Raw genomic sequence first — 69,741 nt, forward strand, 5'->3', positions numbered from 1 at the left:
CTCAGGACACCCAGGTTCAGTTCCCTGCTCTGCCATAAATTTCCTGTGTGACTTTAGGCAAGTCATTTAATCTCTCTATGCCTCAGTTTCCTATCTGTAAAATAGAACTTCTCTACCTCACAGGGGCATTCTGAGATTAAAGAATAAATTAGCCAGACACTATGGTGATGGGGGCCATATAAGGACTGTAGATTCTCCCAGCCCCATTGTAATTACCTAGTATAGGCCACAAATTGTTAGTGTTCAATAAATATTTCTGTTCCATATGGGGGGGGGGGAACGGATGATGTCATATCATAGGACAACACTCATTCCATTCCACTAGTATCTCAGGAGAATGTTACACAGCAGCTTCTGAAGTTAGACATTTTAAAATCACCAAGTCCGGATAACTTGCATCCAAGAATTTTAGAATAGCTGGCTGAGGAGCTCACTGGACTACTAATGTTGATTTTCAATAAGCCTTGGAACACAAGGGAAGTTCCAGAAGACTGGAAGAAAGCTAAAATTGTGCCAATATTTTAAAAGAGTAAACGAGATGACCTGGGTAATTACGGCCTCCCAGTCTGACATCAATACTAAGCAAGATAATGGAGCAGCTGATAAGGGTTTCAATTAATAAAGAATTAAAGAAGTAATATAATTAATACCAATCAACATGGGTTAATGGAAAATAGATTCTGTCATACTAACTTTTTTTCTTGAGATTGTAAATTGGGTTTATAAAGGTAAAAGTGTTGATGCAGTATACTTAGATTTCTGACAGGCATTTGACTTGGTACCCGCATGACATTTTGATTAAAAAATTTGCAAGCTATAAAATTAACATAGCACATATTAAATGGATTAAAAGCTGGCTAACTAATAGGTCTCAAAATGTAACTGTAAATAGGGATTCATCATTAAATGAGTGTGTTTCTAATGGTATCCTGCAGGAACCAGTTCTTGGCCCTACATCATTTGACATTTTTATCAATGTCCTGGAAATCATCACTGATAAAGTTTGCAGATGACACAAAGATCAGCCAAAGCTATCCCCAAAGCTATCCCCAGCTCAGTATTAACATTCACTGCTGCATTATCTGATTTGTAAATTAAAGGGACAATGTCTGGTTACAAATCAGAAAATCTTCTTTAAAACAAAAATTCCCTTACACAACCTTGCAGCAACAACATTAGTTATTCTCCTTCAGCCACAGTCAACGTGGTGCTTTCTCTGCACCACTTCTCCTTATGACCTCTTTGCCTATGGCATTCCTTGTGGTTTCCACTTCTCTCAATTCTAAGGCCTGGTCTATGCTAGAAAATTAAGTTGGCTTGAATACGTTGCTCAGGGAGTGAAAAATCCACACCCAGAAGCAGTGTAGTTAACCCAACCTAACCCGTGGATAGGCAGCAGTATGTCAACACTGAAGGGCTACAATGGGGCAGCTGTGTAGACATACCCTAAGTGCTGCTTGCATCTAGGACTGAGTAAGACAATCTAGGTGAATTCCTAAATTCTAACCACTTCCCATCCAGGCTTCTTAGAGTCCCAAATGTTCGCTCTCTTAAAAGAAAGCTTACTGAACCCATCTTACTCAGCACTAGAGACTGAAACCTTGTCTAGGGAGAAGCATTTTACAGGCTGAAAATTGTATATCTGAGATTAAAAAGTCTGTTCTGAGCCTCCTGCTGTCAGTTCCCAATCCAGCCAGAGACATTTATGATGTGAGCAGTATGGGACCCCAGCAAACCTACCATCACCTTCTTTAAGTTTAACAGACATACAAAGAACTTTCATATTCCTAAAGTTAAACCTTTCCTTCTAAAGCAGCGTGGGAACTGATTTTAAGACTTACTTGGGCACTCAGACTGCCAATGTCACAAACATAACTTTTCAGTCCAAGTTCCAGATGCACACATGTAATTTTGTTTCAAACACAACACAGTATGTTCATGGTAAGAAACACATTTTAAAATTTCAGACAGTTATTATTTATTGAGTCTGTCGATAATCATTCAGATCCCTGTCTGCATTCTTACATTCTATTTAATTACACACTTCTTCCTTTATTACTGCCTTTCTCCTCTCTCCATTCTCTTCCTTCTGTTCTTTTACAGATTTTTGCTTTTATTTTATTTTGTGATTTAAATTATTAATAAACTTTGGGGGCACAGTTAACACCAAAATAAAACTGGAGTAACTCCCCTGACTTCAGTGAGTTATTCTGGGTTTACACCGGTGTATCTGACAACAGACTTTGGCATTTAATATTGAAATAAAAGAGAAAATTATTTTATAATAAGCATCCAGTTGCAATAAGGCTTGCCTTATTCTCTGTGAGCCCAACCCAAAATCCAGTGAAGTCAATGGAAAGACTCCCATTGACTTCAATGGGTATTGATTTAGGCGCTAAATTTGTTAATGAAATTGTTCAAACACTGATACTATTCACAGTCTACATTTTAATGTTAAACTTTGTGACTGTATTGCATTCACTATTAACTATGTAAGCACTGTATCTTTTGTGATTACATGTTTTTTAGTTATGCAACATGTAAAAATACTGGTTTGAGTTTAATATAATCCAAAGAATCAAATTTAAATATGAAACCTTTTAGAAAACCGAGACCCACCTCTAAATGCAAAGAACAAACATTTGCATTACCTATTTATATTAAAATATGCAGAAATTTCCTAAGTACTCGGCCAACTTATAAATTTTTATAACTTCTTCAAATTGTTAACATTTTTTTAACACACAGCATTATTTCAGCTCTGTGAAGAGCTCAATAACAATCTTTCTGGTCTGGAAAAAAGGAAAGAACATTAAAATAAAGAATGCAGAATAAATAAAAACAAAACAGTACTAGCCGTACATCCACACATACAAAGACAACTTTCATGGTGAGCTCTAAGCAATTATAATAACACAATGTGCTGCATGTTGATTTCACCAGTGAAAAGAATTTCTCTAGTTATTGAAGACTTTCCTGGCAGAGTTTCAGAAAAAAATTCTGACATTCTCCAAACTGACTTCTGTGCAATGCAAGTCATGCACATTTTAAACACCGATGAATAATGCTGCCATTCTTCTATGAACTGTTAACAGCTGTAGAAACTATTATAGCCTGCTTAAAAACATGTCTCTGTAGTCAATAGTCTCCAGACACTTAGCAATACTAAAGCTATTCCTGTGGCTAAACTAGAATTGAAATGTGAATACAAAATTTGATTTATGTTGGAAATGAAACAACAAACATCTGATCTTTCCTTTTTTTTAATAGCTATTCATACAAACATGAGCATCAGCTGCATAACTAGAAAGTGATGTACCAAAGTTACTGAAATTAGAAAAAAGGGAGACCACCCACAGTTACTTTCAAGAAGAAAAGATTTGTCAGGGATTAAAGGTCTCTGGAGATGATGGCTGGTACTGTCATGACTGCCTAGTATTCCACTCAGCCCATGGAGAGCATGTATCTCTGTAATGTGAGGTTGGCCAAATCAAATTTTCCAGTTGTATGAAGAATAGAAAAGTGATCATCAGTTTCACACATGCTGTTGATTTCTAACTGATCACAGAGTCAATGGATAAATTAGTTCAGACTCATCCAAGGGGAATGCGTGAATCTTGTGCAGTGTTCCTGTTTCCCCCACCATCCACCTCCCCCAAAGCAAAAGTGGGAGCAAAAGGGATGCTTGGGCTTTCTCTGACACTTCTTGGATAATGACTTGGAAAAGGTGGGATGAGACCTGGATGGGGCAGGCAGAGGAAGTAAGACGTCTGAAGTTTCTAACACATTCTATCAATTCCCATACTTCATTAAACTAGTACAGAAACTGCATGCATAGAGTCCAGGCTTGATTCCTCACTCGGGTAAACTCTCACTGAAGTTCTTTCCTTTCTTCCTGTGTCCATGGCTGACTTCTGAAACTCAAGAAATTAAAATAATCATCATCATCATCTTGAATTTCTGAAAGATCTGGGGAAAAAATAATTAGATCTTTACTTTAGTAGTAACATAGCTAATAAATCACAGCTGCCCCGCTTCCTAAAGCAAAAATGCACACAACCTAAAAACCAGTTGGGGCTACAAGTAATGAGCACCTGAAGCTCCTGGTGACTTTATTGTGGGTGCTCAGTAGTTCTGTTTAGAATGGAAGCTCTTCTGAGAAAGAACTCTTACTCTGTGTTTGTGCAGTGCCTACACGATGGGGTCCTGATCTCAGCTGGGGTCTCCAGGTGCTACTGTAATGTAAACAAACATTAACAATGATGAGGCAAATCAGTCCCTTAGAACTGGTTTGGTGAGCCAAACAGAGAGCCCACTCCTGCAGTTGTGCTCACTCAGACAAAACGCCTAGCACATTATGAGACTAGTAACTGCTAAGTCCAAATCCCTCTGAGGCAGTTGGTCCAGCCAGCCATCTCTCCTATCATATATGGAGTAGCTGTATTTAGCAGAGAGATCTGTCTTAGGCCCTAATTCAGGAAAGAAGTTAATCACGTGCTTAAATCTAACCCTAATCGGGAATCTCTTAAGTACATGCTCAGTTGTTTTCCTGACTAGCGATGCTTTCCTGAATCCAGGCCATAGTGAGTCCCTGTGTTGGAACATCACTTGAGTATTTTAGTTTTAATGTTTTTATCAGCTAATGAATCTTTCAGGGTTGAAAGACTGATCCTCAAAATGCTCTCAATTATATTGGAAAGTGGCTTCTTCCTACACACTTTTTATTCTTCAGCAGCTAATTCTAATTAATTTCTGGAGCTGTGAATCTCTTTTTAACCAGTAGCTGTTTGAGTGATTGTAAGGCCATGTTCTAATTTCTGTCTGATTTTGGGAGGCCGCCATGGCTAGGAGAAGGAAAGGCATTATTGTTACTGCTGCTGCTAGTTCTAGGTTTGGTTTTGTAAATTAATTGTTTTAAAGCATCACATTGGAGTTTTCTAAGGTGGTGCTATTTGATTAATGAATTTCCAGTGTGTCTCTTTTTCCCCATATGTGCAAGGCATTTCTCAAATTTCTCCGGCAGAGCTGCAAGCAGCTGAGTAATCTGTTTGTCTGCCTTCAGGACTGCTTAAACGTTGTCAAGCAGAGCTCTCTATACACATTCCAACTGCTTGGCTGGGGAAAAAGCTGTGATCTCGTCCCACCCATAGCAAACTCTGGGCAGGTCCACTGGGAGCCATCAAAATTAACCTTAGGTTAGGATGGGGATAAACTCTATCAGAAGGACTGAATATTTATTGAGTGCACCAGCTGACTTCAGGGAAAATCTTGCTCCCTTGATTGCCTCCCATTAAAACTGTGCAGGACTGGCAGCTGTCCAGTGTCATGAGCTCTGACTAACACTAACATTGCCAACAATTGTTCTCATGTGATGAGTTAGCTCCCTCAGAACACTGATGACCCACGGATTTGGTGGAACTTAAGGACCCTGAGACAAGGCAACTATTTAATATATGGGCCCAATTGTAGCACAGACATATCGTAGCTCCTATTCTCTATAGCATCAAATTCAACCTCTTACAGCCTGATACAGAGCCCACTGTGTCAATGGAAAAAGTTCCACTGACTTCAGTAGACTTTGGATCAGTCATCTACGAGACTATACATCAGGGATTGGCAACCTTTGGCACACGGCTCGCCAGGGTAAGCACCCTGGTGGGCTGGTCCAGTTTGTTTACCTGCTGCGTCCGCAGGTTCAGCCGATCGCGGCTCCCACTAGCTGCGGTTCGCTGTCCCAGGCCAACGGGGGCTGTGGGAAGCGGCAGCCAGCACATTCGTCGGCCCATGCCGCTTCCCACCACCCCCATGGGTCCAGAGCGGCGAACCACAGCCAGTGGAAGCCGTGATCGGCAGAGCCTGCGGACGCGGTAGGTAAACAAACCAGCCCGGCCCGCCAGGGGGCTTACCCTGGCAGGCCACGTGTCAAAGGTTGCCGATCCCTGCCATATATAATTATGCTCTTACCTACATCTTTGCTTTAATTTCCCCCTACTCACATTCCAGCTCCCTGTGCTCTTCCCTTCCACCAGCTGCTCCTTTTGTCTCCGTTTCCCATCATCAGCTATGTGCCATATATATATCATGCTGCTCTCGATGCCCAGAACACTATTCCTGGACCTGATTCAGATCTCACATCACTGTAAATCTGGGATAACATCTCTGTCAATGAAGCTATATGGATGTAAACCAGGTCCTGGTCTTATTGACCAGGTCCTGGTCTTATTCTCTCCTCCTCTCATCTCTTCAGGCAGCCTCTCCTTGCCTTTTGCTCATAATTGGTAACCACCAGGCCCCCAACTCCTCAGCCATTACTGGATATTTTATCTTGTGTTTGTTATTCTTGACTTATCTAGACTGTAAATTTTTCAGAGTATGGGGCTTTTTTGTGTTTGTAAATGCTGTAATAAACTACTATGCTATGTAAACTATTGGTGGTAATAACAGAAAGAGATGATGAGATGGAGATTAAAGCACTGACAGCAGGGGGAAAAAAGGGGGAGACATTAACTAGCAGATTTCTCCCCCAGGATTGTAGGAGTTGAGGCAGACAGAGAGCGAGACAAGGCAACTATTTAATATATGGGCCCAATTGTAGCACAGACATATCGTAGCTCCTATTCTCTATAGCATCAAATTCAACCTCTTACAGCCTGAGGTTGAGGGGGGGGGGGGGGTCACACACTGATTCTTGCAGCTTTAATGGACACCTGAAAAATAGTGTAGATATTCACAAACCATAACCACCTGCACATTACAGAACCTTAGAGATGGATTAAAGTACAAAAAAGGCAAAGGAAAACAAAAAACAAAACAAAAACGAGCAAGCTTACTAGCAGCCTGGTCTGGGTGTTATTTAGTCAATTTCAGTTATGCTTCTGAGTACAGCACAAACATAATGCGACATTGCCATTAAAAATTCTCAGAGTGTTTACAAGTGAAAAAAAACAATCAACTCAACACATTTCCACAGTCACTCATTTGCAATTGGGATGTGGGGTACCAAATAACCCTACAGTAATTACAAAATAAAGGCAGACAGTTCCAAACAGTAAACTCTCACAGGCGTTTGTTCCCTCAACACCTACCTGATTTGAAGCTTGAGTGTATGTACAGAATCTGAGCTGTAGTGTATCAGGTTAAACTAAGTGAGAAAAAAGATCAGTTTGTAGACTTGCAAAGTTTACAAGGGGAGGCTGACCTTGGATCAAAGGAATTATTAGCAGGTAAGGACTGAATGTAAAACTCATGCTTAAAATGGGACTATCAGGAAGAGCAAGAGGGGTCCTATGTAAAATAAATAATATGGGTCATATAATCAATGCTGTATTATAATTCATACACACAAGGGGCACTGACACGGGCAATATTCATTCAGTCATTTCCTAATTGGAGAGTGTTTGACTATGCAACCTTTTAATCCTTAACTTTGTATTTCCTAATTTTTCATTGTTTAATTTATAGATGACAGAAACCTTAACTAATGTTAAATGAAACTTCTTGTTTGTGGATTTCCTTAGTTTTTAAAAGAAATAAAATATTTTTATATAATAAAGCACTTATATATTTGTTGTCTTCAATGTGTAATTTGTTGCCATTGTTATCTTTGTGAAGTTTCATATTTCACCACTCAGTGCCATGTTGACCAATATATTGAAAGCAATGAAACTATATTCAAACAAAATATGTTGTTTAAAAATGTAACGTCCGTTTTACCGCAACTTCTAAATGACACGTTGTTTTAACTCTGTGACAGAAAGTGGAGTAGGGACTCACAACTATGATACCCACCTTTAAAAAAGTGGGTATTTAGGAAGCTGGAGCCCCCAATTTGTAAGAAACAGATAAGCTATATCCATGAAAAGGAGCTGGAATTTTGTATCTTATTTTTCATGTAACCCTTTTGAGGAAAGTAACACACAATGACCCTTTGTATGGTGTTACGTACCCAGTACAAACCCAGAGGAGCACAGCAGGCACTTAGCCAAACTCAGCCTGCTTTCCTTATTGTCCCTCCTGGGACCCTTTTTTGTAATCATGTTCTGGGCAGTCAGAGGTAAATCAGTTATCAAAGGCAGACATTGCCAGGGCAACCAGGGCAATAGTGACTCTCCCCCAGTATGCAAATAAAGTGATGGGAGTGAGTGCGGAGTGGCTGATTATCTCTGATGTCACAGTAATACTGCTCAGGCAACAGCAGTGGGCAACAAATGTGCACTGTGTAGAAAAATCAGGCTTTTTCAGTGTTCCAGATTTCCCAAATGTCCTAAAAAACCAACACCACAAAATACACAGCGGAGCTCATTCATTACATGTATTAATTAGTGACTGAAATTTGGTTCAAATTCCCCATGGCATATTTACAAAAATGGGCTCTAAAAAATGGTGCAACACTGAGTTACAGACCTAGTTAAAAAAAATTGGATGCAATCTTAACTATGGTCTTGCTATACGAGACCATAATGTATCTGTGTAGGTATTCATACTGCATTCATCACTGTATTAAAGAGTTATGCATATGCACATAAGGCTTATAACACTACCAACACTTCCCGGTCTGACTAGCAATCTTATATTATTAAAGTCCTCTGTCTTCCATGAGCAGACACTACTATTTGTGACAAACTATCCAATAATTCTGGGAGCAATAATCTCTGAAATCTTATATTGACAGTGTTACACACTGTACATCACTCTCAGGAAACAGTTATTATAAGAAACTTAATTCTAAAATATCTACTTTCCAATGATAAATCTATTAACTAATAATATTTCACATTTTACTGTAAGCCTTAAAAAGAAAATATTAGTTACTAAAATCAAGATACACATATTATAGTTTAAAAACACTCCACATATCAGAGTTAAGGGTTGTTGTGTTTGATGAAATGTGTGTCTCTTTATGGTTGATAACAGTAGTGGCCTGGTTCCACAGCTGAGAAAGCAGATGGGCAAAGGTCGTTCTAAGCCTCCTTTGTAGCTCTTTGACCCTGGGGCTGGCTAAAGGCTGATGACAGTGGAAAGCAACCTTGGGTTTTCTCTTGGGCCTGGTCTACAATGGGGGCTAGGGGGGTAGATCGATCTAAGTTACACACCTTCAGCTACATGAATAACATAGCTGAAGTCGACATACTTAGATCGACATACCGTGGTGTCTTCGCCACGGTGAGTCGACTGCTGCCACTCCCCCGTCAACTCCGCCTGCGCCTCTCGTGGCGGTGGAGTACAGGAGTCGACAGGAGAGCACTCAGGATCGATTTATCGCGTCTAGACTAGACGCGATAAAAATCTGTCTGGGGATTGGTCCTGCTTTGAGCAGGGGGTTGGACTAGATGATCTCTTGAGGTCCCTTCCAACCCTAATCTTCTATGGGGGAAGGGATAGCTTAGTGGTTTGAGCATTGGCCTGCTAATGGTTTCAGTCCTTGAGGGGGGAATTGGGGATTGGTCCTGCTTTGAGCAGGGGGTTGGACTAGATGATCTCTTGAGGTCCCTTCCAACCCTAATCTTCTATGGGGGAAGGGATAGCTTAGTGGTTTGAGCATTGGCCTGCTAATGGTTTCAGTCCTTGAGGGGGGAATTGGGGATTGGTCCTGCTTTGAGCAGGGGGTTGGACTAGATGATCTCTTGAGGTCCCTTCCAACCCTAATAATCGATGACCTCCTCTGGATCAATCGTTGCCCGCTGGTCCGGCAGGTAGTGTAGACATATCCTAAGTTACACCCTGCTGCCCACAAGAGATCAGTACAGCTCTGGTCATCACCAGGGCATAAAGGTGCCCTGGCCACACAATACCCTCTTATCCCAAAAATGCCCCTTGTACTGGATTTCAATGACTCATTACACCAACTCTATGCCACCTGAGGACTTCCCTTTACACCATGGAAATCCTCCGGGAGCCAGTTAATCCAACATTCTGGCTGCTGTGCGCTATTGGAATGCACAAGGCAGCTGGAGGAGAATTGAGCTCTGAATATTTATGTTCATGTTTATTATGTGGATAGTGTAAGATGTAGGTTGTCCTTAACTATTCACTTGCCTGCTTACTCGGTGCTTGGGTTTAGTAAATTGTGTGACAGATGATCGTACTGTTGTCTCTTAGCAATGTTAACAGGTTTCTGAAATGATAATTTTGGGTTTTAGTATCTGTACTAAGCCCTCTATAGTAGTTAGAATCAAAGAAGCGATTCATGAACAGCAAAGAGGTGATTCATCCCCATCTCCCTCTCTCCACCCCAGTTATGAAGTGATATCATCAGTTTGTATTTCCATAAGAACAGCAGAGGAAAACCCTTGTTTCACTGAACAGTATAATTTTGTACGCCCCTTCCATCTCCAAACAAAAGTATTAGATCTACAGATGGTCATTACAAGCTAAAGGGGCAAATTTTCAGTGCTATAGGTAGTACATTGGATCTGCAGCATTCACGGACACTCCAGCTAGGAGAGTATAAAGACATTCTCATGTATTAATAAGAAGTGGTGGAGAAATCTCAAACATTTCAGCATTGATTTAGGGATAAAACCCGAAGTCTGGATACTTACTACAACTGTCTCCACCCAATCAGATTCTCCCTCCCTCACTCAATCCGTCCGTCTAGCCCAATATGATCCACAATTGCTTTTTCTCTTTCCCTCCAACTCAGGAGCTGTGGGACACAATTTAAAGTGGTGGGACTGTGGTGGGACTCCCGGAAGGCCTGGTCCTGCCCAAAGGTGGAGAGGTTGGAGACTGAGCCAGCACTGCACTTATCCCACAGCAGTGCTTGTCCCTTAGGGCTGCCTGCTCCCTGCTCCGGCCCATTGGCTCTCACCGCAGCATGCAGGCAGGGCCCTTCCCTCATGACATTCTGCTCCCTTCCCGGCCCTGGTGCCACTGGATTATCTCTGATGGATTGCTTGCCCTGACTTGGGCTGTGTCAGATCAAAAAGTGGTTGGGCCATGTCCTGGGTGACCCCTTCTTGCCCCGGCTCTGCAGCCTACTCTCCCAACTACAGTCAGTAGATCATCCCACCATCCTAAGATCAGCTGCATCCATTGCTCAGCAACATCCATTGCTCAGTGTTACCCGACTAACATACACCATTTTCCTAGGTTAGCCCTCTCATCTGCCTGATCCACAATAGTGTCCCCTCAGCCCAAAACAGGTCCTCAATCTTCCCAGAAATTGTTGATCACCAGGTTCTCAGTGGAATCTGGCAATCTCAGCTAGACCCACAGCTGTTACTGTATTCACACTATGTATGCTCCAGGGCTCCCCCAAGGCAGAATGCACAGGATTGCCTTGCATCCCGCTGACATGGGAAATCCTCACAGCACTTGAGATTTGAAAACGGCATTTAATTTAATATCAGAAATTAAATTAACCAAACGCTAAGTGTGTGTGTGAGAGAGACAGACAAAGAGAGAGAAGACTATTAGGTTTCCATGAACACATTTAGTGCTCTCTTCGAGGTTGACATTTTGGGTAACAGTTCTTATCAGTTTTAAAAGTCGTATGTAGGGCTGGTCACCACACTGCTTCTGCAGTCATTCTGGGTGATGTCAGCCTGTCATCACCCAGGAGCCCTAAGTATACTGCAGTTTGCCATGCCTTGTAATTAATGATCTGTCCTCTGCAGAGCAGACAGCAATATACGTACAGCTGAATAGCTACTGTGTCAACGATGACAGGCAGACATTGCCCAGAGTGACTGCGATTTTCTTCCAGTAAAACTTCTTATTCCTTCTTTGTAGCTTTTACTTGGGTGCCTATTTATCTCTCTGATCCCATGTGCAGATGCGCTAGAATCCTATAATCCTATAGGTTCATCTATTTGCACAACTCATGCCTGGTTCACCCACTTTCCCCATCAGCTCTAATGCTGACACAATATCTTATGTCAGCATTGTTAGTGTTAAAACACACAAGGGAAAATAACCCTGCCCTCCCCCATGGCTGCCAGTGCCTGCTCTGTCACCAGAGGTGGGAGTGGGGCAGTTTTTGGGGAAACCTCACAAGAACATCTGCTCCGCCTGTGCTCCATCAATCTCTGCAAGGACACCCTGCATAACTCTGAGCAGCAGGGCCTGGGGGCTTGACAGAGCCAAGGCAGGGGTGGGCCAGGAGAGGAATGGAAGCAGGCATAGGCGCCGACTCCGTGGCTGCTCTGGAGCTGGAGCACCCACAGGGAAAAATTAGTGGGTGCTCTGCACCCACCAGCAGCCAAGCACCCCTCACCCCACCTCCTCCCCCTCCCCTTAGCGCACCATGTCTCTGTTCCTCCGCCTACCTCCCAGCGCTTCCTGCCACCAAACAGCTGTTTGGCAGCGCTTAGGATTTTCCAGGAGGGAGGCGAGAGGAGCGGGGAGGCGTGCGCTCAGGGGAGGAAGTGGAGAAGAGGCAGGGCAGGGGCAGGGACTTGGGGGAAGGGTGCAGAATGGAGGCGGGGCGAGGGCAGTGCAGGGGTGGGGGAGCACCCACCGGGAACAGTGGAAGTCAGCACCTATGGAAACAGGGGCTGATGGATCTGCTGCTACACAAATCCAGTAGCCACTGTCCCAAAACTCTTGAAGCACAAGAGCAGGTGGTGTAAAGGTGGGTTTAATCTACACTGCTCCTGAGATGAGCTAAGATCTGGCCCATTTAGTGAAACTATTAATTTTATATTTGGCATCTAGATTTCTTGATGATGGGTGCTTTGGAAATACACACATCAGATTGATGAACAATGGATCTAGAGGTGGTGTTTAAGATGTTTCTGATATCTCAGTGTGTGTCATCTGGTGCCAGATGGGGGAATTAGAACTTCTCATGAGAACTGTGCATTTTATCAATTTCACCCACTGAAGCAACTTTAGCCACTAGCTATCCTTTAAATTCAATACCTGACTACAGACCCAAAGAAAAGTCAGTAATTATTATTTGTATTGCAGTAGCACCTAGTGACCTGGTTGTGCTAGGTGCTGTACAAACACATGGTAAGAGACAGAGCCCGTGACCCAAAAAGCTTATAATCTAAAAAGACAAGACCGACAAAGGGTAGGAACAATGAAGAACTGTGCTCCTCAAACACTCAGTTGGGGAACTAAGACACAGGCTGATTAAGAGACTTGCAAAAGTCACATAGGAAGTCTCTGCAGCAGAACCAGGAACTGAAGCCAGATCTCCTGAATTCCAGTGCAGTATCTTAACCACAAGAGCATCCTTCTCCCTCATCCTTGTCATCACTACCGCTATAGATTGTATGTGATCAAAAAGGAACTCAGTCACAAGTGGAAAGTGAAACTGAACCTTACTTTGGCTACAATATATATATTCTCTCAATAAAAAGCTAAGAGCCTGAATTGCCACTCACTCACACCCATTTAACACCAATGTAACTCTGTTGAAGTCAACAGAGTTATTCTTGATGTACACTTTGAGAGGGTGCTGTTAGTATCTATAATCTGAGCCCTTTGGAAATCAGCAGCCTGGTCACTTAGAACACTCAGGGCCCTTGCTGTGGTTAGAGTAGAAGGGACTTAAGTAGTTTGGGTTTGGAAGAGGTGAAGGGATCACTTGTACTTCCAGGGAGCCTAATGAGCTAATGGAGGTAATCAGCGCACCAGCTGGATGCCCTGAGAAGACTGCAAGCAGTATAAAAGGCCACAAAACTGCTCCTATATGGTGATGTACCCAGAGCATAAACAACAATAAGGACACTTGATGAAGGTTCTATAGTGGACTGTTTATACTAGTTAACTCACTCAAGACTGCTTATCCAGGTTTCCAGAAGCTGAAGGGGGAACCCGTTCACATACACAAATATACATGAGAGGAAAATCTCATACATACCTTGACTTGGAAAAAAGATAGTTGTGTCTCAAGTTGATAAAAATAGGTCTAGCAAGTAGGCAAAATTCAGAAAGAATATTTCATCCTGATGAAACAACTGCCCAGTACTTTTGCCCAAGTTATTTCTGTTATCTACTGCTGATTATGCTAGGTAGGCCTGGGTAGTAGCAACCATAACACCTGTTTTTAAAAGAAAATTGCAAATGTTTTTGTTCAGATATCATTGCCCTATATTTTCTTCCCAAATCCTTCCCTCTTGTTGAACACCTGATGCTTTCCTGTTACATACAGTAATAGATGACTTTTCCAATTTGTACAAATTATACTGTATGGTGGATACTAGAATGTCAATTACACAGAAAAGTGCACCGTTCAGTTATTCCACATAACCTGAAACCTCAGCTCCCACAGAAGCAGAAATCTAAAAGCCACATCCTACTCTTTTATATGTGCACTTTCCAGTGGTGCCAATAGGATTGATGCTTCTGGCTCAAGGACAGAATATGCTCTACACATTTTCAAACATACCCCGTCAGTTTGGACTTGCATATCTGCGCAGGCAAAAATCTGGATCTGTCTGCACTAATATCATTTTGTCTAACTACTAGTTCTGCATGTAAAAATTCTGTTTGCAAAAGTAGAAAATATCCTTGTCAAACTGTGGAAAGAAGTTTTAGAGGTTGAGAGCATTTTGAAAATTTGACCTCAAGTGCCAAATTCATCTCTGGTGTAATTTCCCTGTCCTCTAATTATTTAAGCCAGGGACGAATAAATTTCTAATGTCCACTAAACAAATCGTCCATTTTTCTTCTGCTGTGATGATCAAAATATGTTATGGAAAAAGATGGTCATAAAGTATTATGAAGGAAGAGAGTTTAATATAACTAGGCTTCTAATGAAATTTTCAGCTGCTGCCCATAAATTCTAAACAATTCTATAATTTTAGTTACATTAAAATATGTTTGTGACATAAATGAGCATTTTTTTCTTTTAGTCAACTCATCCCCGTTGCAGTTAAATATCACTAGAATTCACACAAATTCAGACTGGTATTAGATAACGGATACAAAAGCAAAATAATGAATTAAACATTTTTGTATAAAAAAATAAAAAATCCAGATTACAAAGTAGGTAACAGAGGCTGCTCTAACTCACCACAGGGACTAAACTGGCCCCTGACCAGACTAGTGAATCTGTACCAAACAACCTGTATTAACACCAATTAAATGTTAATTTCACCTTTTATAAATCATACATATATATAAAAGCTGATTTCAGTCCCAATACACACAGGCCAAGAAGGAACTATTATCAACGGATTGGATTCTGATCTCATTTGCCCTGGTTTAATACAAAGCAATCCCACTGAAGTCAACAAAGATACTTTGGATCAACACCAGTGCAATGAGAGCAGAATCTGGTCCAGTAATTTTTTTCACCAAAGTAAATAGTGTTGGCAGTTACTGGTTCTGTCAGTAACAAGTGTGGACTGAAGGGTTTGTTTGTTGATTTATATGCTGCCAGCTCCATTCACTTTTGTTATAACTCTTGCAAACACAGTTCCACAGTATCCCTCCAAGGCCTTAATTTAAAATGGATCCTGTTTCAACGGCAGACCGGAACAGGTTACTTATCCCCATTAGTTCATTTTGCTAACAAGCATCACTCCGACTAGGGAAGACAGAACAAAAGAGAAATGTGTTTATACCAGTATTTACACACAACAAAATGAAAAGAATCCAATATGAGACAAACAAAATGTACTAAATATGTCCTAGTACTAAAAACAAAGAAGATAATCCCTTTCTTCAGTCCTCTCAATGCTAATAGATAGAGGCTTGTGTAATAAACAACCTGATCTCTCCAGCAGTTACTCCAGCCTCAAAACTTCAAGCCACGTTTTCTCCAAGATATTTACCTCAACGGCGCTCATATGATCTGTGGGATTCACAGATCCCTAATACTGTTTCTTCAGAGCTCACTCTCTGAGCTAAAAGCAAAATCCACCTTTAGCTCCAGCAACTGGCCAATTTAACCTGCCACGAACCAGCTCCCAATTCTAGAACTCAAAGGCATATATCAATGCAACCGAAGAGTTTCCATGGCAACTCCCAATGTTACCTCTGTAAATATTACTGCCAGTGGACACGGACCCCACTCATATGACAGGAATATTAACCTCTGTGACATTGGCCCAAGTCAAGTGACTGATGACAGAAAATAAAGATGGGTCTCTAACCAGCACTCCTGTGTGTCACTCATTTATTACAAATGTAATGACTAGTGAGTGTAGCATTCATTACTGGGCACTGTGTTACCCTCCACATCATCCAGTCAGTAGAGGGTTCCTCTAATCCTCAGAGTCCAGGAAAAGGAAAGGTGTCTCGAGAGAGCTGACAGCTAGGTGAGAGCAGGAACAGCAGACTGGAGGTTGCCGCAGCAGCAGGAGAGCTAAAGGGCTAAGAAAGCACAGCAGGGGAATCCAGGGCAGTGGCCTGCAGGCAGGCAGGCCAGCATGAGACAGGTTACAAGAGAAAACTTTTGCCTTGATACCCCAGTACTGAGCTGCCCACAGGGGCTGGGTTAGGAACAATTGTTTTGGTCATTGATTGTAATTGCACATAGGGTATGTGCACCTTTTATTTCTGCAACCCACTTACAGAAAAAAAAATGGTGCAACTGTTTAAGGCAGTGGTTCCCAAACTTGTTCCGACACTTGTGCAGGGAAAGCCCTTCGCAGGCCTGGCCGGTTTGCTGCGTCCGCAGGTTCGGCCGATAGCAGCTCCCAGTGGCCACGGTTTGCTGCTCCAGGCCAATGCGAGCTGCTGGAAGCGGCGGCCAGTATGTCCCTCAGCCCGCACCGCTTCCCGCAGCCCCCATTGGCCTGGAGCAGCAAACTGCAGCCAGTGGGAGCCGTGATCAGCCAAACCTGCGGACATGGCAGGTAAGCAAACTGGTCCAGCCCACCAGGGGCTTTCCCTGCACAAGCAGTGGAACAAGTTTGGGAACCACTGGTTTAAGGGAAGCCAGCGAGAGCTACAGGGGTGAGCTGAGTGCTTGAAGTACCTACAGCGCTGGCCTCCACACTCATGATGCAGCCAGTGTGCTAGCAGACTATCAACCCACAACACTCGCAGCAAGCCCCTGCAGTGGGATCGGTTGCAGAACTTCCAGTGTCACATTCTGTATTGCCTTGCACCTTATGTAGTCGTCTTTACACCTGCACAAAGGGAGGGTAAAATTTGACCATACTGATTTAGCAGCATTTTACACTGTATAGTGTAAATTATGCAAATAACGCCACACAGTGCAAGGCAGTGGAGAATCCAGACCCTTGAATATTGCAGATTACCGGCTCCCCTACAAAGGGCCCAACTGAACCATTCTCACACCAAGTAATAACTGATTTTCAGGGAAAAGCTTGCCACATTGCAATGCAGTGCTTCCTGAAAAGAATTCATACCTCTTTCTACTAGAATTTGTGCCGGTATTTTCCCAAAATAGAAGATTCTGGTTCCTAAGAGGCATATTTTCAAAGCTTAGAGTGAGAGATGTATGTACCAACTATTAATGCGGTCATGATACTCTGGGACATGGGATAAATGAGGCCCAGGGCCTGATTCGCCTCTAGTGTCAATCACAAGTACCTCAAATGAAGTCCACGGAGTTTCACCAGCGTGACTCTGGTGAGTCTGATCACTATTTTTAAAGCAAGGTATTCTCACTTGAAGAAAGGGAATAGGATAATACCATTATTTTAATCCTACAGCTACTAGGTGACACAGAAGCAATGGTAGCCCTGCACCTAAAACTTTTCATGAATCCAGAATAAATGTAAAAACCTACAGGCCTGATCCTATGCCACTGAAATCCATTGCAAAACTACTGTTGACTTCAATGGGAGTAGAATCGTGGCCTACAGTAACACAAAGAACCAGACTAACACGGCTACCCCTCTGATAAGTAACACAAATGTATTTCTATATTGCAGGTCTCTGAAAGCAAGCAGAGTACACTCTCTCTTCCTGACGCGAGTGTTAATGGGAGTAACATACATGGACTGTGAGACAAATATAAGTCGGACTGTAAATGTTGGCAGTTGATGAGAATTATGAAGCAAGTCCTAGTGAGTGTTCAATGGTGCCTCTCCTTGGATATTTAGAGCAAAATCTTGTCCTGTCATTTGAAGGTGAGTTGTGGGGGAGAGGGAAGAGAGCTGCTTTTCCCCCAGCTCACTCACTGGGCAATACTTTCTTATTAGCACCTCATTCTGCACCATCAAAGCCAACTGGAGTTTGTCCATTGATTTTAAAGGGTGCAAGATTGGGAACTAGGTGAGGGGCCCACCAAATAAAGTTGCTGAATGAAATTGTCAGATCTAAGGAGGCATGGCTTAGAAAACTGCAGATGTGGCCAGCCTCTCAGCCCATTTCTAGGGCTGCTGTTCACAGCAAGCACTATGTGGTAATTCATGCTGCTTCTTCCTTTTCAAAGCAGCGGTTAGCACCACTGCTGAACGCGTTGTACTCAGTCAGCCTCACTGACCCATCCTACCTCCACAGCGTGTGTAAACCCCTGATGTTAAAAAAGTGTCATTGCTCTATATATATCACCAGGATTTGAGTTAAGAGCTTTTGTACATAAAATCTATTTCTGTAAATGACTCCTATACATTATATTACTTCTGAATGCATCTATATAAACTAAATATCATCTGGTTTAAATGCAGCCAGCAATAAAGAGGCACAAGGGAAAAATCTAAAGCAGACATAGTACTTTTTTTTATTATTAATTGTGTCTTTACTACTGTCAATTACAAGACTAAAAAAGTGTGTCTCATTATTATGGTGTGCAGCACACTGCAAGATGATCCAATTTAATTAGATGAATTCCCATTTGTTTCTAATTACATTCTTCATAAAACAGTATCTGGACACATTCCTGATGATATATTTTTTATTTAGATGATTATGCAGCAGTAAGGAAGGAGGAGAATATAGCTTTTTATGGCCTCAAAGATTCATGCAAGTTTCTCTAGTTTTGATAGTATCTGAACACCCAGTAACACTTTACTAACTCCATGGATGCATGCCACAGGCTTAGGCTGCAAGATTCAAAATGAAACTTACTCAGTGTTCATGGATCTTGGAAGAACTAACAAATCCTTAACTAAGCATCCAAACCTCTGACTAGATACAGATCTGCTTCCGGCTGTATCTTCGGGGCCATGTACATTTCATAGCAAATTTCTTTTCATATTTACCTAGCATTTGTTATTATGGCTTTCCCAGGTCACAGGACTTTTGGTGTTTGCCAGAGAAAACCTCTGCTAGCTTCGCATTAGTTCTGTTCTGCTCTGATTTCAACAGAACATTGATTCCTCATCAGGGTGATATATTGATATTAACTGTGAGAGATTAAAATCCATTAAATATTGAGTTTCTGGATGTGCAGACATCCATTTCTCATAAAATGGAACCATTACTTTAACTTCATTTTAGATTTTTACTGTGCTGTAACAAGCTAACCATGTTGGGCCTGATTTTCAAAAGAGATCAGCTCCCATATAGGCACCTAAATAAGAGCCAGATTTTCAAGAATGCTCAGCTCTCAGCAGCTCCCACTGTGACAATTGCAGACAGATTTTCAAAAGAAATAAGGACCCAATGTGCTGAGCACTCTTGAAAACATGGTTTATTTTGGTGCCTAAATGGGATCTGAGCTCCTTTGAAAATATGGCCCATTGGGACTGACCCTGCATGAAAGCGGTCCTTACTCATGTGAGTAGTTCTGTTGAAATAAAGGTCCACTAAGTTACAGGGATACTCATGTGAGTAAAGATTAGAAAGCCTTTTCCCAGGAAGTAGTTCTTGGGCATATAATGGCAGTGCTGTGAAAGACTGTTGAACTACAGAGTTGAGTTCATCTTTACAGCAGTGATGGGGGCAAAGCAACTCCTATTTCTAGAAGTCCTCTGAAATATCTTGTTGAACAATGCAACAGTATTCTCCAGGACCCACATTTTATATCCAAACACCTCATATTTATGATCACCTATGTAATCTGCCCATCTTTAAATAAAAAAAGGACACTGCACAACCCTTGGAACGTGACAGAATTTCAACTGAAAGCTCTTTCCCTAAAGAAAGAGGGGTATTTTCCCCCTTTTTCCCATATGTTTTCTCTATTCACTGTCTCATTCAAATAAGGCATTACCTGGTAAAGCTTAAGCATCAATTGTGTCAGCACCACTGCACTACACCCGCTTTTATGGCTGGCGACAATCTTCCTACAAGCAGAACACCTCCAGGATCTATGAGGCAGAACATGAAGATGCAGCAATGGCTAAATACTTTTAAAGGAGCCTGCATTTCCCCCAAACCCAGTCCTCGACTGTCACAGGGCAGAAGGTGGGGCAGGACCTCGATTGCCTTATTGTATATCACAGCAGTCTAACACTCTTCTCTGATGTAATCAGAGATATTATGCCTGATTCTGATCTGACTTTCTCCAGTGAAATCAATGGAGCTAAGCTTATCTGAGATCAGAATGGGGCCCATTCTCTCTCTTAAGTCATGCACTAAGGACCATCCAGCTACACTCACCTTCCTCCTCTAAATCACAAGTCCTGCTGTAGGGTGTTCAGTAACAAGCTGTCAACATAGCTCTCACTACTGATGTGTTTTATATAGAGTTAACTGTGCCTTTAATTCAGAGGTCACAACAAATGATGAGCATAACAAAGTGTGAATTATGTGGCTAATGATATACAGGATGTATATCAGTGAAGCAGTGGAAGAGGCGTGTGGGAATCTTGATATATATGTAAGATCTGTCTGAAGTCTGATATATGAACCCAATTCATGCCTTTTGATTTCAGTGGTTATATCAGGGATAAATATGTCCTACTTAATTTCCTCTGTTTACCCAGTGCTATATACATTTTCCTAAAAATAACTGATAACTGACTTTCTTTTACTCTGATACACAAATTGGGTGAGGTAATATATTTTATTGGATCAACTTCTGTTGGCGAGAGAAACAAGCTTCAAGCTAAACAAGAGATTTTCTTCTTCTCTGTAAACCATTACTAGAGAGAGAGAAAATATTATGGAAATGTTGTTGACTGTCTCTCTTTTTAGTCTTGATCTCCTAATCTGAAGCATATTTGGCTAGCGTTCATAGTCATCCATTCGACTGGCGGCTGCTATTTTTAAAAAGTTGTATTGCCTTACAAATTCATTGACAGGAATATTGCTAAAAAAACTCAGCTATCTAAACAGATATCACTTTGCTATGTATAAACACAGATCTGCAATTCTCAACAATGTGAAAAATTGTCTAATTTTAAATTATTTATCCAATGATTTAATACCTTGTGAGATGGTCCAATGTTGTGACATTTCATTAACCATAGCTAACAACTGACATTATACAATGAAATGTATGTTCATTCATGGTCATTGATCTACCTGACCATTACCCGTATCTATAACTTCTATGAGCTGATCACACCCTTAGTAGTTAATCAGTGTCAGAACAAGTTAACAGGAACTGGGAAGGAGGTCCTAGAAAACAGAAGCAGCCAGTGAGTGATACTTCAGGAACACAGGGAAAGTTCTAGAAAAGGGTGGCAGTTTGGAAAAGAGAATCTAAGAGAGAGAAACTGGCAGTCTTTGGGAAGGGCTTTGAAGAAATAGAGGAGGAATGGCAGAAAGAGGATGGGAAAATGCAGAAGGATGGTAACAGCTGTAAAAGCATGCAATGCATATCTAAGCATGATCTATGTCTCATGGAGGAGGAACAGAGCAGGAAACCAAGACTGGAGCCTGATTCTGATGTGAATCACACTGGTTTTACAGATCCTGGCCATCACATTGACAATGCAAAGCAGTCTTAAGTGCCCTGGACATTCACACTCCATAAAAGTAGGCTGCAAAGTCTCTCTCTTTCCCCCCACATTCAAGGTGGGTGAGGACCGGTGAAGAAATCAGCTTTGAAGCAGAAAGTGGGATTTGTTTATTCCGTTGGTTTGGCTGAATGGCTTGATTCTATTATGGGTTGGACTTTTATATTAATGTTCTGAAAATGTCTATGTGATATATTTTATTTGATGTACATGCATCATAAACTATTGGAAAGACACTGTGTGTCTTTGTTAGAAACTGAAATAAATATATTAAATAAAAATATTAAGCATCAAGAAGTGATCAGTTGTAGAAAGTAAAATTTATCATCAATATGGCCTGGGAATCCCATGCAACTGCTGTTGCAAAGATGTTGCAAAAATGGTAACAATAATAAACTACTACTACTACTACTAATATATACTTCTGTAGCGCCTTTCATCCAAAGAGCTCACTGGAATTTACAAATATCACTTAAGGTTCACAACCTCTCTGTAAAGTAGGTGTGACCCAACGATCCTTTGATGCCAAATTAATTTGGCAGAGGACACAGAAGGTGCATAGAGTTTTACAAGGATTCCATAGGTTGGATATCTACATAACAGTTCACCAAAAGGAGGCATGTCAGGTCTCTACCAAGAGCCAAAATCCCACTGGTCATCATAATCATAATGAAATGTAGGCAAAGATAATATTTAAGAAGTATCTATATGTATATCTATATTGAAAATTATGATCTTACGGTCTTGGAGTTAAGGCAGGTCACCAGGAGGTGACATACCTCTGAAACGTTCCTTTCACGCAGAAGGTAACCAATACCCATGTCCCTGTCTGGACATTTGTGTACTGTGTGCCTCACACTGCAGGCCTATTTGTATACGCAGCCAGGTGTGGACTGAGTGAATATGAAATCTACAAGAAGAAATCTACAGGAAGAAACAAACAAGGGGGTGTCCTATATATGAATAAAGACAAAGGACATGTCTGCTGTTTCTTGGAGTGCAATGAGTCACAATGAATTCTTCACTTAGAAGGCAAACCGACAGCGAGTTTGTCTCAGGAAAGGAGAATCACAGCCAGCCTGATCGAAAAGCGCTGCAAGAATTTTGGGTGAGCAACACTGTACAAGCCATGAGCATATTTGGTTAATTAAGTATAGGCCCCAGAATGCATACTTCTACTTAATACCACTTGATTCTCTATGCGCTGTTAAATAAACTGAAGCTTGATTTCACTATAGATCTAAGTGCTGTGTGTTAAGCAGAGCAGTGATCTGAGGTGCAAGTGGTAAGCTGAGGTGTACTGTTTATTTGGAAGCAGTGAATGACTCCAGTGGACACTCCAGACGTTCAGAGGGCCTGAGGGTTGGAATGTGCCCATCACTAACCTGTGGAGTGATAGTAGGGCCTGCGAGACCTAGAGGGAAGTGCTTGTGTTGCATGTGGACAGTGGTGTTGTGGAGCTGACCCATGGCAGACACAGGACAAGGTTTCCTTGTGCTAAGGGCAGGTGGTAGCGAGGTGCCTCACAGCCTTGGGAAGCATCACAGTAGGCAAGTATTATTAGGGTGAACAAACATCCCAATAAAATCAGGACTGTCCTGATTTTTAGGCGTTCGTCCCACGTCCCAACCGATGGCTGATCGGGATGCAATTTGTCCTGATAGTTTGCGCCCCCCCCCTTTTTTTTTTTTGCTCTGCCGGTGACAACCCCCCCCCCCATGTGTCCTGTTATTTTCTTCCTCTCATCTGGTCACCCTAAGTATTATATACAGGTTTACAGACTGATAAAGTGAGGTACAGAAAGGTTAAATCAGTAGCAGAGCTGAGATTAGAACCCAGGGGTCCTGGATCCTGGTCTTCTGTGCTAACCAATTCCTTCCTTATACCAGACACATTACACAGACTTCTTAAATGACTCTATGAACTTGGCATCTCTACTCCAGTGAAACTGTTTCACCTGGCAACACACAATAGGAACCGACGGGTAGAAGACTAAGCATTCAAGCAATTATCTATGAGCATAAAATGTGATCGCTGAGAGAGTAAATGTCCAAACAAACGTTTGTCCTGAGTTAGCATGTCTATGACTGAAGGGATCTGTCATTAATATTGTGCTCTTGGCTGGAGTAACTGCTAAAAAATAATTGCTTTTACACCTCAATAATTGTTTGGTCCTACAGAATAGAGCTGAGTAGGAGGGGAGCTTCAGTATGGCATGTACCAACCCTTTTAGCTTCTAGCAGAGTTCCACATGCCAACCAACTTTCTGATGAATGGATTGTCTGCTTAGTAACCCACGTACTATGAATACAGACAGAAAGGATCTAATGCCTGCCACCATGTATCTCCTAAACACAAAGAAAGAAAGATGCCTGTTCACAGGCTGTAGGCACTCTGGCGGATATCTAAACTCACAATCCATAACAGGTTTCAGAGTGGTAGCCGTGTTAGTCCATATCAGCAAAAACAATGAGGAGTCCTTGTGGCACCTAAGGGTACGTCTACACTACGGGACTATTCCGAATTTGCATAAACCGCTTTTGTAAAACAGATTTTATAAAATCGAGTGCGCGCGGCCACACTAAACACATTAAATCGGTGGTGTGCGTCCATGGTCCGAGGCTAGCGTCGATTTCTGAAGCGTTGCACTGTGGGTAGCTATCCCGTAGCTATCCCATAGTTCCCGCAGCCTCCCCCGCCCCTTGGCATTTCCGGGTTGAGATCCCAGTGCCTGATGGGGCAAAAATCATTGTCGCGGGTGGTTCTGGGTACAGCCTCACCCCTCCCTCCCTGAGCAGCAGACAACCGTTTCGCGCCTTTTTTTGCTTGGTGAACTGTGCAGACGCCATAGCACAGCAAGCATGGACCCTGCTCAGCTCCATACCGCAATCGTGAATGTTTTAAATACCTCGCGCACTCTCGTGCAGTCTATGGTGAACCAGGACCTTCAATCCGAGGCGAGGAGGAGGCGGATACGGCAGCGCGGCGATGACAGTGATGAGGACGTAGACACAGAATTCTCTCAAACCGCGGGCCCCTGCGCTTTGGAGATCCTGATGGTAATGGGGCAGATTCTATCCATTGAACGCCGATTTTGGGCCCGGGAAACAAGCACTGACTGGTGGGACCGCATTGTGTTGCAGGTGTGGGACGATTTCCAGTGGCTGCGAAACTTTCGCATGCGTAAGGGCACTTTCATGGAACTTTGTGACTTGCTTGCCCCTGCCCTGACACGCCATAATACCAAGATGAGAGCAGCCCTCACAGTAGAGAAGCGAGTGGCGATAGCCCTGTGGAAGCTTGCAACGCCAGACAGCTACCGGTCAGTCGGGAATCAATTTGGAGTTGGAAAATCTACTGTGGGGGCTGCTGTGATGCAAGTAGCCAAAGCAATCACTACGCTGCTGCTACGAGAGGTTGTGACTCTGGGAAACGTGCAGGCCATAGTGGATGGCTTTGCTGCAATGGGATTCCCTAACTGTGGGGGGGCGATAGATGGAACCCATATCCCTATCTTGGCACCGCAGCGCCAGGGCACCCAGTACGTAAACCGCAAGGGGTACTTTTCAATGGTGCTGCAAGCACTGGTAGATCACAAGGGACATTTCACAAACATCCACGTGGGATGGCCAGGGAGGGTTCATGACGCTCGCGTCTTCAGAAGCACTACTCTGTTTAAACGGCTGCAGCAAGGGAATTACTTCCCAGACCAGAAAATAACAGTTGGGGATGTTGAAATGCCTGTCATTATCCTGGGGGACCCAGCCTACACCTTGATGCCATGGCTCATGAAGCCATACAAAGGCAGCCTGGACAGTGGTCAGGATCTGTTCAATTACAGGCTGAGCAAGTGCAGAATGGTGGTGGAATGTGCATTTGGCCGTTTAAAGGCGCGCTGGCGGACATTACTGACTCGCTCAGACCTCAGCCAAACCAATGTCCCCTATGTTATTACTGCTTGCTGTATTCTCCACAATCTCTGTGAGAGTAAGGGGGAGACCTTTATGGCGGGGTGGGAGGCTGAGGCAAATCACCTGGCCGCTGATTACGCGCAGCCAGACACCAGGGAGATTAGAAGAGCACACCAGGAAGCGGTGCGCATCAGAGAAGCTTTGAAAACGAGCTTCATCAATGGCCAGGGTACAGTGTGACTGCTGTGTTTGTTGATGAACACCCAACCCCCTTGATTGACTCAGTCCCTGTAAGCAACTCCCCCACCCCCTTCGAGTACAGCTTACTTATGCAAATAAAGTCACTCTCATTTAAAAAGCATGAATTCTTTATTGATTCATTATAAAAAGAGGGAGAGAAGTAAGGGTGTGGTTTGGGAGGAGGATAGGAGGGATGGAGAAGGCCATTTAAAAAAAAATTCACAGTAACGACATCCTTCTGGTTGGGCTGTCCACGGGGGTGGAGTGGGCGGGTGCACGGAGCCTCCCCCCACGCGTTCTTACACGTCTGGGTGAGGAGGATGTGGAACATGGTGAGGGTTGAGGGTGGTTATACAGGGGCTGCAGCGGCACTCTGTGATCCTGCTGCCGTTCCTGAAGCTCCACAAGACGCCGGAGCATGTCAGTTTGATCACGCAGCAGCCCCAGAGTTGCATCCCGCCACCGCTGATCTTCCTGCCGCCACCGCTGATTTTCCTTCCGGTCTTCCTACCGCCACCTCTCATCTCGGTTGTCCCTCCTGTCCTCACGTTCATCCCTCCTGTCCTCACGTTCACTGGCCTCTTTCCTGTAATTTGAAACCACGTCCTTCCACTCATTCAGATGAGCTCTTTCATTGCGCGTAACTTCTATAATATCCGAGAACATCTCATCTCGCGTCTTCTTTTTCCTCCGCCTTATCTGTGCTAGCCTTTGGGATGGAGGAGGGATGGTTGAAAAATTTGCAGCTGCATGAGGGAGATAAATATTTAGAAAGATACATTTTACAGAACAATGGTTATACTCTTTCACAGTGAAAAGCAGTATTCACCTAGCACATGTGATTTCCCTACAAGGTTGCATTTTTCATCTTAATAGTGAGTGCCTGCAGCTCTGGGATTACAGATCTCACAGACACAGGTCCAGGCATCAGAATTCAGCTTGCATGCGGCCATGGTAAGCCACTGTCTTTCGGCTTCTGTATTGATTTACCCCTCCCCCCCAACGCATGGCTAATACCACGCTAGCTCCCTGCTAATCAACAACCTCACCACCCCCCACCCACTGCATGGCTGGTAGCTTGGGGAAGATCGCCGGTGACCAAACACAGAAAAGATCATCGGCATTTCACTCCTCCCCTCCCCCCGCTTCGCTACGTGCAGGAAAGTTTTTTTTTTAAGCTGATGCAGTCCAGGAACCCAGTAGAAAAATGGCCACCCCCCTTACTTAAATTCCTGATTTTTAACCAGGTTATCCTGAACGATATCACTTTGCTGAGGATAACAGAACAAGATAAAGAACGGATGCTTCTTGAATGCCAGCAGTCACCGGGACCATACGCTGCTATGCTTTGCCACGCAATGATACCTGATTACTTGCTACATGCATGGCGTGGTAAAGTGTCCTACCACGGTGGGCGGAACAAGGCTGCCTTGCCCAGAAACCTTCTGCAAAGGCTTCTGGAGTACCTACAGGAGCGCTTCATCGAGATGTCCCTGGAGGATTTCCTCTCAATCCCCGGACATGTTAACAAACTTTTCTAAGTAACTATACTGTCTGCGAATGCATCCCAAGTCCTCAGGGCAAATCAATCATTAAAAAAGGCTTGCTTAAAAGAAAATGTTTGCTATTTGCAAAGGTACACTCACCAGAGCTCCCTTCCATGGCGTCATTGTCTGGGATAGTGGCTTGTGAGGGCTGGGAGGACAGTAATTCCGTCAGGGTGATAAAAAGCTCCTGGCTGCTGGGGCTCACGGAGTGCTGTGTGCTCTCTGCTAGGTCTTCCTCCTCTTCTTCATCTTCATCTTCCCCGTCTGCATAATCCTCAGCCATGGCAGAGATTACAACCCCCACCTCGGAATCCACGATTAGGGGTGGGGTACTTGTGGCGCAGCCCCCTAAAATTGCATGCAGCTCAGCATAGAAGCGGCATGTTTTTCGACCTGCCCCGGACCTTCCGTTTGCTTCTTTGGTTTTCTGGTAGCCTTGTCTGAGCTCCTTAACTTTCACTCTGCACTGCACTGAGTCCCGGCTGTGGCCTTTATCCGTCATAGCCTTAGAAATTCTTTCAAATACTTTTTCATTTCGTCTTTTGGAACGCAGTTCTGTTAGCACTGAATCCTCTCCCCAGATAGTGATCAGATCCAGTACCTCCCGTGCAGTCCATGCTGGGGCTCTTTTACGATTCTCAGGAGACTGCATTGTTAACTGTGCTGATGAGCTGTGCGTGGTCACCTGTGCTGATGAGATCTACACGCTGGGGAAGCAGGAAATGAATTTCAAAAGTTCGCGGGGCTTTTCCTGTCTACCTGGCCAGTGCATCCGAGTTCAGAATGCTGTCCAGAGCGGTCACTGGTGCACTGTGGGATAGCTCCCGGAGGCCAATGCCGTCGATCAGCGTCCACACTAACCCTAATCCGATATTTTAATACCGATACTAGCGTTACTCCTCTCGTTAGGGAGGAGTACAGAAACCAGTTTAAAGAGCCATTAAAATCGATATATGGTGCCTCCTAGTGTGGACGGTTGTGGCGTTAAATCGGTTTTACGCTCCTAAAACCGGTTTAAACGCCTAGTGTAGACCTTAGAGACTAACAAATTTATTTGGGCATAAGCTTTTGTGGGACGATGTGGGTTCTAGCCCACAAAAGCCTATGCCCAAATAAATTTGTTAATCCATAACAGCAATTCAAACACCAACAAACTGGTGACCACTTTTCCCCCTCCCCAACAAAACAACCAATCAATCAGGGAGTCACGAGATTTTTATGTGAGGGATTGCGGGCTCCATCCCAAACCCCGCTTTGCCTCCAGCATTTATAATGGTGTTAAATATATTAAAAAAGTGTTTTTAGTGTATAAGGAGAGTTGCACTCAGAGGCCTGCTGTGTGAAAAGAGGCATCAGTACAAAAGTCTGAGAACCCCTGCCATACACGATGCAATACCCCAGGCAGGACAGACACCATATAATTTATTGCTAAAATCATATCTCATTGAGTAAGGGTATCATTCGTCCACAAAATATGTGCTTCATTTTTTAATTAAAATTGTTGAATTTGACAAGCTGTATCCACTGGGTTCTTATTCAATTTAATAATGACTCTTAAAAACAAACTTTATATTTGTGGATAATCTAAGCTTTATACCCAGATGTACAGACACTCTTTTCCCAACCTATTATAGAATTTTTTTTAACATTAGCTTTAATAAAATTTTTACCATTCAGCCAAACTTTGCAGCAAATCAAAATCAGCTTGTCTTTATTATATTCTAAACATACAAATAATTGTTTTTTAATTTCAAAAGCATTCAAAGAACTTTAAAATATTCGCTAGGCGGAAGATATGTTCTCCTGTGCACATGTAATGCTAAGAAGGTAATAAAACAAATATTAGTACAAATGTGTTCGCTGAAAACACATATACTTTATGCCTGTTACCAAGTTGTGCAATACAATTACAACAACTTTGTCAGGGGCTGAGCAAGAAAAGCGCTATCAACACAGGAGTTGTCTCTTATCCTATACGAGACTATATGGGCAGTAATTAATATTTCAATGAAAATAATTATATGTCATGTGCCACCAAAGTAGATGTAGTACCTTTTTTTACATCAGACTGTGAGACAGTCCCACTTCTGCACCACCATGCCATGTCTGGGTAAAAAGACTGCCACTCATCCCATTCAACAATATTCAGAATCTTCAAAGGTCATAATTTGGAACCGATGCTCTTGTTGATGATTAGCTTCTGTTAATGACAGGCAAACAATTTAATCTGACACAAAAAAGAGGGTAAAGACACCCAGGAAGAAAGAAAATGCTTGCAGTCGCCAGCTACCTGTACTAAGCAGACAATCAGATTCTCTAAAAGAAGACAAACTGCTAGATTTTTAAAAAAGCAACAAACCCGAAGTTCTTAGCAATAAAACTTATAGAATAAAATAGTTTAGTTATAACAAATGAATAGCGACTAATAATAATATCTACATAGAGGTTTGCAGAATCACAGCAATTTGCAAACATTAAATGACATATCAACTTTAAATCATTAAATTTAAAAAATGAATTAAAAAGTAGTTTCAGGGACTGCACCCTCTCCTGAGCCCTTTGCCAATTTTTCTAAATTTACAATTACATTTTCTTATGTTTAAAAAGAATACTCTCCCCCACTATTATGAGAAAGTTACTTTTCCCTTTTGTTTATGTCGTTCTAAGGGATCAGCCCTACAAATACTTATGCATCTGAATAAATTGTTTTAAAATTTATCCAGTTCATCTGCATATTTGTTTGGACTCTTGATCCTACATTGTGATCCACAAAGGGAGTCTGCTATTAGAAAAACTGATCACAATGCAGGACTAGTGACTAACTGACTACCCAGAAGAAACAGTGCAAGTGATTGTACACAAAGTGTTGTGCATTGCACAGGGTACATAAACTGAAGAGAGAATATCTGTCAATTTAGGTGTAACATATAACAACATCAGGTAAAAAAGAGTTCAGACATAAGTGTGATTTTAAGTTGTTGGTGTCTCTTTAATTAAGTAGGTCCTAATCTTACACAACTGCACACAAGAAGACCTCTGACTTAAAGTCAATAGGACTGCACAGGTACAGGGGTACAGTTGCACACAATAACTTGCAGGATTGAGAATTTAAGCCTTATAACACCACTGTGAAATAGATAGATACTGTTTCTCCATTTTAGATTGTGAAATTGAGAAAAAGTTTACTGGCAAAAGTTTTAAATAAATGATCACTAATTTTGGGTACTCATCTTGAGATATTTAGGGCCTGAACAATAAAAATCAGGCCCTTGGGTTTCTCAAATTGGACACCCAAATATTAAGGCTGCAGCATTTGAAACAAATGCAGAATTCCTAACTGGGAGAACAGAGAGCTGCTCACAGAAAAACACAGCTTTAATAACAGCATGTATATGTTACTAGTCAGTATTGTAAATATTTGTGCATATCCAATAATCCCTGACTTTGACATCACCTGATTGAAAGAACAGGTCTGGGCATCACAACTTTGGGATTGCAGCTACACCCAGCTCCCGGGGCTATTGGGCTATTGAAAAAAATTGTACCACGGCTCTCCTGAGTTTCTGAAGGTATTTATGTCTGTATATGTTCCAGGTTGCAACATATCAAGAGAAAGAGCGTACCGTGCACTCAGACAGCTTTAGAGCTTTTCTTTACGGGGAAACCTTTGCTGTGCTGTGTAGCACGTGTCCTGATCTGCACCCCCAGGCCCGCCGTGTTCTGATTGCAAGAGCAGGGAACACAGGTGGCCGCACTGCTTGCTAAGCGCTTGCATAGTTCCTTCAGCGCTTCGGTGCCTGGTGCCTTTTAGGCCCTCGAGGACCATGAGCTCAAAGCCCTCTTCCTGCAGCAGGAAACGCACCGGGCCAGTCCCTTGGGAGATGTAGTTTTCTCTTTCACCCTGAAAGCCTCCTTACCCGGCAGTGCCTATGCCTGCGAACGCGGCAGCTCAGCAGAGCCAGGCAGTTCCCAGCCTACAGCCCCCCCGGCGCTAGCCACGCGTTGCCCATCCGGCAGGGACAAGACTGGGCACTGGGCCGAGCCTCCTGGGTGGCGTGGGGAAGACTACAAGCCCCATGATGCAAGAGGCCGTGCGCGCCGGCGCAGACGGGCGCGCCCTGCCCTGGAGTGGGGGTGGGGAGCGCGGCGGAGAGCAGCGCCCGGGCGGGCAGTGCCGAGTGCGCTAACCCAGGAGCGACCATGCCCCGGGACAACATGGCCTCCCTGATCCAGCGGGTGGCCAAGCAGGCCCGCATCACCTTCCGGAGCCCGGCCCTGGGGCCGGGCTTCGGCGAGAACCTGCACCGGCTGCAGCAGCTGCTGAACGAGGTGCGGGCCGAGGACCTGCACCTGGTCCCGCGGGGCCCGGCGGCCGTGCCGGGGGCGGGCTGCTCGCGGACCGGGGCCGGGGCCGGGGCCGGGGCGGTGCCGCCGGTGAGCTACATGCACATCTGCGAGACGGAGAGCTTCAGCATGGGCGTGTTCCTGCTGCGGAGCGGGGCCTGCATCCCGCTGCACGATCACCCGGGCATGAACGGCATGCTCAAGGTGCTCTACGGCAGCCTGCGCATCGCCTGCCTGGACCCGCTGCCCCCCGCCGCGCCGCCCGGCGTCCGCCGCCGCGCCCTGCTCCGCTCGCGCCAGCTCTGCACGCCCGCCTCGCCGCCCTGCCTGCTCTCGCCGCACACCGACAACCTGCACCAGATCGACGCCGTGGACGGCCCGGCCGCCTTCCTCGACATCCTGGCGCCCCCCTACGACCCCGAGAACGGCCGGGACTGCCACTACTACCGCCTGCTGGAGGCGCCCGCCGCCGAGCCCCACGCCCTGCCCCGCGAGGTGTGGCTGGTGGAGACCCCGCAGGCGGCGGATTTCTGGTGTGGCGGAGAGCCCTACCCCGGGCCCAAGGTCTCCCCTTGAAGCCGGTGGAGGACGGACGGTCCCCCCTCCCTTCCCCCCCCCACTATTTCTTCCCCGGCAGGGATCGTATGGGACCCGCTGGAGTAGGGGGCCCCTCCTCCTCCGGCAGGAGGTCGAAGAGCCGCCAGCAGCGGAACGGGAGGATCTGGCTTGTGCCGTGGCTCACTCAAGATGTCGCAGCGTCTACACTAGCTGTACAAAAGCCATAGCCACGATTCCCTTCCGAGCCGCCTTTGAAGTAATGCTAGACGCTACAGCAGGCCCAGCTCCTAGTCCTCGGGTGCGGAAAGCCATTCCCCAGCCTCCCCGGGGCATATGTGCATGTCTTGGGCTATCATTGTCTCAGTTCAGCTCATCAGTTCCAACAATGAAGCATCCAGCTGCTGGGGCCATGGGCTGCACTCTTCTGGGGTACTGCTTCTCTACCATGGATAATTGCAGTAGAAACAACTTTTTATACACAGACCTTGCCCCAGAGGAGCTGATTGCCACTAAACTAAGGGTGGAAAAATCTTGTGTGTTTTTGCCAATGGTGCGCACAGGAGAACAGTTTCTGGGGCAGATTATGGTACCATTTCCCTATCCAAATCATCAGAAAGACACCAGCCAATTAACACACACAGGAAACCCAAATCATAACCCTGGGTGATTTGGTGTGCTTGATCAGGGCAGTTATACAGGCTTAGCTGCTTTATGGTGGCTGAGCATCTCCTATTCCTGGCTAAAGAGAATAGAATCCAGCCAGAACTACCGCTGTTAATGACATAGACTGTATTTGCAGGAAAGCTACAAAACTAAAATCTCTTTGTGCTTACTGCCAAGCTTTTTGAGTGGAGGGCACTAAAGGATCCATTGGAATTTTTTTTCTCCTTTTGACTGATGTGAAGACATGCAAAAGTAGTGCTGTTTAAACTTCCACACAACTGAATGTTAAAGTAAATACCAGTATTTTCTCTAACCACTTAGGACCACTGTTTAGTTTTTGACACCCCTCTTTCATCCCGCTTCCTTCCTAAAGTTAAGAGAATAAATGCAATAAAACTTCTCTCTTCTATAAGGCATGTTTGTAAATACTCTGAAAACTCATGAGGTGGTATTTCCAGCCTGTCTAGTCCCACTGACGGTGTCTCCTCAAATGCAGCTTCCCTACTTTGTGGGTAGGAATAGGGAGTTTATCCCCACCATCCAACGTAATAAACAAATGGGAAATCTTCAGTGTTTGTTGGGGACTGTCTCTGAAATGAGCATCAAGAAGATCTAAATGGAACTAGCAAAACATAGAACAACTCTTGGGCCAGGAAATGCTCCTAGAATTAACACTAGCCGTTTCTAAGGTTACAGTTAATTATAAATTAAGGTTTGTCACATTATAAAGGGACATTGTCAGATAAACTACTTTAAATATTCCTTACGTTACATAAAACATAAGATTAAAACTGAAAACTTGTAAAATTTGTGGGTCTTTTGTACATTTCTTTGATTAATGAAAATAGAACAGTCAGCTTCTAATCAATTTCATTTTAAAGCACTCATGCAGCCCTATGTTAGGTGGAAACACTACACAGAAGTTTTTTTTAAAACTTCATTGCTATGTAAATGTTTTGTGGGAATTCTTCTAGTGGTCTTAGAGCTGTATATAAACACAATCCTTTAAATTTGGGACCGGATTTGACTGGAGGACATTCCTTGAAAGTGAGGCCTACATTTTGATACATAACAACATTACAGGCTTTATAAGCCCTGTGTTTTCCCTCTTTATACTATTTATAAATATTGCTTTTTCATAAGGCTTTTCATAAACATAGTGTAAAGAAAACAGTGAATTTTGCTTTGCTGCGGTGTAAGCAGTCCTGCGGTTTAGTTTGCCTATGATAGAGAGTATGATCTTTCTAACAATGGAGATACTTTTTCTATTAGTGAAATATTCTGTTTATACTGCAGGGAAAGATTTTATGTGCCTGCATATCTTAATACACACTTTCTACCAGAGACCCAAACTTGGGTAGCCTTGACTCTCCTGGTCTTGGAGTAGTGACTTGACTTAACCACTTCATAATTGATACAGGAACCTGTTCTGGAAGTTCTCCCTTGACTATTTTTTCTTTGCTTTGTGCATTTTAAAAGCAGATTTGTTTTTCCTGTATAGTTGCTTATGTGTGAGTTTTAAAATAATCCTTTTGTGGCTCTGTATTTAACAATACTTCAAGGAGCTTGTTCTTGCCTGCAAAAGATTGGATATGAAATGCACTGGAACCCACACTACATTTTCAAATCTCAGTTTTCTGAAAAACAGAAGATGTTATTTCATGCAGTTTTCGTTTATTTTTTGGCACTTCAAAGTGCCTGATTTCTACAGCTGCCATACTTGCTTCTCCTGGAATTCCATTGCAGCTCAGCTTTAAATAATAAATATGCAGTGAGATCACATGTTCTCTTATATTTAGTGGTTCTTCAGTATATTATGAGTCTAATTCTCTGTTCTGTAACACTAATGAAGACCTTTTTTTTTCAGAATTCCTTATGGAAAACTGCATGTAGGGTGCAAGCAGCTCTACTGGAAATACAAACTGCTCCAAAGAGAATTTTTATCTAACCTGTTTTAGTCTTTGTCTTTCGTCTCTCTCTTTTTGCTGTCAGTTTTACACAATATGTAAAAACTAGTCATGATGTTTAATGGGATGTGGCTTTAATGCATCTTTAATGCTAGTGATCCCTTACATTGCAGGATGTTCTGGCAACAATTACAGCAGAAGCTTTATTAAAGTGGAGCTAAAAGGACCAGTATTAAAACAAGTCCTAGTGTCAGGAAGAAACAAACAACTAAGATGCATTAAAGAAAAGCCTTTTTGTTTAACAGGTTTTGCAACCTTCATATACTTAGTAATTAGAATTTACTTCAAACACTCTTACTATCTTTAAACAGAAGGCTCAAGTCTGTATTGCTGTTCTTTCTCACTGCAGCCTGGGTATTGTGTTTTTATAACAGCAAAATTACTGCTGTTGATGATGAACTATAGAATAAATACAAGATATCTCACGGTTGGCCTCTGATTATTTTCCCTTGCAAGTGTAAAAGTCTTATGAACCCAGCTCAGTGAAAAGAATATTTTTTGTCCTTTTGCACTCACAAAGGTCTGTTATGAATTATTTTTAAATTAATTCCTGTATAGTTTATACATAAGGATGAGTCTTTCCTGTTATGTAAGTGAAAATGCCAGGGCACTGACACATTAATTTAGCTGTATCTATGGCTTCCTTTCATAAACCTTCTATGCTCCCCATATAGTCAAAGTGCTGTCTAGTCTCAATATTTTGACATTTGAGGACAGGTGTAAATCTGAGTTAAAGGCATGGACTTAAGAATGTAGTGTCAGCTGTCTTATAGTTTCTGTTCTAGCCCCATTGATTCATCTGTAGTTTTCTTTTAATCAACCTATTTATTATGCATCCTTTTTCTGTCAGGTTTATGCCTCTTTTCTCCTTGAACTAGGAATGTAATCTTTTAACATGTTAAATTGTTCTTACTCAAGAGTATAATCTTGCACTAATCCAACTGCAGTTAGATCTGTGGTACATTTTGGACAAACTAGCCATTGCTGAGCTGCAGTCATAGAAGGAGAGCTGCCCTGCCCTGACCATGAATCAATGGGGCTTTGGAACTTTAGCGCATTGAAAGAACCAGATCGCTGACCATTTTTAATACAGTAAGCTACTGATGCTAAACAAGAAAGCTTTGTTTCCCATATGGTGGCATTCAACATCCATACAGGTCTTGGAGCTCCTTTGTTAAATCAGTCATTAAACATTCAACTGTGTCTTTTGGAAACCACCTGTATATGGTATGAGATAGCAATGCTGAAGTATACTGAAAGCCATAGCGCAATGAAAACTGAATTCCCTCTTGTGTACCTACAATCTGGTACCTATTAATGCTGGCAGTTATGTTTTCTCACAGCTGTGTAGTTATTCTCCGTTATTAGCAAATAGAGAACTGTTTGTAATTAGTCAAAGCTGAACAAAATCAAACTTATTTCATGTTCAGTTTCAAGTCACACACAATAAAAAGGGCCTGGTCTTTCAGGTGCGTGGTGTGAGCTGCTAAGGAAAAGACCAATCTCAGGAAAAAAGGAAACAACTTTCAATGTTCAACTCTGTTCTAGAGTTGATTGTCAGCCTTTTTATTCTGGGATGTGTTGAGCAGTTTACAGTGCCAAAAAGCTGCACTGAGCTGAAAGTTGCATACATCTGTCTGGTGGTAGAGCCCTTTAAGCAAGGTTTTAAAAAAAAAACAATTACATCTATTCTGTTACACCAGTAATTCAGGGGGTGGGTGGGTAAAGCAATTAGTGGTCCTATTTCTTCCCACTCATGCTTTAACCTCTTGATATACTTCAAGCAAATAAGTGAAGTTTGGTAGGCATGGCTATAATGTGTTCTCTGCCATTTCCAATCCATGTTAACTTTTCCAGAACTACTGTATCTTTGGCAGCTTTTACAAATCTACATCTTTCTGCATCAGAGAAAATACATAGCAGCAAAACATTTCATATAAAGACAGGCTTTGTGTATTATGCATGTTACTTTAGTTTCTCATTCACCTGAACCCAGTGCAGGCAGTGTATGCGGTTCAGCACCTCCCACTGTGGCTAACTCCCATATAAAATTAATGAGGGGTTCAGTAGTGTAAAGAGCTAAATTAGGGCCTTATAGTGTATGCCAAAGGAACTCAGTTCTAACTAAGTATGTACCCAACCTAAGGAGGCATTCACACAGAACCTTGTCTTAGGGAAATTAAAGATGGCAAAAGTAAATGGGAGATGTGGGTAGTCAGCATCTCTTAAGATCAGCCTCAACAATCATATAGTATAACCTAGCATATCTGTATAATGGAAGAAGAAAAACTACATAGTAGCCTTAAATGTTATGTGATTTTCCTTCTGCAAAGGTCCACATCAAGATTTTCACTATCATACATATACAGCTAAGAATTACTTTCAGGAGCAGTTTGCTGCCTCTGACAGTAAAAGGCTCCATTGTGACTGAACAACATCAGCTTGGTTTTGCAATTTGGGTCACCTGATTTAATTAAAATAAGTACTAGACATGTTTTTAGGTAATCTAAAGAAAGCACATACACACTTGTCTATAATATCAGCTATTTCACAAGGAAGGGTGTACACAGTGAATGTGCAAACAATCTATAGCATGAAAGAGTGCCAGATTTTCTATACAATTGACCCAGGAAGAAACTCCAGTAATGTGTGAGATATATTCACAGACTGAAATATAATGCAGGTCAGGTGAGCAATGTTGTTGCTACAGCCAGTAAAGCTTACCTTATTTTTGTTTTTAGGCTTGCTGGATGTATGAAGTTGTGCGCGTCTTTGGCAATTATTTGAGTAAATACTGGGGAGAGCCATCACACTTCTTTGATTCTGTAGCCACAATCTACCCAGCAGTATGGCAAGAGAATTTAAGAAACATTTAGGTGACCATTGGATAGTGACTTGCAGGTTGGCTGTGTTTCGTGAACGTAGCCCACAGATGGACTGTGCTAGTGATAGGTGCCACAAACCCATCGAAACAGGTGATCTCTAAGCCATCAGTGTGTATAAGATCTTCCCTCGTGCAATTCCACTTTCAATGGCGTTACACCCAGGGTGAACTTGGCAAGTGTTTAACAGTTGTACTTACAGCTAATCTTTGCAGGCCTGTCATAGCGGCTAATATCAGCGCACTTTGTTCTAAACAAATGCTACTCAGCTGCGGCACTTGTTTGTGGAAACTGAAAGCTCTTTGCACCGTGACCGTTCTTGAGCACTTTCCACAAAGCCGCACACATCTTGACTGGTATCTCAGCTCTGAGACTAGCTTTCTCCGAGTGGGCACTGAGATGATGGTATTTATTTTCCAGAGCCCACTTTGGGAGTTTTAATTAGCCTGCTTTAAATCACGGAACAATAATGAGTCAAAATACAGTTCACCGGTTTAGATTAGCATTTCTATTTATTCCTAGGGGAAGTCCCCACCGCTCTACCAGTTGCTTGTTTGTACACTGGGGACGGGGGAGTGTTTGCATTTCCGTACGGGGTAGTTTGGCACAGTGCAGAAAAAAAATAACGGGGGGGGAGGTTGTGCTGGCGAGTCTCCCTAATCGGAAATAGCGTCTATTATTTGAACCAAAAAATTTACAATCATTACAAAGTCTACGTACCAAAACCACACGTCCCGAGCTCTTTTGGAGACGGAAGGCTACAGACATACAGGGTGAAATCCTGGGTTCACTGAAATCACTGGGTGGGGGAGAGGGGTGTCATTAGCTTCGATTGGGCCAGTATTTCACTCAGAATCTAAAATACAGATGAGTGGTTGATGTATTTTACAGTAGAACTGTACTGTGAGTCACCTAAAATAAGTGTCATATACCTACTGGAGGTGACTGACCAGTGCCTTGGTCTGTATAAACCTAAAGGAACAGTTTTCAACTTAGCATCAAGATATGTCTTCTTTTATAAACGAGTTAAGCACCGAACCTATTGTTGAAAAAGTATTTATTTACAGAATACTCATAAAGAAACCATCTCTCCTTTGAGTTCTGGTTAGTGGTTGTGCATTATTAGACTATACCATTTCTATTTCAGCTATTGTTCCGAGCGGACAATTGATGTGCCAGCTCTAGCAAGATGATTTACATCCTCATCTGAAATCTGACTACAAATGTAACACTTTTAAGTCACAAAAAAACAGTGCGTACAAAAATATAGTTTCTAAAAAATACAAATATTAATGGGCAGAAATGTACAGCCATACTAAGATCAGAGACTGAACATGTTTCTGTCGTAATTAATAAGGCAACCCATCTACATGCAGACACTGAAACACTGTCTACATCACACAAGGCACCAAGGACACTTCAACACGTTTGCATGCATCCTAACAGCAGAGAATATACATACATCCCACCTTCAATAAATTAACTTCTCTGACGCTCATTTTGATAGATCACACAAATGCTTTGCCTCCCCCCTTCCCCAAAGGCTGAGAACTCAACAGTGCACATCAAAAAATACACAAAATCGGAGTGAATATACGCTGAAAAATAGCCATTTAAAACTCTGGAAACCACCTGTCCCTTGTCCCGTCCCCTCAGATTGCACTTCTGCGCTCCAAGTCAGTTGCACTGATATTGCTGAAAGGATTTAGACTCACACGCAACCACCTGGATTACTAGTCAAGGGCCCCAGAGCGGGTGCCCCCGTCCCCGCTTCCTCCTCACGGCACATCGGCCCCAGGGCAGTCAACGAAGCTATAAAGTGCACAGCGGTTGAGCCCGCCGCCGGCCGAGCATACACGGTGCCCCCCGGGCTGGCCAGGCCAGGCCGCGCTCTGCAGAGTCAGTCCCCAGCCCCTCTGCCCCTCTCCGGCGGCCGGGGCGGGAGGTGCGAGGGCGGGCCGGGCTCGGCGCTAAGCCGTGGCGCCCGGGAGCAGGCGAGAGTGCGCGCGCAGGGGGCTGCCTCAGGGCGTCCTGGTCCTGGAGGCGCAGGCAGCCAGGCTCCCCGAGCCGGCGGCGCTGCTCCCGCCGCACACGGCGCCAGGCGGGGGCGCGGCCGGGGCGCTGGCCCCGCTGGAGGAGGAGGGGGCGGCCGCGCCCTTCCTCTCCTTCTGGCGCAGGTGGATCTTGGTGTGGCGCTTCCTCTCGTCGCTGCGGGCGAACTTCCGGCCGCAGAAGTCGCAGGCGAAGGGCTTCTCGCCCGTGTGCGTGCGGATGTGGGTGGTGAGGTGGTCGCTGCGGCTGAAGTTGCGCATGCAGATGCGGCACTGGAAGGGCTTGTGGCCGGTGTGGATGCGGATGTGCCGCGTTAGCTCGTCCGAGCGGGAGAAGCGGCGGTCGCAGCCCTCGGCCGGGCACGGGTAGGGCCGCTCGTGCACCGGCGTCTTGCTGGGCCGGTTCGGGTACTTGCGGGGCCGCAGGATGGGCCGCAGGGGCAGGTTGTGCGGGCTGTAGGCGCTGGCGGGCAGCCGCCCACCTTCCCCGCCTCCCCCTGCCGCCCCGGCCCCCGGGCCGCCCAGGGTGAAGTTGCGGATGGTGGAGAGCGGCGTGAGCGGCGGCGGGACCCTGAGGGAGTCCAGGGGGCACGGGAAGGGCTTGCGCTCGGGCGGGGCGTGCAGCTCCCGCTGGCACTGGGCGGGCGGGAAGAAGCCCGGGTAATCCGGGATCATGGAGAAGATCCCGCCGTCCGCGGCCGCTTTGGGGGAAGGGTAGGACGGGGGCGGGTGGTAGGGCAGGGAGCCCCCGGCCGAGGCGGGCAGGAAAGCGGAGGAGGGGTCCTGCTGGTAGAGCTCCCCGCAGCCCGAGTAGGGAGGCGGAGGTGAGTACAGGTGCTCCAGGTCTCCGGGCTGGTTCTGAGCCATGCTGCAGCTCAGAGCGCTGCTGGCCAGCGGGTTGGGGGAGGCAGAAGATGCCGTGGAGGAAGAAGTGGCCGATGAAGAGGGGGTGCTGACCCCCTGCAGGATCCCAGCGCTCACGATGTTAATGATCCCTTCCGGATAGCAGCCGGCTCCTGGGTACTGAGGGTCGATGGAGAATTTGCCCATGTAGGTAAAAGTCTGATTGCGGGAAGCAGAAACTGCTGGGGCAAAGCTGCTGGCATAAGGCAGATCCAGGGATCTCTTGTCACTCATGTCAACATTGATCATTCCATCTGGGAATTAAAGAGAGGCGATCGGTCAGTGCACGGCCACCCTCCACTCCCAAGGACACCTGGCTGCTTTCAGGACTAGGGCTTCACCGTGTTCTTCGCCCTACTAAGAAGCATGTTATCAACACGGCCAAATATCGTCTTGTAGTTCACTTCCCAGTGTCCACCTGCCTATATGGGGCGGGGGTTCTTTCTCCCTCTGGACGCTTTAATTTACAAGGGACATATATTGCACTAATTTCAAGGCTCGCCAGTCCCAACTTTCTCTTAGTTTAATGCACACACAAAATGAATTGCAGAATGCCTTAGAGTAGCCTAACCACATTGCTGCGGACAACTTGCTCTAGTCCCTTTACACTTATTTCTCAGCATGCAGAAGTTAATAGAATTAGAAACAAGCACTCAGATTTATGTATACATTAACACATGTTGCCACTGACCTAATCAGCAAATTCTTTTCTAGTTTTCTTTCTGTTTCGCTTAAATGTGATCAGCAGCGTACAATGGGACCGCAAGTCAGACAAGTAAACATCCTGCACATGCACAGCTTAAAAAGTGATGCTTACCTCCTGTCACACTGCTCATCTGGTCAAACGGTCCTCCTAAGTCAGCATTGGGGAAGATTGTGACCGAAGTTGGCAATGTGGTAGCGATGTCATCCACAGGGTAAATGTTTTCGGATAGCTGATGCACAAAACCACTGAGAGTTACTGGAATTTTGTCTACGGTCTTGGCAGTCATCATTTGGTCAATAAACAACCTTGAAAACAACTTTCACCACTTGTAGTGTTAATACTGTATAGGGTTATTTGTTTCTTCCACGCTAAAAAAAAAATCAAGTTTATACTTAAAGTCTGTTACTGCCTCTGTATTGCTCTGTAAAAGCCCAGTAGTTGCTGTAGTGTTATTGTAACAGTCAGTGTCCCTTGCAGAGCTGTTAATCACTTGCAGCTCTCAGTAGATGGAAAGTGTTGCAGTAAGTATTTATGGGGAGGCCCTGAATGCCCAGGACGTCACTGCCCATATAAGGACTGAGGAACAGGGAAGGGCGAGCCGGGCGGAATCATCACATGGGAGATTAGCATGCGGTCTCTCTGTAGTCGGATCCGCGCCCGCTGCAGCTGCTCCTCTCACAGGCAGGCTGATGCTTGGCCGCGGATTTTCGGCAACGGACCGTAACTTTTTATAAAGATAGTAATAGATCCAGTGCACGCAAATCGGGAAAGCCTGTGGGAGGTGCTTGTCTCGCTCGAAGAGCACGAAGCACCGAGCGAGGGATATTCCGGTTTCTTAGGCTCTTGCCTAAAAAGGCGAGGATCCGGTCCCTGAGGGCTCCGCCTCTCCATGCCTTTTTAGGAGTCGTTCCGGAAAATTAAACTTCGGAAAGAAAACGAGCGGAGCCGAGACAGTACAGTCAAACCCCTACTCACTTTCTTAGCAGCGTTTAACCGCAAGCGACGAATCAGAAAATAGCTACATTCACGGAATCTGACTTCTTTTTTCTGAAGTGCTGGTGGAAAGAGACACTGATAAGAGTGAATGTGGTGTTGCTTTTTTGGAAAGTGTGTGATCTATTTATACTGTAGCGAAAACGGAACTTTTTCTTCTTGTTGTTGTTGTGGCTGCCACTGAAGGGGAGTAACAGAATAACAACAAGGCTGAGCTTAATGTAGTTTTGTCCCAGCAGAAAGAGCGGAGGCCTCTTAACCAAACCCTCCAACTATAGGTTCCCTGGATTTCTAATGAAGCTGGCTCGTGTCCCAGACGGGGGTGTTCCGTTTCTTTAGGAGATTGACCCAGAGTTGGAATAGTTATGGTCTTTCTCCGGAATGATCTCCTCCAAACGTCCTCTGAAGTAACAGGTTTCTCTTAAGATGTAACTAATTGAAAAGCCTTTGCACTGTTATAAACCTGTATACTTCTCTGGCCACTGCAGTTGCGAAACACATGCTACATACGACACTTTTCTTGCATCTCTTGATGGAAAACCTAGTTTCTATCGTATTTTTAGAAATTAGTTATTGTACTGAATTATTTTGTAAATAAAACTGCCGATGGGGATAACTTTTTCCATAATGACACATAATCAGTGATCATTTGACAGGGTTACTTCTACCACTGCAGTTTATTTTCATTAGATATAGAGGATCAAATTCTGCGCTTCCTTACACAGCCCATTAATATCCATACAGGGTGCAAAATAGCACAGATTTGGGCCTATGATTTGGATAGGGACCTGATAATGTCTTCTTCCTTAATCTAAACATAAAACAAACTTAATACCGGCAAGTTTGAAAGTAGAACATTCATCTGCAGCACTCTTACTCCTAGAGAAAAATATAGCTAGCAGGGACAAAACAAAGACACTTCTATGGGCCTGAGATGTATATATGTTCCCACTTATTTTATTTTGCCAAACAGAAGGCACTAAACTATCTCCCCAACTTATTCTGAAGAGAAAACGTTTCTTTCCAATAACGGCATCTCACAACACAGTTAAACAGGACGAGCTGGCTTTTTATTGGGAAAAAAAGGAGAACAAGTTAGATATTTCAGTTTTCAGCGTGTGGTAACTAGCGTGTAAAACTCGCAACCGCACTGCTGGCAGTCTCCACTGGAAAGATCTCCTATCTGTAAAACTTCCTGCTCAAGCGCCACGCTGTGGAAAAGGTGTCAACTGCAGGCTAGACGAACTATCACCTGCCTTGATAGCACTACGCAAAACTAAGCACATCATAAAACCACTTTCTGATAACGTGCATGCACATAGAGCTCCCTCGTTTTCCTGAGAGATTTCAGATCAGTTCTTTGCTTAGCTCGATTACTCCTTAGATATTAAATAATTATTCACGGTAGGGCTTTATTTGGTCCCTAGGTAAATTTTTATATAAAGAGTTATTGAAGAATTGTGGAGTTAATTTTCAAAGGCACGGCGGGAATTTAGGCAGCCACTTCCCATTGACTTTCAGTCGGAGTTGAGCATCTGAAAATGTCCCCTTTTGGGTCTTGTAATAGGCATGCAATCCCCTTAACGTTTTGAGTAGTATTTGGTAAACGTCTATACCCCTGTACAAGGGGAGAATCTTACCAGGCGCGATCAGCGTCAGGTGATAAGGCAGCGTGTCAAGAAAGCATAGCCATCCTGTGCCGGCAGTTGCGGGAGACCCACACACCCAGTAGACACCAAAGGCAAGAGTGAGAATGGAGACAGATTCCTATTTCCCTCCTTGATGAACATTTAAAATTATGCAAACACCCCCTAACAATGCTGGGCTCGCATTACTGCAGGGATATGGGCAAACCGGGACTGGTTGGCTTCCATAGAACCATATTCACATGGTTCCCCGCCCCCTCCCAAAGACTATTTACACGTGTTTTTAGACTATTGCAGCATCTGTCGTGGCTTTTCCTCAACGCAGATCTCTCCGGGATTGTTTATAAAGTCAAGGATCATAGTAAGGGACCAACTTGCAAGATCTTCACTAACCATTTCAGGGTTACATTAGATTGTTTAGCGAGGACGTGACTATCCAATAAAATTAATTCTAATCTCCTTTTACCTTCCTTTAATATGTGAGCAGTTGAAAGAATATATTTCAGCTAACCAGCGTGGCAAGCAAGCGGTGGCTGAGGCAAGTCTACACGAGTAGGGCATGCCACGGCTAGATGTGTGTTTTAAGAGTCACGAGATTACCATTAGGCATTTCGTCACGCACACCTCCCCTTCCCAGTAAATTAAACAATTCCTAAATGTGCCTCTTTGAACAAACACCGAGTGACCATGTAAATCCAGCTACAGAAGAGCAGCTGCCTCATGATGTTTAATACATTACAATAACATTGGGAACACGTGTTGCTCATTTCCACTCGAATTGGAGTGCTTTCTGCGGCAGCCAGTGTTCACACACGTGGGCGGGCAGGTAGGTGCTTTGATTTTTGTTTTAGTTGTACCTGCATCGTTCTTTCCACAGCCTGAGGGCGGGAGGGGAGATTAGGGTTGGAACTAGACTGTAAAGGAAGCAGGAGCTTTCGGCTTGCTGATGAACTCCCAGCCCCCCCCCCTACTCCGGAGTTAAGGGACTGGGAGGTGCCCCCTATGGCCGGGGGGGACTCTGCGGGATGAAATCCTGGCCCCAGCAAAGTCCATGGCAAAATCCCCAGTGACTTCAACGAGGCCAGAATTTCACCCTGCCTGGTGTAAAGGTGCCCTGAGCCTGGGGCAGGGAGTTCATCCTGCGCACTGCCCCTCGGGCCGGCATTCTCGGCGGATGCTGCAGCAAGGCGAGTCCCCTCCAGGCTTTAGGGGAGGGATGGAGACGCAGCCATCCGCAGGCCCCCGCCCCCAAGGGCTACTGGGAAAGTTCCCCTAAAACTCGGCTGCTTCAATCCCGCATCTCATCCAAGGGCGGGGGAGCTAGTGCAGCAGCTGCCCCGCCCGGGCTCACCGCTCCAGAGAGCAGCTATGCCCGCTCCGAGCTGGAGTGCCCTTTGCCAGGTGACCCGAGCCCGTGCCGCCGGGAGCGCTAGCGGGTTAGCGCTCTGCGGCAGCAGCTGCACAGAGACACCCCGGAGCTCAGCCTGGGGGAGCGAAGGAGGAGCTGCCACACAGACCTTACAAAAGTGACGCTTTAGGCACTGACTTGCTCTTTCACCATTAGCGACAGTAGAAGTTTGCAGAGCTGGAAATGTGGGGGAGGGAAAGAAGAAGGAGGTGTCAAGATACTCAAGACCAGGGGTTCTCAAACTGGGTGTTGGGAGCCCTCAGGGGGTCACAAGGTTATTACATGGGGGGTCAGGAGCTGTTAACCTCCACCCCAAACCCACTTTGCCCCCAGCATTTATAATGGTGTTATAAATTAAAGACACTTTTAAATATATTTAAGGGGGGTTGCACTCAGAGCTTGCTGTGTGAAACGGGTCACCAGTACAAAAGTTTGAGAACCACTGCTCAAGATCATCATCTGAACCTTTTAACCTATGCTTCCAGGCCCAGGCCTGTCCTCTGCAGGATACTCAGATGAGGCCTTGTGGCAGCTGAGCAGAAATGGGGGTGGAGGTCCTTTGCATAATGTACAAAAGAGTGTCCACTAGCTTTTGGGTAGAAATTCTCTCACTTTTGGAAATAGAGAAATCGATACCCATGCTCTTCTGCAGTGATAGAATCATGGACATAGAGGCCTGGAAGGAACTTTAAGAAGTCATCCCGTCAAGTCCCCTACTCTGAGGCAGGAACAAGTAAACCTAGATCATCCCTGACAGGGGTTTAGCCAACCCTTTCTTTAAAACCTCCAATGATAGGGATTCCACAACCTCCCTTGGTACCCTATTCCAGTGCTTAACTGCCCTTAATAGTTGGAAAGTTTTTCCTTACATCCAACCTAAATCTCCCTTGCTACAGATTAAGTCAATTACTTTTTATCTTACCATCAGTGGGCATAGAGAACAATTGGTCACTGTCCTCTCTGTAACCACCCTTAACATAGTTGAAGACTATCAGGTCTGCCCTCACCCGTCTTCTTTTCTCAAGACTGAACGTGCATAGGTTTTGTTTCATTTTTTTAAAGCCTCCAAATCATATTATTTTTGTTGCTTTCTTTGGGGCTTTCTCCAGTTTGTCCACATCTTTCTTAAAGGTGGCACCCAGAATTGGACACAGTAATCCAGCTGAGGCCTCACCAGTGTGAGTAGAGCAAGACAATTACCTTTTACAGATGACACTCCCGTTAATAGACCCGAGAATGACATTAGCCTTTTTTGTAACTGCATTACTTTGTTGACTCATATTCAACTTGTGATCCTCTATAACCCTCAGATCCTTTTCAACAGTACTACTATCTAGCCAGTTATCCCCCGATGTGTGGTTGTACATTTGATTTTTTTTCTTCCTCAATGTAGTACTTTGCACTTGTCTTAACTAACTTTCCTCTTGTTGATTTCAAACCAATTTGCCAAGATTATTTTGAATTCTGACCCTGTCCTCCAAAGTACTAATAAGCTCTCCCACTTTGATATCAACCACAAATTTTATAAGCATGCGCTGCATACCATTATTAAAATCCTTAATGAAAATATTCTATAGTAGTGGGCCCAGAATAGACCACTGTGGGACCCCACTACATAAAGCCTTCCAATTTGACAGCAAACCATTGACAACTTACTCTTTCAGTATGTGCAAAACTTGTTGAAAGGCCACCACCCCATAATAATTTCATCTACACCACATTTTCCTAGTATGCTTATGAGGAGGTCATGTGGAACTATGCCAAAAACCTTACCAAAAATTAAGATATATCACTTCTACCACTCCGCCAGCCCCCACATCAACTAAGCCATGAATTCTGTCAAAGAAGGAAATTAGGTTGGTTTGGCATGATTGGTTCTTGACTAATCCATACTGGCTGCTCCTAGGTGCTTACAATTGATTAATTTGTTCCAGTATCTTTCCCAGTATCTAAATTGGGCTGACTGGTCTATAATTCCCTGGGTCTTCTTTGTTCCCCTTTCTAAAGATTGGTACTGTGTTTGTCCTTCTCCAGTCTTCCAGGACCTCACCCATCTTTCAGGAGTTCAGAAATCATTACTAACTGTTCCACAATTTCTTCATCTAGTTCCTTAAGTATTTTAGGATGATTTCATCAGGCCTTGCAGCATTGAATACATCTAATTTATCAAAATATTATTTAACCTATTCTTTCCCTAGTTTGCCTTGCATTCCTTCCACCTTGTTTAATATTAATATGATGTGTCTATTCAGGACAACATGGCAATCCAAGTTTTATGAAGATACCCCCTTATTATTTATTTGGGAATTTCTGTGGATAATTATATGTCCCTTATTACAGTATCCATATATTTGTTGTCAAAAATTATTGTTTATCCAGAATAAGAAACTAACAACAGTTAACTCCAGGCTTCCGTATAGCATATTAAATCTATCGTTCTGTTAAAACCCATCTGTCACTTCTTCAATTCAGCAGAGAAGTCACCTCGCCTCTCCACAAACTAGAGCCACTATCCAGCAGGAAGGAGGGTAATCAGAGGGACTGGAGAAGAGTCAGGCAACAGTAGCTTGACCAGGCTTCTTGTCTTCTGAAGGGCCCAAGGAAGCATAGCAGGGGAAGCCACTGTGCAGCCAGTGCTGGGTGAGGCTCCTACAGACACAGTTCTGTCTAAGAGTATGTTTACACTGCAATTAGACATCCGCAGCTGGCCTGTGCCAGCTCACTCAACCTCATGGGACTTGGCCTGTGGGGCTGTTGAATTGCAGTGTAGATCTTCAGGCTCGGGCTGTATCCCAGGCTCTGAGATCTGAGATGGGAGAGTCCCAGAGCCTGGGCTGCAGCCTGAGCCCAAAGGCCACCACCAGAATTAAACAAGCCCACAACCCAAGCCTCATGAGCCTGAGGCAGCTGACACAGGCCAGCTAAGGGTTTTTCATGGCAATGTAGACATACCCTCAGAGCCCTAGGGTGACCAGATGAGAGGAAGAAAATATCAGGACACATGGTGTGTGTGTGGGGGTGGGGGGATCTCCAGCAGAGCAAAAAAAAAAAAAAAAGAGGGAGTGCCGCCAGCGGAGCAAAAAAAGAAAAAGCGGAGTGCCACGAAATAGCGGGACCAATTGTGTCCCGACCAAACAGCGGTCGGGATGTGGGACAAACGCCTAAATATTGGGATGTCTGGTCACCCTACAGAGCCCTGATCTGTGGAGTTGCGTTCCTGGCTGTAATTCCTTGCCCTTTGGCATTAGAAATAGTCCAGCTCTGATTAGGTGTGGATGTAATGCTGCAGGGGCTTCTCCAGTTATACAACAATATAGATTGATATTCCAAGTTCCATGGACTTTTACACTTAAAGGAAAAGAGGTAACAATTGGGTATAAAAATAATATTCCTATCTGACTGCTCCCTATGGGGTGGAGGATCTAGTTCACTGTCCCATGCATGTGAATTTGATAACCACTCTTAAGAAACCATGGACTGGCCCTCTGTTTACAAAGAAGGATACATTGACACATAAAGAGCTTTTCCAGCCCCCTCACCTCCTCTCCCTATGGCTGAGACACTATGTTTTCTCTTGCTTTCTAGCTGTAATCCCTAAACACCTTCCCTATTGGCTACTCACCTCACTGGCCTCTACTAAATAACTCCTCAGTCTTTCATTCCCCTTTGGCCTGTTCCCCTCAAAATACAGCCATGCCTTGGCCTCCTCCATCCTCTGAAAACCCACTCTTGAACCCACTTGCCTTCTTCCCTTCACCTCTAAGCTCACAGAAACAGGCCCTGGACAGCCATTGCCTCCAATTGTATTTTTCCAACTCAACCCTGGATCCCTTCCAGTGCAGCTTTCACACAGCCCTACCGGACTGAACGCAACCAATCTCATCTGATCTCAGAAGCTAAACTATCCTGGGCCAGGCTAGTACTTGGAGACCACCTGGGAATCCCAGCTTTCCCCACTCACCACGCCCAGAAATTGCTCTCACTACGATTTATATCAACCTTTTCCTGGCCAAATCTCAGAGCCCATATTCCATCATCATCCTCTTTGCTGCTTTTCATTGTCCATTACACACTCCTTGCAACTGTGTTCTTGGCTTTCACAACTTTGTTCTGTCCTGGTTCTCACCCTGCCTCATGGATCTTTCAGTTTCTATTTTAGTAGGTCCTTCTTTTCTCTCTCCATCAAGCATGGGAGGTGGAGGGAGCTATTGAACTCCTTCCTTGGCCTTTCCTTTCAGACCCAATCTTTGGTGATCTCAGCTCCATGAATCTCTCCATCTGCCTTTCATTGTACATTCTCTCTCTCATAATAAGGTTATCAAAAGTGAGCTCATTATTCAAGTTCCAGTCCTTTTTATAGTACTAAAAATAACGTCACTTTACACTATAAATTAATCATTCGTATACTGCTCCTGCACACTGCCAAAGTTTACAGCTTCTATATCTTTCCATTTTGATGGGTGTTTCAGTAATGTATTATTTCTGAGAGCATGTTTTCTCATACTATGTTCTTGGCACTAATCTTACGGCTTTATAATTTTTTGCCCCATGAACTATCTGTATAGTCAGGTGCTACAAAAGCAACTCTCAAACCATTATTTGTAGTCCCTGGAGTCTATCCTAGTGGTCTGCAGAATGAAATGCTGAAAACCAAGCAGCAGATGATTTATCTATGGGGCAGGGGAATGCTTCATAAGAGTATATTCCTCTCCCAGAGTAGTCCTAGAATGTAAAGTAAAATTGACAAATCACTGTCCTCCATCTAATTTCTCTTCCAGCTCATTTATTTGACTGCAGTCCAGTTTTTAACATATATTGTAAAGCAATAAAATCTGTATCTTGTCTCAGGTTACTGATTTTAAGAAGTAAACAAAAGTGAAACCACCAGCAATCTTTGTGGAACTCCTTGTTAGATCTAGCTATCCAGAAATAATTGTACTCACTAGCATCATTCAGATTGTCCCCAAGACAGTTCTTTATCCACATAGAACTTTAAACAGTCTGACTAAAAAAACTCCCTCTCAATTGCTCAGCTTTCACTGTTCTTAGTTTTTGTGATGTCATAATTTCATTAGTTCTCCGGTCATCACAGAAACTTCTAGACTAAATGGATTTTAATAATGGATGATTAAAAGACCCTCCCCAAAATTCCAGGCATTCTTTATACCTCATAAGGAAGCATAAGACACAAGCCTCATTTTTTTCTTTACTGACTGGTAGAATTACTATACAATAATTACATTTCCTGTAAACACGTAGTGCTTTGAAGTATGCTATGATCTTATCAGTTTCGTAGAGTACATACTATATAGTCAATATTGCTTTACATAAGAGACAGTTAAAAAGAAAATATATCATACAATTTTTTAGCAGAGGTTAGTTATTTTGATTTTAAAAATTCAGTTTGCTTTAAAAGTTAGTAAGTTATTGTAATGCTACAGAGAAAACATTGAGAAATTTGAATGAGAAGCAGATTTTCAGTTATATAAAAAGTGTAACAAGATAAAGATAAGAGGAATGTTAACAGCAATACCAATTATCACGTAGAGAAAAAAATGACAATGAGTTGTATGTTTTTAAAGTTATTGGGAAAAATCATGTTATGGAAATTTGAGAAATAGCATGTGACTCTCTCTCTCATGCGTGGTATCACCCATTACAACACGATGCCACAACTGTGTACCTTAGATTTTAGAGAAATACTGTACAAAATTGTATCGTACTAGAGAAATAGTATGTGACCAGTAATAAAACACTGAGTGATAATGCACACACAAGAGGGTAAAATTAAAGGTTCGCATCCAGTAGTAACGTCACTATTTCTTGCTTTGAGTGTTTTGATGACCTTTAATGTTCTTTTAACATAGTTTCATGTAGGAAATATTAACAATATCAAATTAAACTTCTCTAGGTGGCTAATATAACTTACAAAAATAGATAATATCAGCTGAGTCCACAAGTTAGTCTAAAGATTCTTCTTAAAGATGAGGTAAATTCTATCTACTGACTTATAGCTCATAGAGAGCAATCTTTTCTCTGAGGCCTTGTCTACACTACAAGACTATTTCGAATCAACTTAGTTCGAATTTGTGGATTCGACCTTATGAAGTCGAATTTGTGTATCCATACTAAATACACTAATTCGAATTTCTGAGTCCACATTCACGGGGCCAGCGTCGACTTTGGAAGCGGTGCACTGTGGGAAGCTATCCCACAGTTCCCGCAGTCCCCGCTGCCAGTGGAATGCTGGGTAGAGCCCCCAATGTCTGCTGGGGGGAGAAATGTGTCGAGGGTGGTTTTGGGTAAGTGTCGTCATTGAACCGTCAATCACAACCTCCCTCCCTCTCTCCGTGAAAGCGCCTGCGGGCAATCTGTTCGTGCACTTTTCTGGTCAGTGACAGCGCAGACACCACAGCACTGCAAGCACGGAGCCCGCTGCGATCATCGCCGTTTTCTCCTCCTCGCACTTTATCGTCCACGTCTTCCACAGTCAGCTGCTGAGAAATTGGGCTACTTTTCAATGGTGCTGCAAGCACTGGGGGACCATAGGGGACGTTTTACAAACATCAACGTCGGGTGGCCGGGCAAGGTTCATGATGCGTGTGTTTTCAGGAACTGTGGGCTGCTCAGACGCCTGCAGGAAGGTAGTTTCCTCCCGGACCACGAAATAACTGTTGTGGATGTGCAGATGCCTATAGTCATCCTCGGGGACCCAGCCTGCCCGCTAATGCACTTGCTCATGAAGCCCTATACAGGCGCCTGGGACAGCGACAAGGAACTCTTCAAATACCAGCGAGCAGCGTGACCTGTGACTGTTCAGTTTCTTTACAGAGAAGCTGAACCTGCCCCTGTTTCTTTACCCAGTTACTGTTGACTCTCCTCTTCGGTTACATACCCCGTTCACCCCGTTACCCCCACTTCCAGCACACGTGTAAAAATAAAATACATGTCCCATTATTACTTAACAAAGGTTTCTTTATTCATGACTTTTCGTGAAAGGGTTGAAACTGGGACGCAGGCTGTGCTGGGTAGGGTGTGCGGTGATGTAAAGACCGCCTCTAAACTCAAGGAATGACAGGATCCTGCTCCTAGAGCGGTCCGCAGTGCCGGAAGGCTTCTTTCAACGGAGCCTGCCATCCCTCTTTATGGAATTCTGTGTGCGGGCGGATATGTGACCTTGTGGTGGAGGAGGACGGATACAGATTCCTCAGCTGCGTGACTCAGCGGTCCAGGACAAGGACCGCTGTATAAGATCTGAAACCGCCCTCCCCTGCTGCAAAGTCACATCTCCCCCGCCCACACAGATCCTGGAAACCACCTCCAAAAACCGACCAGGTTGCCTACTGACTGCACCGTGTGTGTGACCCGCTGCTGATCCTGCCCCCGTGTCTGTACCCTGGGAAAGGTGACTGTCCTATGCAATTAACCACCCCCTTCCCCACGCCCCCCATTCGAACACAGTCTTCTTTGAAAAAACATAACGGAAACAGTAATTAACAGCAAATCATTTTTATTAATTAAGTAGACAGTTAGGGGATGGGACTGGGATTGGGACTACTGTGAGTCTGGAAGTGAAGGACTTCGGCAAATGTACGGTATGAGAGCTTTTGGGTACTTGAGCACTGTGCTGTGGTGCAGTGACAATATTCACGTCCCCGGCCGCCCCTCCGCCTGATTATTTTCGGTGAGGGGGGTATGGGACTTTGTGGCGGGGGAGGGCGGTTGCAGATACACTGCAGGGGGGCTCTGTCCTCCTGCGGTCCTGCAGAACATCCACAAGGCGCCTGAGCGTGTCCGTTTGCTCCCTCACTAGTCCAAGCATTGTTTCAGTCGCCTGCTTGTCTTCCTCACGCCACCTCTCCTCCCGTTCGCTGTGTGAGCGCTGGCCCAGAGAGACGGTCTCCCTCCACTGGCTCTGCTGGTCCGCCTCTGCTAGGTAGCAGCCCATACGTTCCTCGAACATCTTGTCCCTTGTCTTTTTCTTTCGCCGCCTAATCTTCGCCAGCCTCTGCGAGGGGGATGCTGTGGCAGGTCTGGAGACAGTGGAAGCTGTGAGATGGGAAACAGGGAGTGAATTCCTTGCAAAGATACATTTTTGCAAACAATTAACTGAGTCTAGGCTGTCTCTGTGAATTCTGGGTTGAGACCCCTGTGCCTGCTGGGGCAGAAATCATTTTCACGGTGGATTCTGGGTAAATGTCGCCAGTCATTCCTTCCTCCGGGAAAGCAACGGCAGACAATCATTTCAAGCCCGTTTTCCCAGAATTGCCCTGGCATACGCCATAGCGTGGCAACCATGGACACTGTTTTGCCTTTTGTGTATGTCACCGTATGTGTACTAGATGCCGCTGACAGAGGCGGGCCAGCAGCGCTACACAGCAGCATGCTTTTGCTTTTGCATGACAGCAGAGATGGTTATCAGCCATATTGTACCATCAACCATACCATAAATTGGTAATAAGATGGTAATAAGATGGGCATGGTTACCTGTCCTTTTGCACTGCCCCATTTGGGGCTGTCATAAGTGCCCCTGGCTGAGCAGCCAGGGGCGCAAAAGCAAAAATTGGGAATGACTCCCTGAGTCAATCCCTCCTTTTTGGTATCTAAAAATAGAATCAGTCCTGCCTAGATTATGGGCAAGTGTACTAGAGAACCACTGTATCATAGAACCAGAGAGCACAGCTGCTCTGTGTCCGATCCTGCATAAATTATGAGCTGTATGCTATTCACAGGGGGTGCTCCTGCAACAACACCACCTGTTCATTCCGTTCTTACCCCAGCCTTCCTGGGCTACCATACCATTGTCCCCCCACTTGTGTGATGAAGTAATAAAGAATGCAGGAATAAGACACAGTGACTTGTTTGTGAGAAATGACTGGAAGGAAGCCTCCAGCTGCAATGATAGTCCAGGCAGGACATTAAGGAGTGTGGATGAAGGAGCCCATCATCCCTCTGCTAGTCCAGGGGCAATCGAATCTTTTATTTACAATGAAGGGTGGGGGCTGATGGAGCTCAGCCCCCTGTTGCAATGATGAGGACGGTTACCAGCCATATTGCACCATCTGCCATGAAAAATTAGGGACAGACGCCCTTGATCGACCTTACTGATGCTAGTCGGCATGGTTACCAGCCCTTTTGCACTGCCCCATGTGCCAATAGGCTGATGATGAGGACGGATTTCCATCGTTTTGTACCATCAGCCATCCATAGCGTGGGGGAGCAAGGATGTTGGTGTTGAGTGCTGCACCATCGCGTCTATCTGCAGCATTCAGTAAAGATAGGGTGACATGTAAAAGAGTCAACAGAGGATTGTTTTCACTTCTGGTGGTGGGTGGGGTGTGTGCGCAAATTGCCAAACTATGCCCTGACCTACCGCAGACACTGTGTTTGACCCTAGAAGCATTTGGAGCTCATCCAAGAATGCAAATACTTTTCGGAGACAGCAGGAACTGTGGGATACCTTGCGTCCTCATTCCCCCCTCCCTCCATGAGCGTCCATTATATTCTTTGGGTTTCCGTTACGCTCGTCACGCAGCTGCGTGCTGAGTCTGTGCTATGCCGTCTGTCCGTAGATTTTTTAAAAATACTTTGGACCAGGCGTAAAATTACAGTAATTAACCTAGTTAGATGCAGGAGTCTCCGAGCGAAATCACCCTGAGGAGGGTCACTGAAGGAGATAGAGAGCGCATGCTGCGTGAAAGCTAGCACGAACCAGGGCCCGATGCAGCCGTGCTCGGGGAGGCAGTGCTCCCTGAGTACCTCATGAAAGCCTTGCGCGGAAAACTGTGCTACCACGGAGCACCCAATAAGGCAGCTCTCCTCAGGAACCTCCTGCTGATGCTTTTCGATTAACGCAAGGAGAGCTTCGTGGAGATCTCCAAGGATGATTTCTGTTCTATCCCCATATATAGAGAGTCCTCCTTTTCACACAGTTAAGATTCCTGTTATATTAAGAATAAAAGTTAACATGGTTAAAGCACTTACCGACTGCTCCTTCCCGATTCAGGGTCCGGGTTAATGGCCGGGGAGGGTTGTTGGGGGATCACGGTGATGAATAGATCCTGGCTGTCGGGGAAACCAGCGTTGTAAGCGCTCTCGCCTGCCTCGTCCTCCACAAACCCTTCCTCATCTTCCCCGTCCGCGAACATCACCGAGGAACTGGCCGTCGACACTGTCCCATCGTCAGAGTCCACGGTCACTGGTGGGGCAGTGGTGGCAGGCTCCGTAGCGTCCGTTTGCCGCTTTGATTTTTTGGTACCCTTGTCTGGGGTCCTTGATTTTCACGCGGCGCTGCGTTGCATCCCGCCTGTATCCTCTGTCTCTCATGGCTTTGGAGACCTTCTCGTAGGTCTTCGCATTCCGTGTTTTGGAGCGCAGCTCCGAAAGCACAGACTCCTCGCCCCACACACCGATCAGATCGAAGAGTTCCCGGTCAGTCTATGCTGGGTCCCTCTTTCTATTCACAGATAACATGAACTCCTCTGCTGGAGAGCTCTGCATCGTTGCAGGTGCTGCGGAGCTCGCCCCGATGTCCAGCCAGGACGTCAGATTCAAAGTGCCCAGACAGGAAAATGAATTAAAATTTTCCCGGGTCATTTCCTGTGTGGCTGGTCAGAGAATCCAAGCTCGGACTGCTGTCCAGAGCGTCAACACAGTGGTGCACTGTGGGATAGCTCCCGGAGCTACTAAGTTCGATATGCATCCACACCTAGCCTAATTTGAGCTAGCCATGTCGAATTTAGCGTTACTCCACCTGCCGGGGTGGAGTACCAAATTCGAACTAACGAGCCCTCTAGTTCGAATTAAATGGCTTCCTGGTGTGGACGGTTGAGCGGTTAGTTCGAATTAACGCTGCTAAATTCGAATTAAAGTCCTAGTGTAGACCAGGCCTGAGGGAGTTTTGCCTAAATAAGGGATGCAGGATCCAGCCCAGGGAAAGTTGTGCATAATTTACATATAATCTTCAGGAAGATTTTGATAGATGCAACCCAGAAGGCATTTAGTGTCATTATGGTAATTGCTGCTTCAGTGTTATGCTTGTTTCATGCCGTTAATTCCTGTTTTATTATATTAATTTTCAAGGGCTAGATTACACCTTTACTCACACAGCTGAACCTTATACACCAATAGCTGCCTCCATAGACAAGAGCCACCTCTGGCGCCATGCATGCTGGCCCACATTTCCAGAGGTGAGAGGTGCTGCTTGGACACCCCAGGGAGGCTGCTTGGTGTGCAGGGCGCTGATCCCTGCTGGCAGCGCCAGTACAAACACACACCAAGGCAGAGCATCTTGCTGCCCTTGGTAACAGCTATTCAGGAGCAACTGCTGGGTGCTTCAGGAGGGGCAGCTGCTTTGTCCCCCCAAAACTCCACCTATGCTTTGGAGCCTGTCATGGCCACACACAAAAATCTGCTGGTGGCCACATGTGGCCACAGTGACTATATTTGAGAAACACAGCCCTAGAGCATAGCAAATATTCCTTACTCCATGTATATTGGGTAGTTTAACATTATCAGCTTCTCACAATTATAAAGAGGTTTTTACCTTTTATTTAAAAGGCTTTACCTGCTAACCGTATGCTATCAAGTCTGAAAGGAATGCACCACTAGCTGAACAAGAGCAAAGACAATCACAAGAATCAATTCCTTTCCCTCCCCTCTTTTAAAATGGGCCCTTCATTTCTTGTTTTATATTCTAAGAGGTGATATCTAATGTTATATTGGGTTTGTTTTTATGCATCTGTACAACACCACAGCACTGGTCAAAAGCTATGAAAATAAGATAATTATTCTCATCTCCATAACTTCATGCGTAAGAACAACTGAAGAAGAAAAGGTTGTCCAGGAGTTGGCAACACTGGGCCAATTTAGTGTCTCAGAAAGCAGCAGAATACTAAGTAGTCTTAGGTGGCAGGATTTTATTTCACACTTCGGTCCTCTGGAAAGGGTTGAAACCCTCTGCTATCATGGCATTGTACAGACCAGTCTGTCTATGCTACTTCAGCACAACAGCCCCCATAAAGTGTTACCGAAACAGGGGGATCTACCTGAAACATTCCCATTCCCTCTGGGTATAAAGTAGGCTAGTCCCTGTCCTCAAGAAAGAGCAAATAAAGTCAATCACTGGGCGCTTTTGTTTAAAACATATCCTCACACCCACCCATCCCCTCCCTTTCTGGTTGACTGCAGGTTTTGGCCCATTCCCAGCCAGGGTAGAGGGAGGTTCTGCATCTCCTCACTGGAAACAAAACCAAAACCCAACAACCCAGTTTACCAACCACTTCTCTTTTATCCCTGCTCCCTCAGGACCACTAGCTATAGGGCCCTGTCTGCATAACTGGCAGCTGAGCTAAGCAGCTTCTCATGGGAGGATAACCTGTCCTTCCCTCATGTTCCTCACCAGGATTTTAACCCTTTACTTGCCTACCAAGATGCATGTTACTTATACCCTAATACACATCTAAGTAGATCTAAAATATACCCATTCCTAAAATAGAGTTGGTCAAATCTGTTCCCATACTAAAGGAAATGACATAGTTAAATAATGGGGGAGAGAGAGGAAAGGAAAAAAAAATCACATTCTGCCATTAATTATAGTACCTTAAAACCGCACACTGTTTTTCATCCAAGGCTGCATGTTGTCTTAGGATGAATGCCTCTAAATTTGAAATAAGTAAGACTTATTGCAAGGATTTGGCTCAGAAGAGCCATAATGGTATCCTGTGGGGTTATTTAAATGTCAATAACCTTTTCTAATTCAGGCTATAGAAATTAAACAGCCCCTTGTGCAATCAAGAAACTACTAATTTAAATTTGTATGTCTGTAGACAAAAGTATAATGAAGAAAACTTTCAGGAAAATGAATGCAATCAGAAAATTATAACTCTTTGCATTAAACCTATTTTTTGAATAAAAACACTTAATAGGTCATTATTAAATGCATATAGCATACTTTCTTGATATTTTAGTACATTATTTCCACCATAAATATTTAATTTGAAATCATGACACTTTTGCTTAGCTTCTGAAAATGAATTATCCTATGGAACACGTGTAAAAATATTTTCAGTAAGTCACCTCACCAGTACTGTAATGAACAGGCTAGTCTGTATGTGTACTATTGCCCTCTACTGGATGAAATCAGAATTGTGCCATACAGTGGAATAGTAGGACATATCCTGTTGTTCATTACAGTGGAATCTTTTGTAGCTCAAATGGGCGGGACATATAGAACCCAAAGGAAGGGTGGTTATGATTTACTGCAAAATGGCAACCATAAAGCTGTAGGTGGTGACAAATTCATTACACTATTTGGAAAGCAGTAGGTATTCCATACAAAGAGCTTTAATGGACAGAAGAATCCATCCAATAGAGCAGGGGTGGCCAAACTGTAGCTCATGAGCCACACGCAGCTCTTTTACCATTAAAGTGCAGCTCGCAGAGGCCCCCCCCCCCCATGTCCCTGCCCCATTCTCCACTTACTAGACTGGGGGGAGGGTGAGCTCAGGATCTCTGTCTTGCAGCATGGTGGTAGGGTAGGGGCTTCTGACCAGCAGGAAAGGGGGTCTCAGGGTTTCTGACTAGCAGGGAGGGGGTTCTCAGGGCTTCAGCCCTGTGGGGTGCACCTGCCAGGGATCAGGGCTTCAGCACTGGCTTCCAGCAGGTGTGCTCTTGAACTTCTGAAGATTGTCGGTGATGGCCCAGAGAGCCAGTAAGTTTGGACACTCCTGCAACAGAGTCTGAATTGGCTGATAAAAATATGGGCACTGTAAGAAAATACAGACACATTTTTACCCTATTATAGAATAAAAAAACCTCACCAAAATTGCAACAGTAATTCCAACATAAAGCACCTTATCTCCAAACAGTGATACATTCATTATCCACATCTGGCTTGCAGTCCCTTCCCCCCCCCGCAGGTCCCCTCTCCTCTCTCGCAAGGTTCCTGTGTCTTATGCGACTACCTGATTGTCAGGTTGCTGCACCTGTGCCTTAAGCAGAGCTTTATTAACCTTCCCCCCCTTAAGATACAGACCATTCTGGCATCTCTTCTAATAATGCAAGTGAACATCTCTCTTGATGGCCTGAAGTTGTTTTAAAAATTAGTACCTATTTTCTGGCAGGTGCTCCTATTGCTCTCATCATTTAATATTTGAATACATAAGGTTGAAACACCTCCAAGGAGCGTTTCCTTACTGGCCATCTGGAATGTCCATCCAGTGGGTTGCCAGGTGTCCAGTTTTCAGCCGGAACACCCAATCGAAAAGGGACCCTCCCCAGCCTGGTGAAAATGAGTGAGCGAGGGTGGGGGAGAGTGAGCAATGGAGGGAAGGGGGATGGACTGAGTGGGGTGGGACCTTGGAGAAAGGTGTTGAGTTTTGTGCAGTTAGAAAGTTGGCTATAATATGTTATTCAGTTTATAGGCAGTAAGCAAAGGTTTAGGGGGCCTGATAAGCCCTTTTGTCTGGAATTGAGGGGGTGAGATACACATATAACATCTCTTCCCCTAACAGATCCTTGATAAATCAGCATAGAAAGCACATTGTTTTCCAAGAGTGCAAAGGAAAACAGGACACCTTCCTTTGGTGTTTCCCAGAAATTCCCATACCTTCAGGTGCATAGAAGTTCACTAATAGGCTCTTTGAATTGCCAAGAACTCATTGTACTTGCTCTGGCCATCAGGTTTTACTCAGAATTTATTTCTCTTTATCACTTCCTCCCCATTGGGTTTAACCAGTTTGTCCTAGACTTTGAAAACTATAATCAAAGTGATCCTCTCTGATTTGCAGGCCCTGGTCAGTGCTGACCTTTCCACAGTTCTCATCAGAATCTGTTTTTCTGTTCTCTGTAGTATATGTGGAGAGCCACATCTTAGCAAAAGTCCATTCTGCTTCTGGAGAACAGAAGCAGGGGGTGCTTAGTTTCTTTGTCAGAAGATTTATTCTATGAACTGGCATTTTTAGTTCAACATGCTGCTGCCTGACACTAGCAAACATTTCTTGATACTGATAAAACAACTACCAAATTTGAAAGAGATAAAACACACCACATTACTTGTTTTAAAACCTCTGAGGCTAGATCCTCAGCTGGTATAAATTGGTGTGTTTCACTGAAGTCAATGGAGCTATGCTGATTCACAACAGCTGAGGTTCTAATGCCTCCTTTAATTCAATGTAAGCTAAACCTATATATGGTCAGGTGGGTTTAATTTTACAAGGACAAAACTCAAATCACTCCTTTGTTTTGTTTAAGAATCCTGCCCTCCAAGAACATGGTAGTATTTTACATGTTTCTGATTTCTTCTTCTCTACAACTATCCTCTCCTTTTCCTCCTTTAAGTAATAATCCTTGTCCTTTAAGGACTACAAAGGAAATAAAATAAGAGAATACATAGACCCATACATAAACTAATCCCCAATATTGCAAACATTTAAATATAGCACTCAGGAAAAACTGCCAAAATTCATGATAGCATGCTAAAAGATGGATTTAATGTGCATTTTTGCTGTGATGGGGCCAACTGCATGCCTTTATGGCAAAAACAGATACTAAACCAGATGTAATGTAGGAAAAATACACACAAGGGAATATCAGCTGCCCCAGGTTCTGCCCCCTATAAACAAGAAGGGAGCAATGGGGGTAGAAGCCCCCTCACATTGGGCATACCTGGGCACAGGATTTTCCCTACCTGTATTTGGTAGGACTTTCCCTAACCCCTGAAAAACCCTGCTCATTGAATTCAGCCATATCCCCTATCTGTAAACATGTTCCTTTTTTATTTTGCATTTAAGTTGCTTTCATGCCTTCATTCTCTGCCAATTTAGCCTGTTTCCTTTATTTCTAGTTTGGCTTTGTTTTTTCTGTGTCTATTGAATGTCTCTTTCTTTCCCTTCCCATTCATCTCCCTATCTTCTCTTCCTTGGTAATTTCCTTCCCTTTTCCTCTTATTTTTGCTGCTCCTGCCAGCTAGCTGCATTTGGAACAATGTGGGAACAAGCTGTCCCTGTGATTTTTCTTTGAAAACACTAGAGCAGAATCTCTCAAACTGTTTTCCACTAGCAAGTACAAATCAAGGAAAAGGTAGGCCTGTAAGACCAAATGGTAGTATTCACAGAATAGCCCATTTAACAAACATCAAACATCTTCTCTGTTCCAAGAATGAGTAAATTCTCAGGATGACTTAATTAACTATTAGTTTTTGTTCATTTGTTTTTTAATTCTACTTGTTTGTGGTCATTCCTGTCTACAACTTGGCAACCTATCTTTCTAGGGTTCCAGTCTGGCAGACTAGACCATCGCCAAAATGTGGGTTTGGTGCTCACATGCCATGGGGATGAGTGCAATATAAAAACTAAGACTGTAGAATCATCCAAGACAGATGTGTATTTGTTCAGCACCATAAACTAAATGTGGTTGCATCTTCTGGCTCAGTGATAGGGTGCCGAAGGCACACATCTTTTGTTGTTTGATATGGTTGTAAAGTCCACTAGTCTGGGCAAGTATAGAAAAAGGTTGGGAAGAAATAATTTCAACTAATAACTTGATTTCTCCAAGTCTTCTTATACCAACCCAGACATGCCACCACATGTTGCGGTGCTGTGAAGTTTCTGTAGTGGATTTTTAGTTAGCTATACTTGATAGAGCTTTTTTAGTCAGGAAGCTAAAACTCTCCTAAATGACGTATTAGGTTGGAGCATTTAAAATGAGAGAGGACAGAATTCTAGTAAATGTACAGTAGGGACCAATGCTACATGGCAGGGAGATGGAGTGTAAATGGCCTTAGGAGGTCTTTTCCATCTCTTATTTCTAGGATCATCTGATTAATTTCCAGCTTGGTAAACCAACCGAAGAATGAGATCAAAGGGGAAAGACATCACGGCTTTGAATTTTTTCCACTTGCTATTAAAAGAACCAAACCTACTTGGCTGGTCCTATATAAGAAGGTTCTGTTGAAATCCTATCTTTGATGCATGATCAAATATAAAATTGCATTTTATAAGACATTATGCTTGGAAGGATGTATGCAAAAAATACTACAGTTCCTATGCCAAAGACAACAAAAAGTGAGATTGTTACAGAAAGACTGTACTGCTAACTTCCAAACAGGCGATGAAGACTAGTAACAATGCTGGACCATCATTACTGAATTGGTTACATATGCTAATGACTACATGCAGTTTTATAAAGTAGCCCATACAAAGGATCACTTTTTTATAGGGTTTCCTTTGTTGTGTCCACATTAGTTTGCAAAAGCAAAACTTCACATTTCGTACAAACATCAGACACTAGTATTACTGCTCATCTACAGGCATACACCAATATGAGGCTAAAAATAAATAGTACAGAAGCAAATAAGTCAAAACCAGAAATTTGCCAAAACCTTAGAGAGACTGCCAAATGTTTGTTTGGAGTCTGAATGCATGTCTGCTGGGGGAAACTTTGTGAGTTCTGTAAATGCAAAATATATTAATTGTATTAAATACACTATGAAATATTATAAAGAATGAGCATATTTCATCATTAAAAGATTAGATGTCGCTATTTATTACCACCACAAAAACAGCTATTGCTTGGCTATGATAAGGGCCCATGTTTTGAAGACTGCTTGCAGTACCCGATAATGTGTAAATCAAGGATTTTCACATGCACCTATTGTACCCATGCATATGCAGAACTCATTACTTGTGACTGTATATCAGAGGAGTAAGTAAACAGAGTGCAAAGACGTGTAAATTTGAGCCTGAGTGTCAAAGATTCTTGCATTCTTGAACAAGTTTTTTAAAAATAATATTAAAGTTTACATGGCTGTTACGGTCTCTGTTCCTTACATACTCTCAAATGTCTCCCTCTTGCTGTAAATGATTGTTTTCACTTACAGTCTGTCTTTTAATTCTGCTTAACCATATAGTGAAGTCATAATGCTGTACTTGCAACATCAGTGTGTTGTCATAGAAATTATTGTGATGTCACAAATTTGGCATTATAACTGCAAGTGCAGGATCAAACAGCAGGTGGGCTGTGCATTTAAACAAGGGTTGCATCAGCTTTGTTATTATCAATAGTAATTAATGTTTTCTATGCAGAATCCATAATGTTCTGGGAATTTTACAGACATTCAAAAAGAGATTAAACCTTGCATTGAAACTTCACAATTGAAGGAAAGAGACAGAAGTAAGGCAGAGGAATAGCAAATCAGAATTTTATACAAATCTATTAGAAACACATTAATAATAATTATTGAACATTTTTATCTCCTGCTATTTTAAGTCCTCTCTTTAAAAGTAACCTTTGTGTCACAAAATCTGTCAGAAAATTCAGGTTAATCTAAATACTAAAGTTTATAAGCGGAGCGGCAGAATGCCCAGTGAAATTGACCAGTGTTTAGAAGTGTCAGCAGATAATGTGGTTTTGATCAGCACTCTCTTTATAATGCAATTTAAAGTTGACAACTTCGTATAAAATAAACTTAATGTTGCAGAAGGATTAAAATGCTGCTTTCTTCCCCACTCCCCCATCCTTATTACAGAGTGGGGGGAAATAATGCGTGGAGAATAATACTTTAGCATCTGAAGAGTTTTTTCTCATTTCTAAATCTAGTAAGGAGTTATTGTGTGTTTTGACAGAAGAATGAATCAAAATAATAAAGTGAATACAAAATTATATTGCTGTCAATAATTTAATTTACACAAAATAGCATTGTGACAAGGTAATTGTTATATATGATGCATCAGTCAGTATAATATTTGGAGAACGCATTATAGAAAGTCAACATTTAACTACTAAAATCAACTTACATAATCAAAGCTGTCAAAAAATCTTTATAGTTTTATATTAATTTGAATTTAATTTACTATCAAGGTGTCATTCATAGAGCTACTTACAATAGTTAATGATCTCTGCATTTCCATTATAAAATTCTGTTTTCAGAGGTTTATAACTTGGCCTTAAGAACTCTCAGCTTTGAAGCATATTTTTTTTTCTTTAAAAACCTACTTTAAACATCTCTTAAACTTTTAAACTCTGCATAGAAAGTGTAGTTTCTCTTCACTGCTGATTTTGTGGATTTGCATAAGCTGCTTGACACAGGGTGACTTCAGTAAAAGAATGGAATTTTTAGTAAGTTAACCATGCCAACAGGAAGCCTCATTGTAGTAAAGCAGCCAATTTTGGGCCAGACCACTGAATGCTTTGAAGACAAGGACCGAGACCTTGAACTTGACTTGATATTCTATTGGAAGGCAGTGTATAAAATGAAGAATGGGAGGGATGTACATACAGTAGTCTGTATTGTTAAGGAGACGTGCTGCAGCGTTCTTCACTAGTTTGAAGGGCTGATAGCTTCATGTCCAGGTAGCCTACATGAGAGTGGGAAATACATATATAACTGAGGTCAGGTCATCATCTATCAGGCTGGGATGGAGCCTCCTAGCCAACTGAAGATGGGACAAATTGTTACTTGCAGATGCTGCTACGTTAATATCAGCAAGAAATCCAGAAGCATTCCTTAAACCTTCTTTTAGTTAATAGTCTACAGAATGACAAGATGACTGGCAGTTTTATCTAATGAAAAAATTTACTGTAGGCTGAAATCCTTTTCTCAGACAACTTTTTTTGGACGAGAAGTTTGCCATCTATGATATCAGACTTTTGGAAGTGGAAGAGAAAACAACTATTTTGGAAGCATCTGCAAGGAGGCATGCTGTTCTGAGGATAGTTTATATACAAAAAGGTAATTAGATTTACAATGGATAGAACCGTTGACAGACTTATTCAACCATATCAGATTTGTGGCATGGCTAAACTATGTGGCCAAGACTGATAATACTAAGAAGGCTGTGATTGAGTCTCTACAGGAGAACTTCAGAAAGCTGTTTTTTTCCTGAGGATATTCAGTTGGAGTCAAGCAAGACTGATGTCTGAATAAATTATATTCTCGAAAAACATTCAACATACTTCTGAACACCTGCACCATTCCAGCTTTTTTGTAGTTTTTTGCAAAACAAGACTGTGGCTGCAAAGAAGACTAAGTTCAAACTTTCAAAACATTTACATTTGTTTCATGACTGTACTATGTATAAAGGGGAGAGAGTAGAAGATGAAGATGTAAAGACATTTAAAACTAATCTAGGAGTATGCCCATCTTTTCCCCATTAGAATGAAAATGGTGTGGCCGGCAAGCCTTTTCAAATGTTCTTTTGTACTGAGAGTCAATTCTTGTACTTTAGATTGTTCTCTCATGGAAAAATCAGTTAGACCAACTTATCTTTACTCAATATTTTCTTGCTTCTGTCTGACCTGATCAGTTTTGCCTCTCATACAGGTAACTCTACTACATGATCTCCAAGGTTCACACCCACTTCATTCAACAGCATTCCAAGCACTGCAGTGATGTCAATAGCTATTGGCTCAGAGCCAGCATCCCACACATTTCCTCTGCACCAAAAAATGCCTTAATTCTTACCCATTGCCTTTCAAGTAGATAGTGAATAAATCAGTCACAAAGAGCTTAGTTTTTAACTTTATTTCTCCTTCAGAAAGATTTGAAACAGATGGGAACTCATTCTGACACTTTTTTTGAGGGTCCACTACCAGCAATGAACAAGAATGAGGTCTTGTACTGCTGTAGGGTCCTGTAACACAGAGGGAAAATGCCAACTTTCAGATACCTGTTACATATTCATGTAAAGAATGTTTGTGTGCATTATAACTGCAGATTGGGTGTGTGCCCTTTCCCTTTACTCATATAGGCAATTTTGTCAAACACGTCTTCTCTCTGTACTTAATTTGGTTTGAATTATTTCATTTGTCACACATTTTTAAAACACAGCAATTTTCAGCATGTACATCGAAGCACGATCAGGAAGGCAAAAGACAACTCTGCTTCTGATGGAAGTTTTCCATCTGAAAAACTAACAATCAAAAAGAACACTTAGTGGAATGTTGATGTTACCCGATAAGCAGGTCAGTGTGTTCCACTCCTAATGTGGCGTGAACAAGAAGTAAGAATTCCATTTTGGAAACCTGATAGTGGAATAGGGCCTGATTCGGCCACCCCTACTAAGCCTAAGTAGTACATTACTATGCAATACACATACCTATTCATACCTACAAAACCCAAATACCGGTAAACGACACAAGGACCAACATATTAAGACAATATGGACCAAATCCACCTCTTCCGTTACTCCATTAGAGAACATTGGAGTTACACCATGGATGAATTTGACTCTATATCTGTTAATGTTGCAAAGCAGGAGCAAAAAGAAGTACAATGATCATGCATGAGCAAACTGGGGGTCTCAAGATTAGGATGTGATGCATCAAAGAGCCAATTATGTGTCATAGGCCAGGGAGAAAAAAAATGGGTCTTAATACAGGATATGAAAAGGGTCAATAAGCCATTTAGACAGACTTTTTTCCCCAGATGGTGAGGTCAGCATGGAAGGAGGATAAACCATCCTCTGAAATATCAGATTAATGCAGAAAAGAGTGCAATATCTGAGGAGAATAGGGAACAGAACTACATGAAAGATACACAGGAAACAAGACCTCAAAAGATACTAAAGACTTGGAGAGCAGTTTTGTGAGGAATTAGAGAATAAATGAGAAGCTACTAAAGAACGGCTGTGGAGTGAGAATAATCCTGTCTCCCGGTGGAAAGATGAGGTAGTTTATTCTGAATAGAAGAGAGTTTTAAAAGGACTTGAAAGTCTGGAGGATTATAAATGATAAAACTATAAATGATGATGACAGTAAAATGAGAGGAGATGCCATCTTGAATCAGAAATTCAGCAAAGAAGCAGTCAATAGCAACCTTGTACAGGTAAAAAGCGACAAAGAGTCCTGTGGCACCTTATAGACTAACAGACGTATTCACCCACGAAAGCTTATGCTCCAATACGTCTGTTAGTCTATAAGGTGCCACAGGACTCTGTCGCTTTTTACAGATCCAGACTAACATGGCTACCCCTCTGATACTTGTACAGGTAGTGTTTCAGAAAAGATAGTGCATTTGCAAGACTAGGAAATGTAGCAGAGGCATTTAGGGACCCAGTACAAAACTGGGGCTCCTGATAGCAAGGATAAATGTGAGATTTGGGTGGAGAATAAATGGAGTTGACAGAGTTTGGTCTGACTGTGATCTTGCTAAAATTACATGGAAATCTTTTTAGATACACTGAGTTAAAGAGAACTATGGCAGCGTTGATAGGTGATGAGGTTGAGGAAGACAGAAAACGAGGAAAAGGCCAAAACAGCAAAGAGGCTATAGATTTAGGTCTCAGATGTATATTAGTGACAGAATGATTTCAGAAAGAAAGAAGGGGTAAGGTGGATAAGACAGAGTACAGGTTGGGGCCCTTCAGTGTCACTAGTATCATCTGTATAAAATCACTGTTCCAAATGCAGGAGCCAATTTGGGAGAAGGTAAGGAGCAGCATATTCTCTTCATGGAAAAAGAAAAGGCTTCTTTCTTTTGCTAGTTCCTTGTGCCAATAGCAGTTTATGGGGCTGCCAATTACAGCACATAAATTGAAAAGCACAATAGTTTTCCAAAGCATCTACCTTCCTTAGAGAAAGATTTTTAAGTTGGCTGTGTACAGTCCAGCTGCTACTTTTAATCTTTCAGTGACAACAAGTGGTGTTTTATTACTTTGACAGTCATTTTTAGTCCATGAATAGTACCATAGTCTTTGTAAGATAGGAAACTTCTTTTGATCTACAATTTCATAAGGTTTAGCAATGGACAAAGGGGTTTTCTGGTATATGTGATCATACACTTGCAGGTCCTTAGGCTTAGAGCCAATATGAAAGCAGTGATCTACCCATTCACAGAAATGCACAAAAATTCCTTTTTGATGGTCAGTGGCTGCTGGAAAAAATAATGAATCCATTTATTAGACAAATACCATCTTTAAACAGAAAATTTATTGTAACAATAAAGTTATTTTTAAATATCAATGTCCTACTGGGACACTGTTGTAACATAGTATATGAACTAAGAAGTAGAAAATATGAACTGAGATACACGTTTGCATTTGTGTTTGAAATTAAGGGCTCGATGCTAAAAACAAACATACTTCAGATACACAGCTCCTTCAAAAGTAATGAAAAGAAATAGAAAAAAGGCGCTTTAATAGGCGTGAAACAGTGTTTTCAAATATAATGGGCTATTTTATTTCATTCACAGATATGGAGTTGCATATTTTGTTTTGTCTTTAATACTGTCTATGCTATACAATAAAATGCACTTAAAGGTAGACATGGAGTTACTCTTCAAACCACACACTGATACCTGTAGTCAAGGACACATTTTCAAAGAGTGGCCATCAATTTTGCACACTTAGGTATGTGCCTTGCTGAAATCAGGGCCTAACTTTAAATATGTGAGTAGTATGTAAATACTTTGCTGAATCAGGGCCTTGTTTTTCAAGCACTAACTCCTAAAAGCAAGTGCAGATGGTAGAATTTACATGTGTAAAACCCATCAACTATATACACAACTATATATGGCAATGTTTGAACTGATGAAAGCTAGTTTGAGTCTTTGAAAATTTGGCCTTAAGTCTTCTATTGCTAATCCTTCAGGATTTTCATTTGTAAAAATTCACAACAGGCTTACATTTAGAATAGATATTAAAGGAGCACTTCTGTATATAGAGCTGGGCATACTAAGAAATCGCTTCTCATGCAATAATCATACTTAAAAATAGTTTTCAAGTTCCTCTAGAATGAGATTAAAGGGTCACCTGTCAAGAAGATGAGCAGAACACAAACTCTAACACCTGTTGTATTTGCATAATTAGCCACAAATCTGAAGTATTTTATTTAAACATTTGAATATAGGGTGACCAAATGTCCCAATTTTATAGGTACAGTCCCAATATTTGGGGCTTTTTCTTATGTAGGCTCCTATTCCCCCCATCCCAATGTTTCACACTCGCTGTCTGGTCACCCTATTTGAATAATCTACTTCAGAACATAAAAACTTGTGTTTAGCTTCTACCATGGCCATCTAATCTCCTGAAAATGTCACTGAACACATTCTAGGTCACACTTTATGCCAAACACATCTGTCTTGCCCCCTGCAAGTTCTCCCATGCACAGCATATATTTTTGCCACAGTACTTTAAGATAAAACAAAAGATGGCAGTTTAACAGATTATTTCCTGAAAAATACAGAAATAGTGTTGTACAGCTGT

The 69,741-nt window shown here is 43.4% G+C and overlaps 2 protein-coding genes and 2 long non-coding RNA genes across 8 annotated transcripts; 1 reads left to right on the top strand and 3 right to left on the bottom strand.

Annotated features, from left to right (window-relative positions):
* Window positions 1-3,245: 3,245 nt before the first annotated feature.
* Window positions 3,246-8,039, bottom strand: LOC123374270. 2 transcript variants are annotated; one of them, XR_006581047.1, is made up of 4 exons: window positions 7,946-8,039; window positions 7,086-7,141; window positions 4,095-4,235; window positions 3,246-3,914 (listed from the first exon to the last, which is right to left on the bottom strand). It is a non-coding gene; the product is annotated as an uncharacterized LOC123374270 (long non-coding RNA). The 2 variants fall into 2 exon arrangements; XR_006581048.1 differs by lacking the exon at window positions 7,086-7,141 and having other exon boundaries at window positions 7,946-7,988.
* Window positions 8,040-10,034: 1,995 nt separating this feature from the next.
* LOC123374269 lies at window positions 10,035-15,870 on the bottom strand. The gene is made up of 3 exons (XR_006581046.1): window positions 15,732-15,870; window positions 13,814-13,993; window positions 10,035-10,114 (listed from the first exon to the last, which is right to left on the bottom strand). It is a non-coding gene; the product is annotated as an uncharacterized LOC123374269 (long non-coding RNA).
* Window positions 15,871-31,230: 15,360 nt separating this feature from the next.
* ADO (2-aminoethanethiol dioxygenase) lies at window positions 31,231-36,038 on the top strand. Its single transcript, XM_045024042.1, has one exon. It carries the CDS (start codon window positions 31,621-31,623, stop codon window positions 32,338-32,340), a length of 720 nt encoding a protein of 239 aa, XP_044879977.1. The 5' UTR covers window positions 31,231-31,620; the 3' UTR covers window positions 32,341-36,038.
* A 2,899-nt stretch (window positions 36,039-38,937) lies between these two features.
* EGR2 (early growth response 2) lies at window positions 38,938-59,440 on the bottom strand. Of its 4 annotated transcripts, none has more exons than XM_045024329.1 (3): window positions 59,362-59,440; window positions 41,606-41,723; window positions 38,938-41,042 (listed from the first exon to the last, which is right to left on the bottom strand). In XM_045024329.1, the coding sequence occupies exons 1-3, from the start codon at window positions 59,428-59,430 to the stop codon at window positions 39,856-39,858; spliced, it is 1,374 nt and encodes a 457-aa protein (XP_044880264.1). In that variant the 5' UTR covers window positions 59,431-59,440; the 3' UTR covers window positions 38,938-39,855. The 4 variants fall into 4 exon arrangements, with proteins under 4 accessions (XP_044880264.1, XP_044880265.1, XP_044880266.1 ...); XM_045024330.1 differs by lacking the exon at window positions 59,362-59,440 and adding an exon at window positions 44,600-44,676; XM_045024331.1 differs by lacking the exon at window positions 59,362-59,440 and adding an exon at window positions 44,128-44,217.
* Between the last annotated feature and the right edge of the window lie 10,301 nt (window positions 59,441-69,741).

The sequence above is a fragment of the Mauremys mutica genome, chromosome 7 (genome assembly GCF_020497125.1).
Source record: "Mauremys mutica isolate MM-2020 ecotype Southern chromosome 7, ASM2049712v1, whole genome shotgun sequence".
Lineage (NCBI taxonomy): Eukaryota > Metazoa > Chordata > Testudines > Geoemydidae > Mauremys > Mauremys mutica.

Coding starts and splice junctions, on each gene's coding strand:
- ADO (XM_045024042.1), top strand. CDS start 31,621: ATGCCCCGGGACAACATGGCCTCCCTGATCCAGCGGGTGGCCAAGCAG.
- EGR2 (XM_045024329.1), bottom strand. CDS start 59,430: ATGTGGATAATGAATGTATCACTGTTTGGAGATAAGGTGCTTTATGTT. Junction 41,724..59,361: donor GAATTACTGTTGCAATTTTG/GTGAGGTTTTTT, acceptor TTTGTGCATCAG/CTATCCGAAAACATTTACCC. Junction 41,043..41,605: donor GATGAGCAGTGTGACAGGAG/GTAAGCATCACT, acceptor TTTAATTCCCAG/ATGGAATGATCAATGTTGAC.